Source organism: Drosophila sulfurigaster, chromosome 2R (assembly GCF_023558435.1).
Source record: "Drosophila sulfurigaster albostrigata strain 15112-1811.04 chromosome 2R, ASM2355843v2, whole genome shotgun sequence".
In the NCBI taxonomy this organism is placed as follows: domain Eukaryota; kingdom Metazoa; phylum Arthropoda; class Insecta; order Diptera; family Drosophilidae; genus Drosophila; species Drosophila sulfurigaster.
In genome coordinates, this window is record NC_084882.1 from 36,378,440 (window position 1) to 36,450,041 (window position 71,602).

The window sequence follows — 71,602 nt, forward strand, 5'->3', positions numbered from 1 at the left end:
CGGCGCAGACTGTAACAATTCATTGAAGAAAAACACAGACACAGAGACAGAGGCAAGTCGCAAGCGAGTGAGTCTCTCAGTGTGACTGACAGACGGACGGACAGTCGGACGGGGCAGACAAACAGAGAGATAGAGAAGTCAAGAAACTCTGGCTGAGTACGTAAAAACATACCGCCTTATAATTAGAGCAGAAATTCTGACGTTTCTATTTCAATTTTCCAACAAACGCCACGCAAAACTGCCACGCCAAGTGACGTTTTGATTGAGTGATTGGCAACAAGTCAGAGAGTTGCTGGAGGTAGAAGAGAGAGGGGGGCCAGTGGTCGGTAGCCAACCAGGCAGCAAGTGTTGCCCACTGTGGTTGCCAGCTCTCTGCTTCGCCTCTGCTCCGATGTGGTTACAAATATCTGCATACCAAGCGAGCACTTGTGGAATGGCAATAACTGAATGAAAAATCATTTTTTTGTTGCTGCTCCTCTTGTGAAAGAAGGTATCCAGTTACCTTTGTCTTGCACTTTAAATCCGGGCAGGTAATTTAAGCACTAGAGAGAAATTTCAGTGCACACAAATGTGGTTGTAGGTCCACTTGTAGCAACATTTATAATTATCAGCAGCGGCAATAGCAATTCGCAAAAAAAGAAAAAAACTGTTGCTAGTAGTAGGTTTTGATTACGTGCATTTATTGTTATTGTTGCTGCTGTTGTTGTTGTAATTGTTGGGGGCACACCCACTTTTATGCCATACAAGTTTCAAGTGGTAATTGCTCCAATTTGAATACGTAATAAAAATCGAATGAGCAGCAAATCGATTAGCAATCTAACGCGCGCCCATTGTGTGGTCGATCGAATACTCGTTCCACAAACTCAGCTCCAACATCTATGTTATGTATCTAAGCACGAACCAGACGACCAGACGTTTGTCTACCGGATCGATCGCTTTGCGGATACTGTCCAGAGTGCTGCCTCGGCTGCTGCCGCTGCTGCTGCTGCTCAATGTGAAGGTCAGTAGGTGGCGGCCAGCAACTACAACAATCAATTAGACCCCCCTCTGAAAAAAATGAGAAAAAACGGTAATATGCACTAGCATAACATACTATTTTCTGAGATTTCACATGACTCAGGATCGAAGAGAAAGGTGCACTCGTGCCTCGCTTGAGCTTGAGCTTGATCTTGCATTGATTTTGGTTTGGAATACAGCTGAGAAAGCTGTGTTCAATGTCCTTCAACACACATTTTGCTAATAACAACAGTTTTAACAAGTAAGAAAGCTACACTGGAATGTGCTCGACTGTGAAATACCCACTATACATTGTGAATAATATTCCAAAGTAATATACCGCAAAATACTAAAATACTCCATTTGGTATAGAGTGAAACCAGATTGTATTTTTCTTAAAATGTACCAAATTAATATACCACAAAATACTAAAAATGTAACAAATACTATATTCGGTATATTGATGTTGTACTTCATTAAAAATATACCATTTTACATTCAAAATATACCAAATTAATATACCATGATATAATCATACATATACCATACATATTAAAAATACAATGAATTGTCAGAAAATACTCTATTTGGTATAGAGTGAAACCAGATTGTATTTTTCTTAAAATATACCAGATTAATATACCGCAAAATACTAAAAATATACCAAAGACTATATTCGGTATATTGATGTTGTGCCACATTAAAAATATACCATTTTAAATTCAAAATATACCAAATTAATATACCATGAACATATTAAAAATATACTAGATTGTCAGACAAATCAAAGAAAATAGTTATTTTAATTTGTCTCCTTCTGTCTGATATTAAGTTATAATACCCTTCTACTCTATGAGTAGCGGGTATAAAAAGCAGCGGATAAACGTCGTCTTAGCTAATGGTGCTTCGGTTCGATCGAGTTGTAATTGTAATTGTTAATTGCTTTCTTTTGCTGTATAAAACGCTCTCTCGCCCACGACTCCATTGCTCCAATTTGATTTGTGGCAAGCATTTCAATCAGCCTCGGCTTCAGCTTCAAGCTTCAAGCTGACCAAAAATGTTTTGACAGTTTGCAGTTATTGTTTGATGCGCTGTCATGTGATGAGTTCATTAAGTGTACACAATAATTGAGCGTTAAACGAAAAAACGTATAAAAATCTCCAACTTATGAATGGGCGTGCGTTTTGACAGTCCAAGAGATCGACTGATAGATTGACTGACTGACTGGCTGACTGACAGACTGACACTGATGGGACTACGACTACGCAGCAAGCAGTTGCTTCAGCTTGAGCATTAGGCAAGTGAAATTGATACAACAACGAAAGTTGGCAAACCCAAAACCGAACTTCCTGCTTTACAGTTGAGTTGTGTATTGTATTTTATGTGCCGCTATCTAATTAAAACAAAGGCTTGTCTTGGCCTTGATAAGAACGATAGGCTCAAAAAAGCTTTTATGCAGCTTGCAGCTGCGACTGCGTCTGAGGTCGCTCCTTATTCGAAGGTGGCCCGTGGGGCAAGCAAAGCCGAAGTGGAAGTGGAGCGCATTTGTTGTATTGAATTGCCAAGTGAAATTACTGATATTTGATGCTATTAACACAAATCTCAAGTTGCCACAGAGTGTCGCTTATTGTTGTAACAGTGGCCATTTGCCGTCTAGTCTTAGCAAGCGGCATCTCTAGACTCTAGAGTCTAGAGTCTGGCGAACCCTCTTTGAGGTGGGCACAGCTCGAGACACAGCGCGTGGCAGATCGAATCGAATCGTATCGTATCGTATCGAATTGTCTCGGTCGCCGTGTGGTAAACTAAGCAACCACGCAGACCAAACCAAACCAAAGCAAAGCAAAGCGAAGTAAACAAGCAGCTAGACAAGCAGCCAGATGAAATAGATCCGCTTTAATATCGGTAATTAGGACCACACCTATTCGTCGATACTCAAAGTGATTTTTATTACAATCTGCGCTCTGTGGTTGTTGGTTTGTTCTGTTGTTTTATTAGCTGCCTTTGGCCAAAACTCGATTAGTTTCAATTTGTTGCTATTATTGATAGACTTGTGTATATTCTTATTGTCTGTGTTTTTAGTTTTTCTTTTGCATTTTATTGTCTTGGCTTTTTGCATATTTATGCCTCGCTATCTATATGTGTATATTTTATTTGCTCATAGATAGTTATTTCCATCGAAGTCTCGAATCTCAACCTCAACCTCAGCAATGCCATGCAATTACATGTCGTTTTTTTTTCAGCTGACCTTAAACTTGCCGCGCGGCTTTTGTTATGGGCAAATAGCGAGTTCAGAATGAAAATCAAAATAAATAAATAAATGCAGCGGTCAGCTTCAGCTTCAGTGTGCAATTAGTTTTTACTATATAAGTCTTTGCTTTGTTGCTATCTCATTCGCTCATTCGCTCATTCTATGCAGCTGTTTATATGTATTTTACAATTAAATAAGGTATTTCAGTTATTAGGGATACTTTATATCAATGCGTTGCAAATCGAAAATGCGGAACTATTTAAAGTTGTAATGATGAAATTCAATTTACACACAATTCATTACGCTGTTGTTGCATCCTTAAATTTTATGGCGATCATTAAGCAAACATAAAAGTTAATCAATAAAAGAAGGAAAGTCTCCGTCCTTTCATTCTCTTAAGTTAGCTAATTAGTTAGGGTATTCGCCAGTTGAGCACACTCCTCTGAACTCAACTTGTGTTGAAAGTTTTTGTTTTATTTTTATTTTGTTTTTCAGTTCATTTTTTTTCTCTCTTTTTGATTTGGTAGCCAGGTGAGTGGAGCAGCAGGTGGTCTCACTGTTGCACCGCCGCCAAAAGCTAATTGTGTTTTTCTCACATTTGCAGTTAGGCAGCGCGTTTCCACGAGTTTCAGAGTTGCAGTCGAGCACATGTGAGCCAGATGCGAGTGCGCTTAAAACAAACACACAATAAATTGCCTCTGCACAGCATGAGTCCTTACCCACAAACTCAAGAGAGAGAGAGAGAGACTCACTGCAACGCGGCGATTCTATTTCATTTTGCATGTTGTAAATTAAAGCAAGTTAGCTTTCACTTAACTCGAGGAAATCGTTAGGATTCAGCTATTAAATACTTGCACATAATTGGCTTTTGTGATGTTTACATCTTTTCGATAAGTTTTCATTCTTATTGAACAGCCAAAGTTCTCATTAGTGCCAAGCTAAATGGCTCGTTGACAGGCCAAGCAACTACCAGTGTTATGTTATAATCGGAGTTTATCTGCCATATCACAACTACAGACAGTTGAGAAATTCTTGTGAGAAATTCAAATAAGATCCGAAACCAGTTTTTAGAGCTGCAACTGGGAAAATGAATGAATGAATGAAAATGTCATATATACAGATTTTCACTTTGCATGAAAAAGCAATGAAAGCAAAATTAAATCGCAATACAAAGTAGAGACAGAGAGATGGAGATGACAGTCAGACAGTTGAGCCTACACAGAATGGGAAAACTGAACTCATCACGGCGCACTCATGCAGATAAACAGTTAGGAAAAGCCATAGGAGTGCTCGCCAGGCAAAACTGGCAAGTGGATCACATGTGGACAGCGTTGACCGACTTGACCGAGTTAGTAGTCATCGCATCCGCCAGCTTCATATCAGTTTGCTAGGCAGCCAAAGAAAAAAGAAGTATCAGCTACCCACAAATATGAGCATACTCCCCATAGATGTGCAGACTCCTCCGCCTCTCGACCACGCCCCCTCCACACACACAGTAGTTGACACGTGGAGGAATTTTTCGGATTGTTTTCTTTTTGCTTCCGAGTCAATTGTGTTTGCCCCATGCAAACAGACAAACAAACAACCAATCGACTGGCCAAATCGCAATGACACTGAGTCTCTCCGTCTCCATAGAGTCTAGCTTCGAGCTCTCTGTGCTCTGTGCTCGATGCCGCCAAGCAGTCTGCAGCCTGTTGACTATTATTGACTATTGGCTGTTCGCTGTTCACAGTTGACTGTTGACTGCTGACTGTTGACTGTTTTCAATACCATATTGGTGGCAACTAGCTGTAACATACATGAGCGGGCAGAGCAAACTCTAGCATCGCTCTCGTCGTCGCTCCTATTAGTTTTAAATGCCACTGAGCAAACACTTTGAACTGCGGCCAAAGCTACAGCTTAGGCCCAAAACTGAAATCAAATAAGGAGAATCTGTTAAGCCCTCATCACCGACAAGCTAAATACGCTGCCAAAAAAAAATTCAACTGAAGCAAAAGTTAAGAAAATTGTGGAGTAGAAAATTAATGAATAGTAATAATAACTTTGGTAATATTTAAAATACGTGAAGTGACTGCTCGCTAGTTGAGACAAATATTACAATGGAATATTTAATACTTTTCTATGGGCAAGAACATCTACTTACTAAGGGTCTTAGGTTTGGTTTGCTTTGGCTGATAATCTGGTATATTTTGAATATAGCATATATCAATATACAAAAAAAAAAATTAATAATCACCCTCGACTCTAGCTTTCTTACTTGCTGTTTTTTTATACATTCTTGAGTATTAGATAAAGTATTTACAATTACTAGAATTAATTATACATCATATTATAATTAAGTAAATAATAGCAACAATTTAGGTAGTTGTTGTGTATTTTAAATGGGTTACTTTCAGCTAAATATTACATAACAATTGACCTCTAATATATTTGACATTCTCTTGAGTATTAGTACAATGTTTTATCCCAAATATATTATATATTTGATACCTTGATAAATCTGTTCATATAGCTAGCAGACCCATCTTTTTCCTTTACTTTACTGAGCTCGGTTTGTTGATTCGAACGGTTTAATGCGTAGTGCAAATATGGCCACCGTTTCGACCACACACACACAACACACACACACACACACACAAACACACGCGCAGTTACACAAACACTCTCACATCAATTCAGACATGCAAACTCACACGTAGTCACAGAGTCAAGTGGGAGATTTAGTACTTGGTCACCGTTAGCAACTCGTGGCCATTGCTTTGCTAATTGCGCAGAAAGCAAACAGTTAATAACAGCAGCAGCTGCCAAGCAGCACCTGCTTATTGAGTGCTAATGTAAATTGTTGTCTAAAATGATTTTTTGTTACCAGAATTTCAGTAGTCAACGAAGAGGTTTTCACTTTTTTTTTTACTGCCATGGCGCACGTCATTCCAATAAGGAAATTATGCAAAACGCTGACAACAAAGAAAAATAATGAAATAAAAAAAGGTAGATAAAAAAAGAGACAAAAAAGCAAAAAGGTAAAAAGCCAAACTTTTGGCTACTTTCTGCCATTTTTGGGGTTGCTGTTGTTTTGGCCATTGCTTCAGAAAGTTGTAAATTAATAGGCGAAAATACTGAGTGCAGTCAACACGTGAGACTCGAGTGTTCGCAACTGCCTTTTGACAATCAGTTAACGCCCATTGCGGGAACTTTCAGTCAAATGGCCGAAAATGGCGGCCGTAAATTGCCAATGGCCGTGCATTAAATGTGACGTTTTTGTTTTTTTTTTTTCTTGGGCTGCTGCGGCACTTACAAAACAATAAACATTTATTTTACAATGCGACAGTGATTTGTGGCACTAACAGTAACAACTATAACAACAGCTGCTGTTGCTGTTTACAATTTATGCAATTGCATTGGAAGTGGAAGTTGCAACTCTCAAGCTGAAAGATCGAGAACCAACTGGGCGCGACAATGCGGCAGTCAATTTTAATTATGTGTCCAAAAAATAATGACGACGTCAGGAGGGTTGCCCAAAAAAGGCGCAGGCAATCGGGAGATTCCAGTTTTAGGATACCCTGTAGAGGAAGGAACGGATGGAGAGGGTATTCACATTTGAGTTATCCAATTATCTGTCTTCACTTTGCTGGGCAACTTGCTGTCGAGACGTGCTTGCTTGTTGCTGCTGTTGTGGCAGTTTGTCAGTTGCCTTTAACAGGCTGTAACCGAATCTGAATCGGAGTCGAAGTCGAAGTGGAAGTCGGAGACAACTGCAACTAGATTGATTTTGTGTCTCGGTTTGTTTGCTTTGTTTGGCTTTCGGCTTTCCGCTTTGCACTTGCTTTGCATTCGTGCCCCAAGTTGTGGCAATGTGGGCCAAGCAGGGGCACGGCTGCCATTTTGGGTGGGTGTTGGTGTCGGTGTCGGTGTCAGTGTTGGATTCAACACTTTCGCCAGCCAGCCAGCCACAGACAGATGAATCGACCGCAAATTGCATTGATTTGTGTGGGAACTTGGCGTCTATTTGATTTGATTAATCAAAGTGCAGGCACAGATTTCACCCGGTTTTGTCGGTATCAGTATCGAACTTAATGTTTCTTTGGCTATGACAGGAGCATGCGCTGCTTGGGTCGTGCCCAAGCACTGACTTTGTGTCGAACACGAATGCAAAAAAAAAAATATAAAGAGTGTGTGGTGCATGGGGCCAATAATTCACTCAGGCAGCGTAACGGTTTATTAGCATAAATAAAAATAAAATTGATATGTTTGAACTATTTCCTGCAGCAATGCGCGCTACAATTTTCGTACATGACAACCAACAAGCGACTGCAAGAAGGCTGCAACAAGAACAACCTGCAGCCAAAAACGAGCTACAACTAATGCCAGTCTGTGTTCATGCAACAGCAGCAGCAACAGCAACAGCGATTGCAACTGCAACTGCGGAATTGGTAGCCGGGCAACAAAATGTTGCGCTGTCAGCGGCGCATGCAAATGGCGTGGCCAGTCAGCTAGTCAGGCAGTCAGATAAGGAACCAGCAACTAAAAGAGTGCAAAAGAGTTGAGGGGAGATGGGGGAGACATTGGCAGAAACAAGCAGCGTATCTAATGGTTAGACACAAACCCAAGAGTTGCCACTTCATATGGTTAACAGCATTGAAAGTGCACAAAAAATCAAACTCAAACTAACAGCGAGAATCACTATTTGCAATAGATTGATTGAAATTGCCTTAAATTTGAATTTACGCCACGCCCCACGCACCAGTTTTTATAAAGCACAGCGAATGACATGTCAATCTAGCAGGCATCAAACTAAACTAAGAGAGTGAGATGGCAAACATGTTTGTGGCACGCACGTTCGCTAGTCACGCCACGCCCTCCGCCTAGACGATTGGGCTGCTGCGATAAAGAAATCATTTATGCAAATTTTGAGTCGCCAGCTACCAGTTGTGTCAGTTTTTTATACCCGGTAACCCGACAGGGTAGAAGGGTTACCGAAATTCTGGTATATTTTGCTGTCAATGGTATATGTTGAATGTATATACCAGCAAAAGTTTTTGGTATATTTTTAGTAGTAGTAGTGTATGTTGAATATATATATACTAAAAATAACATTTGGTATAGTTAAGTATTTTTAATTTGGTATATTTTAAAATTAATACCGCCCGGTTTTGCTTTTATTAACAATGTGTAGAAGGTATGTTTGTCACACTATGGTATATTTTGAATATACCAAATATACAAAATATAGCCTTTTTGTTTTAGTATTTTTATGGTATATTAATTTGGTATATTTTAAAATTACTACCGCACAATGGTAGACTTTAGTATGTCAATTTAGCCTTTGGTGTATTTTGGTATTTCTTCAATATATTAATTTGGTATATTTTAAAATTTATACCACACGGTTTTGCTCTTATTTCAAATGGGTAGCGGGTATATCACAGTCAAACAACTGTTGCTTTCTTACATGTTTTTGAGTTCCCATCAGTCTTTGATTAGAGCACTTCAAATTTCTGAAAAAAGAAATATGTGAAGCATGTCATTTGCATAATCAGTTGAAGCGATCGAGAACTGAGCCAAGTGGGTTAAAATGCAGGCGTTAACTGGACTAAACGCTGCGGTTGGCCAAAAACTGTTAATGACTCACTAAGCCCAAACTGTGAGCTCACAGGCTAATAGCAGGTCTGCCACAGCAGCGAGTCCAAACTCATTACAACTTCAATGTGTGTGGCCCGTGCGGCGAGCAAAGCTAAGCAAAGCAAAGCAAACAGTAACTAATATGCAGTTAACCCACAAATGCCAGTGCAAAAAAGCAACGTGTGCTATTATTAACATTTTACGAAACACAACACAACAGCGCAGAAGAAAAGGCTATCAAAGCTAACGGTCCGCGGTCTCTCAATACTCTGAACTCGGGAACGAACGAAATCGCACAATGCTGGCCATAAGCCATTCAAAGTGTAATTGATGATGGCAAAAGAGATCGATCATATTATGCGAGAGCGCTAGCGCGAGCGCATATCAATCATGGCCACGACAAACTATCCTACTACTCGTATGTATATCGTCTCTCCTTACAGCCAATGCGGCGTATGCGTAACGTGTCGCAACGGAGGCATCGCTACCTGCTGCTGACTGCTGCCCCAAAGCCACAAAAGTCAACATAAATATTAGCTAGAGTCGCCGAGGCAGTGGCAGCGGACATGACAGCGCCGCGTTAAATCTTTAACCCGTGCAAACACACACACACACTTACGAACACTTACGAACACACTGTGCGTATGAGTAATGTTTTGGTTTAGAGCCAGCGAAGCTGCAAAACTGTAATAAGCCCCGACATTCCATTAAAACGAGTTATTCATATTAATTGGCCTTTTCATAGCTCAATATATTTCTTGTGGTCTCTTTTGGTCAATTGTTGCTGTAGGCGGCAGGCAACGATAGAGAGGGAGAGGTGCAAGAAAGGAGGGGGGGAAGGCAATCTGTTCTACTTTCCAGCCACTTTTTGATTCGCCTGTGAAGCGTGTCGAAGTCATCGTCGCTAGCTGAAATTGCCATAAGATTACGCAGCAAAACAGTTGACGCCCTTGCGTGCCGCAACCCAAAAGGGCGAAGGCCAGAGAGAGATGGCTAGAACAGGAGTGCGACAGAGAGAGCAACACTCTTTCGGTCACTCTTGAAATTTGCAAATTAGCCCGGGGGGCAAAAGCCGCGCGCGTTTGCTTCGATCTGCAGCAGCATCTAGACCCAATTTCATGCTGTCTCCCGGCGTGGCAAACTTTTTATTTGCTTTAAGATTTCTTTATTGCTGCTTTTGATTAATTTTTTTTCTGTTTTTTTTTGCGCTGTATCTGTGTGAGTGTGTGTGTGTGAAGCTGATGCCAAAGCTTCCGTTGTTAAGCGATTTGATTTAAGACCGCTTTCTTAGCGTTTATTGTGAGCGAAGCGCAGAAACCCGAAGCATAACAAATTGGAGCAGAGGAGCTAAAAAACAAAACGGCAATGGCATGTGTTGTCCAATCTCAGCGCTCAGAGCTCAGAGAGCAGGCGGAAATAAATAAAGCAAGAAGACATTTGAGCTCAGCTCAGCTGGTTTCAGCTTTCTTTTGGTTGAGATTATTTACGGCGCCAGCTGAGGCAGCTTGGCATCTCATGATGATGATGATAAGTATGCCAATCAATAGCAACAAAAAAAAAAATAAAGGTATATCCATTTCCATTTCCATAGATATAGATATAGATGTATATTTAGATACACAAAGTTCGATGGCTTTCAATCTGCATAAATAAATCTTTTAAATGCATAATTAATCGCAACCGCAGCGGACTTAAATATCATTTATTGACGATAGCTGCGCAGATTACGAACTGGAGCAACTGCTCATCCAAAAACAGTTGGACAATAAATCTTTCGCGTCATCCCCAAATCAGAGCACTTGCAGGAAAAAACACACTTGAAATGTTTTCGGTTGCTGTTTTGCTGTTTTTGTCGCTGCTTGTCTTACGACCTTTATTTCAAATGCAGAGCTCGCTTCGCCGCTGTCTGCAATTGAAATTGCAATTGCAAGCGACGAAGAGAGAACCAGTTGTCGGCCTTGTTGCTGTTGTTGCTGCAAAAAAAAGAGCCGTTAAAGTTATTTTGCATCATTAGTATGATGTGTGCGCTTGTGTTGGTGTTGATTTCAGTGTGAGAGAATTACGAATGCGCATTCTGCTTGTGAGCTCACATATTTTTCAACGTTTAATATCCACCTTGACTTTGATAGGCCATAATGCCATAATGCCGCCACATGCATCGGACTCTCCAAGTCTCTCAGCTCTCAGCCGGCTAGACTCGAACTCGGGACCGAGACCGGCAAACAGCATCATTGCTGTAAATTATCCGCTGTTAGTGACCCGGCGTGGCTGCATTGGCATATTTCAAGCGCTAAATGCATCATTAGGCCATTTGATTTACAGTCAAAGCCCAGCGAAAAGACACGTGTTCCGATTCGCTTACTATCGATAGTTTGACTTGGAAATCGCTATCGCTAGAAATTTGTTTTATGGGCAAATGTAAATGCAAATGGCAATCGATTGAGCCGCAAAGTATTCGCAGTATTCCGAGCTGCGAGCCAAACAATTTAATTAAACAATTTCGCCATTGCCATTAAATACATAAAATCAAATCAACGTTGGTTTTGGCCAGCAGCATTTGATCTTTTTTTTTTTTGGTCAAAACAAGATCGCAGCAAGTGGCACGCAATGCAGCAGCTGCAACATTTGGCTGTTGGCTGCTGACTGCTGACTGCTGAGATGGTGGCTACCTGATGCGTATCGAGCGGCATTTTAAATGAAGCGATTAAAATCGAACGCCTGCACAGTTACACATTTCGCCAAAGCTGCCTGCCAAGCTACGCGTATCTTTTAATTCAATCATTTTTTTCTCACAGTTGGCGCATGAATCATGTGAATTGAGTTACATGAGATCATGCTCACATCGCGCATTCCGCAATGCGCAAAAGGGTGGTGAAAGGGGAGGGCGGGTGAGGCACGTTGCGCATGCGCCGTGTGGGCCGTGGCGATGGTTCATTAGAATAAGCAAACAAATACAAATACGAATACGAATACCAACAAAATACCATCGAAATACCGAAATTCGAAATTCGAAAATCCAATATTCCAATAGCGGTCAACAAGGCAATATGCGTGTGGAACACCCACAGCTTGGTAAACATTGACGCGCAGCAATTAGAGCCAAGCAGACGACAAGTGAGCTGTACTGGACCTCAGCTCAAGCTGAAGCCGAAGCTTAGACGAAATTCATGGACAGATAGATAGATGGATGGATGGATGGATGGAGCACATTGTAGCCATTGGCTGTGTGCGTTTCTTATTTATGCGCTTGTTTGCCTTTTGAGACACTCGTCGATGCTCGATGCTGTCGATTGTCGATCGACGATTGCCGAATGTCATTGTCATTGATTTATGCCACTAATTGTTATTCATCACGCTGTAGGTGGCCCAGCAATCGAATCGAATGTGCCCATGTGTCATGTGGAATGGCTCTAGTCCTCCTCCTGGAGATGGAGATGGAGACTGACTGACGAAACGATCGAAAAATACACAAAACTTGTTCTAGATCGCGTGTAGACATCGCATTAATCAGTAGCTGTTGCCCCAAAAATCGTATCGCTTCCAATCAAATCAAATACTATATAATAAAATAATAAAAAATGGAAGAAAACAAGCATCTAATGATTTGTTTATGCCTCGGTAATGGGCTACCAACTTGGAGGCGATCGAGCGATCCAACGATGGATGAGCTTGCGTAGTTCGTTTCATTTTCAAGTCAAGTCCAAGTCAAGTCGAGCTCATTTTTATGACCGCCTACGCAAAATGTCGAACGATGTTGCCTCAGATTTGTCTCATGTCAGCATAAATTTGGCTTAATTGATTTTAAATTTGAGCATTTTTAATAGCCTGCAGCCCAATTTCCGACATGGTCAACTCACAACACACACACACAATGTTTTTGCTTAATGGAGGTGCATACCAAATAAGTCGAGCGAGAGAATCTCAATCTGAGGCTCCATCATTTTTGATTGAGCATGAATATGTATGCTAAAAATGCTAATGTTAATTAAATTAACGACCCTTAAAGATTTTATATAATTTATTTTCTCTCTGTCTCTGTCTCTGTATCTGTCTCACTTCATTTATGCTAATTGCTTCATTTAAATACTGCTTCATTCTCATGCATGTAAAATTTGATAAATGTTTTGCACTCAGCAAAATTCCAAATCGATCGACTAATTGGTTGTAACTTTGAGATAACATTCTACTGTTTTTGTGTTTGTTGAGTGTAGCTCATCCCATTCATACAATAAAATATAATTCATTGAGGCAACCTTCGAAATTGGTTTACCACTTAAAGCGAATCTGCTCTTTTTCAGCTGATAAGATAATCGAAAGTTAAAAAAGATGAGTTCCCAGGCAAATTAACAATTAAGTAGGTGATACCCTCTAAAAGTGGGAAGTTGCTGTTAATTTATGTGTCAAAATAACAATAGTACTAACAAGTATATAAAATATACCGAATAAATATACTGAAAATATACTAATAACAAGTTTAATAATACCAAATGAATATACTGATAATATACTAAATAACATGGAAAAAATATTCCGAAATTATATACTGAAAATATACTAATAACATGCAAGAAATATTCCGAAACTATATACTGAAAATATACTAATAGCAAGTTAATAATATAACGAAATTATATATTGAAGAAATATTGAAATATACCGAATTGTCAATGGAAGAAAATAATACCAGATACCAAAAATATACTGAAATATATTAATAGCACGTTCCAAATATACCGAAATATTTTTATGCAAAATACGAAAATATACTGAATACTAAATTTGGTGTATCGATATACTGTAACATTCACATAATACCACAGTGTACAAAATATACCATATTGTCAATGAAAGAAAATAAGACCTTACTGCAGTAGGCAAATTACGTTTGCTATTTGATTTCATGGACGTGGGACATCATCATTTTATGAATGTAAATTTATGTAGATACAAAATTGTAATACTCTATGAGTATCAGGTATAATAAGACATCAATAATACAAAGGATATCTCCAACTATCAAGATTAAGTTAATAATGTAACTCCATTGTAAAGCTCACTCAATTGCAGGGTATGCAGGGAATTAAATAGTTTGTTGCCAAGCACGAGTTTGTAAACATGCTAATAAATTTTCAGTAGTTTATTTATTTACATATATAGTGTGTGTGTGTTTTTGTGGGTTTTATTTAATTTATATTTATTTATGTTGTATTTAAATGTCGTCGGCACTTCGTCGACATTTGGAACAGCAAATTATCAGGCAAATTGCGCCATAAATAAGCGAGGCAAAAATATTTTAAATTATTAACAACAACAGCAGCATCAGCAGCTCTCGGACAACAGCACTAAATAAATAATCAAACAACTTGAGATCGCATTTTGGGCAAGTCGAGAGGGGCTAATGGAGCAAGTGAGGGGGGCAGGAGGAGGAGGGTTTGAGACCTGGGTCGAACAGATCGTCGCACGGTTAATGGCGCGAATTATTTACAGATTTTAATGTCAAGCCAATATTCGAGAGATTGCTGCGCCTTTGTGATTAAGTGTGTGTGTGTGTGCTGAGCTGAGCTGCAATACTGTTAATACTGTTTTTTTTGGTTTTTTTGGCGGCAAAGGCGATTGCTTTTATTTAAAACAATTCGTAAATGTTTAAATGCCGCATAGTTTCAACTGGCTCCAAAAGAAGCCGACGCGTCGGTGTCGATGTCGATGTCAGATTCGGGTTCGGATTCGAATTCAGATTTCAGTTTCGATGTTTGGTGTCGAATTGAGATTTGAGCAACTCGGGAGTCGGAACGGTGGCTATCAGTGGCAGTCGTCGAAGTTGTTGTTGCTTTTTTTTGAGGTGTGTCCCAGGCACAGACTCGACTCAGAGGCAGACATTATGAAAATAAACAAGAGAGCAAACCCATGTGTTGTAGCATTGAATGCGTTCAATATTGAATGTGGAGCAGTTTGATTTGAAAAGCCCAGTAAAGAAAACAACAATGAAATAACAAGCGCGGCCCAAAAAACCAACAATAAATTTATTTTTTCAAACTTGCTGCCGCTGCTGTCCGTTTGCCTGCTGTTGGCTACTTAAACAAACAGCGAGCTGGCATAATGAAAAATATAGCGGCATCGGGTTAAATAAACTTCTCCTTCTTTTTCTTTTTTTCTTGAGATATTTTAATCATAATAATAGATAGACAACAGGCAGCAAAGCTGACAAAAGCCTTTGTTCAAATGTCAGAGTTAATAAAAGCGCAAAAATTTATTTTAAACGTTTTTTAATGACATCGCGCGAGGTGTGCGAGTGTGTTAGAGTATGTGTGTGTGTCTGTGTGTGACTTGAGCAATTTGAATGAGCCACGCATTTCATGTACCCCCGTCAATGACGACCAACAACAACGATCAACGACTGGCTTAGTTACATGCCCCCTTTGCATTTCGAGAGTTGCCTTTGTTTCGACAGTTCTTTGAGTCGTTTTTTTTTTTTCTTCTTTAAATTGGACGGCGTGAAGTCGCAACAGTAACAGCAACAGCAACAGCAGAAGAAACTGAAACTGAATCTGAATCTGAATCCGAATCTGAAACCCAAAACCGACACCTACAACATGGCATCACGTACAAATTTCGTATGCACGATTTTGCACTATTTTGATATTTATCCAACACCTGCGCTCAAAATGAAGATGAAGTCGGGCTGGAGTTGGAGATGGAGTTGGAGTTGGAATCGGAGTTGCATAGAAACAAACAAGAGATTTGCGTCTAGGTGAGATGAGTCTATGTTGCCATTGAATGATCACGCTGAACATGAAAAGCATGAAAGACACAACAACGTCGACGTTTATTTGTAACTCTTCTAGAGCTCATGCCATATTCAAATCTCCTGCCAGAATTGACAACGCCAAGTCAGAGTCAGAGTCAGAGCCAGGCCAGCTGTGGCCTGTGGGCCTGAGAAACAGCATCTGCATCGGCATCTTCATCGGCGTCTTCAGCTGCTTTAGAGTTGCACATTGATATTTACGACTTGCAGCCAAGTTTGGCAGTCAACATAAAATACAGTTCAAAGTATTGCCAAAATAAATATGATGTAATTAATGGGCAAACGCTTACATTCCGACTTTGACTTAAGACTCAAGTTGCCATTGCCTAATGACACTTTTGCTGTGACAAGTCTGAGAGCGAGCTTCAAATACTCGAGAGTATTTGCTAATGCCAGGCAAATAGTTTTGACACTCGAAACTAGGCAAACATTCAACTCGGAATCTTGTGGTGAACAACATTTCCGTTATGATCAACCACCCGCTACCCACAAAGACACAAAGTCAATTTACAAAAATGGAAATGAAAATGGAAAGAGAAGCTTGCGAAGTGTTGAAAGACGAAAACTTAATGCTCTTATTTTTAGCTGAGAAACATTTCTGTTTGCTATTTAAGTGAGAAGCTATAACTTTAGTAAACTCATTTTCTAGGTCAATGCTAATTTATCAAATTTCTAAGGAATTCCTAGGTATGATTGCATGTGGCAGTATTTTTTATGTGTGTGCATAAATCGTATTATTGTGTATCGCATCCAATGCACATTCTTGCGCGCCAAAAAGAGTGTCTATAACAAGTGAGAAAGCTTGAGGCGAGTGTACTCGACTGTGAGATACCCGCTACCCATTTTAAATTTGAAAATAAACGAAATTATTATACCGCGAAAATACCCATTTTAAATTTGAAAATATACTAAATTAAAAATATCATTTGAAATTTTAAAATACCTGATTATTAAAAAAAATACTAAAAATATACTCAAGGAATATTTTGGTATATCTTCTATCAAAAATATATATTTTAAATTTTAAAATATATTAAATTAATATACCGGAAATATACTAAAATATACCAAAGCATATACTCGGTATATTTTATATAGTACTTCATTAAAAATATTATTTGAAATTTTAAAACCTACCAAATTAATATTCCACAAAATTACTAAAAATATACCAGAGTGTACATTCGGTATATTTATATACTACATTGAAAATATACCAAAATTGATACAAAATATACCAGATTGTCAGCCAAAGCAACTAAAACCCTATTGTCGTCTCTTTGTTGATGCTGATCAAGAATATATATACTTTATGGGGTCGGAGATGCCTTTTTCTGCCTGTTGAATACATTTCCTGCATACACAAATTTATAATACCCTTCTACCCTATGGTTAGCGGGTATAAAAATGAAGTTTAGAAAACGGCATTTCATGGCTCAATGGCAAGCAGCTGAAGAACTAATAAACATCGACGCCATGTCCATGGACAGGTTGTAAACCACCAGCGGTCGGAGCAACCCACACACACACGCACACACACACAACACACACACACCAACTGCGGCTCATAAGCATTATGATTGCCTTCAATAAATTGCAAATAATTTCGACCTCATTTCGCTAGGCGTCGTCGTCGTCGTCATTGTTGGTCTGGCACACGGTCATGGACGGTGTTCATATGGCCAATAGCCAAATGGCCAAATGGCCGAATGTGGCCAAATGTGGCCGCCTCTTGCCACCCCCTGCTGGCGCATAATAACGCTGCGTGAATTAATTTTTGAGATATGGACAAGTCAGATCGCGGGCCAATTTTTAGCATTGAACTGGAACTAGACTCAAGCTGGAGTTGGAGTGCAGACCACGCACCGGTTGAACGCATTGCAATAAATTTACTTGGCTTTTATTTGAATGTTCGAGCACTTTTTAATTAAAATACAATCAAATGTCAAGTTTAGCCGGCTGTAGCGCCAGCTGCAAGCTACAAGCTACAAGCTGCATGCAAGTTGCAACAAGCTGCGTCCAAAGCAAACACTTGTCATCTTGACAGCCCAAACAAAGCGTGACTGACGTGCGGCTAAAGCGAGACAGAGGCAAAGGCAAAGGCAGAGAGTTAAACGGGCAAACTCACGCAGTAGGCCTAACGAGGGTCATTCAATGAGTTGGAGTTGGAGTTGCATTTGCATAGACCCCCACACAGTGAGCGAGACTTTAAGACTGTGTTGCAGATGGAGTTGCAGTTGCTGTTGCTGTGGTTGTGGCTGTTGCTGTGGCCACTCCAGTGGATAATGTGGGCACATGTTTGGACTTGGCTGAAACTCGAGCTTTGGATATGTTGTTTGGGTAAATGCGCGCGCGTGCGTGGTGGCTAACAATTGAGAAACACTGTGCACTGTGAGTACACTGAGTACTGTAAGTCTTTGTCAGTGAGTTTTGGCTTTGTTTTGTCTGCTGCGTTGTTTTGTTTTGTTTTGCTTTTGCTTTGTTTGCTATGTGTCTCTTGTGTCTCTTGTCTGTCTGTCTGTCCGTCTGTTTGTCTGTTGATAGTTTTGCGGCGATAAGCGCGACATGTCAGCGTCACTAAGGCAGGCAACGAGGCAGTGGCAACGGCCAGCTTTTTAGATTCGAGCACAATATATTTTGTCAGCTCAAATGGTGTACATAATAGCCCAGAGATAAGATAGTAATGGGCCGGTTAAGCGGCTCATAAATCATTGGCATGGAAATTGCTTTTCTATGATAGACAACTTGACTTGTTAGCGTTCGTTCGTTGTTAGCGGCAACTTCCGCAAGGCGAAACCTGCAAACTAAGCTATTTTAAGCAGTACTTTTCACTTTCCGCTAAACACTCGACATCCGCCCAGCACCACACAACGGTAACAGCCAAAGCAGCAGCAACATCAACAACAGCAACAGCAACTCTGACAACGACAACGACAACCACAACAAGAGCTTCGAGATCGGAGAGCATGGGGAAAAAGTTCATTTTCAAAGTAAATAAACGAAAATAAACTCATTTTCATACTCAACACGCCACAGCCACACAGTGTAATGAATGTGCAGCTTTTTGTGGTATGCGCTTCCTGCGCTGATTTCTATGTACTCGCAGCCCAAGTACCTAGAAATATGCTGAGAAAATAACAAACTAATGCCTTGAAATGCCACGAAATATTTCCAGAACGGAAAAGGCCTTAAGCAGTTTTTTTTAACAATGAGCAATTTAAATTGGGATTCTGCTGCCCGCGAAAAAAAAAAACTAGACCAATCAAACAATATTATGAAGGAATTTCAGAGCAATAAATATTTAATATCATTGTAAGCAGCTGATCAAAGTGTAATGTAAAAATGTAGTTCAAGATTCAGCCTGAAAACTGTAATTGAATAATGAAGAGTTAGGATTGTTTTGCATATTCAAAAAAAGTCTCAAATATTTTGTATATATTATATGAAAAATTGCGTTGGAATTGAAGACATATTAATGGTCCATAAACAAAGATTATATTATTCTCTATAGTATTATATTAATCATAATTCTCATATTAAATAGAATGGAAAAATCGTTTAATCCCTAATGAATATAAGTGCAATTGAAGATAGACATCGTAAAGATCAAGGGATGTTTCTAATCCCAAATTTTACTTGTATTGAAAGGAAAAGTAGAATCAGATGAACCTTAGTTTCCTGTTGAATTTGACAGTCACTTTTGTTGCTCTTTAAGCATTACAGAGTAATCTCTAGTCGAGCAGTGTGAGTGCGCAGAATTCTTAGTTGTTTATTGATACATTTTTGTGTGTGTTTCGGCATTTTATGTGCGGCGGCGGCATGTCGTGCGGCAGCAACTGAGGTATACAAATTTCTTACACTGTAATATGATTGATTGCCCCGTTGACCTGGAAACGTAGCGTATACAGCGGCCGAACTAATAGTTACACTTAACAATGAGCCACAGTCAAAGTCAGACTCAGAAGATTGGAGAGCAGAGCAGAGTCGAACAAAATGGGTCAAGCGGGGCGGCAGACCAACCCAAAATATAACAGAAAGAAAGAAAAAGAGAAGCAAGTTGAGTGGGCGCTGCATGCCACAGCAAATGGACTTGCAAGGGGCAAGTGGCAAGTGTTTTCCAGGTAGCTCAACTCAGCTCCAGTTTTGGTTGAAGTTGCAGGGCTGAGTCCATGACGTGGCGCTATTTGGCACAGTTGACGAAAGCGGCAAGTTAATGAGCTGCCTCCATTGTTATTCTTATTATTATTATTGCTAGACTCATTTCTATTTTCAATTTCAATTTCACTTTTCTACACATACATATGTGTTGTACAATCTGAAGAGTTTCGTCTGACCGACTGACTGACTGACTGACTGTCCAGGCAAAACAAAAGACAACACGAGTTGTTGGCCAGCAAAAGTTGGGAAGCAGAATCGATGGTAATTAAAAAACCGTTAATATTGGAAACGCTCGTCGCAAGGTGTCAAATCAAACATAAAAGATATTATTAAGAATTCATAAAAAATACTCAAAATTGAAAAACATATCTCTCTCTCTCTCTGTTGCGGTGAGAAAAAGAGCTGCGATTGCCGTTTAAATGCGCTGCTGTAAAATATCTGTAAGATGCAAATGAGTCGGAGTAAATGGATAGAGAGTAGACAACACACACACAGATGATCAGCGGAGATAGCCGCAGATATGACAAACTAATAAGCAGGGTAATGGCAATGCAACAACAATAACAATAACACAATGGAGCCCCCCGTAAATGTAGCGTTAAGTGTTCAAAAGCCCAGCAAACGGCATTAAGCCATAAAAAAACGATATGGCCAAAAACGAAATGAAACGAAACTCGACAACCGAAAATCGAAAATCGAAACGGAAGATTGAGCTCAAAATGCATATTGATTGACGTTGAAATGTTTTAAATGGAGCAAAACTCTAACAGCCAAAAGCCAGGTGCAAGTGGTTATCGTTGTCGTTGTTGCTGTTGCTGTTCGATGTTGTTCGCTTCGATGTTGTAGCTAATAAGTGGAAGTGAAATGAATTAGTGAACGCTTATGGGGGTCGCGACGTTTGCGGCACTCAAAGAACTGTTCAACGCAGTCAAAGCCAGAGTCAAAGCCAGAGTCAAAGCCAAAGGCTTTTAACAAATCCCCCCAGTGCCCAATCGCTGCCTGGTGCCAGTTCCAGATCAATGGGCCATTGAAGCGACTCGTCACAACTTCGTTTTGGTTAGAGACGAAATCGTAAATTCGAAATCATTGACTAAAAGCTTTTGATAAATTATACGAAAGAGCGAAAGAGATGCACAAGACTGCGACTACATCAATGAACGTTAAATTGTATAAGAAATAGGAAGGAAAAAAACACATCAAAAACTATCAATGGGGCAGCATAATTGTGTGAGAAAATATCGTGCATATTGGAAAGTTTAGAGAGCAGGGCGTGTCCATAATGGAGGCCTTTCGAAATTCTAGAGGTCAAAAGGTATTTTTCTTTTTCTGTCTCGAAGTATTTATATTTTTAGCAAACTCTGAAATTTGCACCGAATCCATTCACAAAAATCAAAAGCCCAATCATAAATTGTCCAATTTATGGGGCGCAACGCAACAAATGTTGACAGTTTTATAAATCTATATGCGAGAGCCCTATCTATGCAAATCCCCCCACAAAATGTTGTTACAAAGCTGTGTCTAAAAATAAACCATACTTTAAATTTAACAATAATAACAAAAACCCACTACAAATCAACGGAACAGAGAAGAAAAAAAGAATCGAATCGAAATCGGAGGCGCACAATGAGAAATGCTACAGCCGAAAATGATTTCGGGGGGGCAAACAAAAGACTTAGGCAACGAACAAACATAAAAATAATTGACAAATATATTATACATATATAAATCAGAATAGCTAATAGAGCGCGAAGAGCGCACAGCTAACTCTTAACAAAAACAACAACAGATCGAAACGTTTTCATTGATTTTTCGCTGGCTGCGACGTCGACGGAGACTGCGACGGCGACTGCGACGTTGGCGTCAACGTTAGCGTCCACCAAAAAAATAAAACCTAGGCAGCTTTTATTATCATTTACCGCTTGTCCACACAACAGCAACAACAACAATGAAACACACCAACAGCAGAGACTTTTATGTCTCGCTCTTCCAGTGTTGCCGTCATGCTCTCAGCTAAGCTCGCTGCTTGCTGCGATCGTTGCTGCTGCTGCTGCTGCGAGCCAGCAACTTCTTGGACTTGCTGGCCCGGGTCCGAGCCCGGCGAGATTTAGTTCAGTTTCAAGTGTTTGTGCGTTGCGTGCGCCACGAAGCGGAGAGCGGAGACTTTAATAGCGTTCGTTCGTTGTCATCGTTTGTTCGTTCGTTCGTTCGTTATTCGTTTTGGAATCAACTTCCGTAAACTTCCACTCGCTGTTCATTTTGCCGTCGGCCGACAAAACAAAGTCTCGATCACGATTACTGCTCGTCGTGGGCGTCTCTCTCGGCAGCTCCTGTCGCCAATTTGCCGCGCAAAACCAAAAACGGAACCCAAACGCCACGCAACGCGACGCAACGGAAGCCGTAACCGCAAACGGAAGTCGAGGCAGCGATAACGATAATTAACGCGGGCAAAATTCAATTAATTTTCCAGAATTTTTAATGAGCTGAAAAAGCATACGAAATGAAAAGTGCAAGAATTATGTATGGCATTGTATGATAAGTTGATAATACTTCTACTTCTATGATTTGTGTGTGAGTGAGTCCAACAATTGAGAGCCATAAATAATGCCCATAATGGGTTGAGAGCCATGTGAGAAACTAATGCAAAAGTGTGAAGCAGCACCAGACAACAGAATTATTGTCTACGTTATCAATTTCTACATCTATATTTATATACATTAAGAGAGAGAAAGAGAGCGAAAAAAAAACAAAACAAATAGAAATAAAAATAACCTGGCCGCGATCACCTTTATATGGATTTATTAAGCTATTCAAATTGGATACAATTTCCTACAACTTTAAACTGGTGAGTGCAAGTTCGTTGCCCAAGTCTTTTGTTTGACGTCAGCGAACAAACAAAAACAACCACATACTCGAACCTGTGACGTTGTTGTTGTTGCCATAATCATGCCAAAAAAACACTACTATAAATTTTCTATAGTTCGATATAATAAAATATTTTTTATATAAATAAAATGAGAAAGAAAAAAAGCAAATAATCAAATTTCAACGGCGTCTTATCGCCTGGGCATAAATTTGGATTTTATCTCCATCGTTTTGTAGCGATATAACACTACATCGAACGGATTGAAAATCTCTTTTGATGTGTGTTTAGCATGTTTCATTAATTTTAAATGCTCTTCCTTTGTTTCAGTTATGAGTTTACTCTTCAATGCTTATGTTTCGCCTATTGTCAAAAAGCGAATCTCGTTAGAAAGAGATTTATAGAAATCAAACGAGAAGAGAAATCGCCAAACTGCAAGTGTCGAGTATAGATCTGAATACGAGTATATATGTATATTTTTGGCAAATATTAGTCATTCGGGCCTAGCTCACAATAATTATACACTAATTTAGCGTATAATTAGCTAATTAGAACTGCGCAGCAAAAGGCAAAGCCAAAGCCGAAAAATCTTCCGGCTACACCTTCTGTGCAAAAATGTTTGCGAAAATAGAAAAGACTAAAGCAAGCAGCTCCACAAAAAAGCAATTAATCAAATTTGTTCGCTTTGAGAGTTTCTGTAAATATTAATGGCTTCATAATTGAAAATTTTCGATGTCAAATTCGCAGGAGTTGTCTAATTTATCATTAGCCACAACTGTACGATGAGATAAGACACTTACTCGAATAATTACTTGCGCAAGAATTTATTTATTTATTTATGTTTCCAAGTATATTGATAGGGGCAAATGCCGAGCTGGTTATAAACTTTATTTATATGACAAGTAAATCAACTTGTAAAGATTTAATACACAGACAGCAGCTGCTTAATGCACTCAATGAATGCTAAGCAGATGCAATTATTTAAATTCAATTAAACCGAGAGTAGCTAAATCAATAATAATAATGCGGAATGCTATTTGAATCAATTTCAATTAAGATGCGCAATAAACATGCCAAAAAGTTTTCCATCTTATTAATTTTTGGGCACAGCTTTCACGATTTCTATTCGGTGTTGGTGCTTGGTGCTTGGCTAATCTCATCAATTTAAGATTGTCATCTTAATTATCTGTTGGGCCCATAAAATAACATAGAATGAGTTTTTCTCAAATTATAGCCTACATTTGGCAAATCAAAAGTTGTTAAGCTTATGAAATCGAAACTGATTAATTTGCCCATTATGGATTTTTCTAATATTTAATATTAATAATTAATGCACGATACCCGTCGATGAGCGATGGTTTATGCTTGTGCTTTTTAGCTGTACGAGTATAACAACAAATACGCTATTAATGAGTGGACCGAGAGTATGTGTTAAAGCGCTAAAGGCGGCAAATATGCAAATTGCATCTTGGATGTTTGTTCGGTTTCGTTCATAATTTTCTATGAAAAATGTTGCTGTTGATGTTTTAGTTGTTGTTTTCTCACATAAATTTGCCGCAGGCGCAAAATTTCACTCAAATGAAACCGGAAGCGAGCTCGTCAAGTGGAATGGACTAAATGTGTGTGTCGGCTCGACCGTCCAAGCTTCCAAGATTGCTCTAACGGTGGCAGAAGCGAACTGTCTAGAGTTTATCAGCTGGTGTGAGTACAACAATAGCTAAAGAAATTTTAATATTTATATACTTACAACGCACGAAACACGAAACACACATTTTGCACTCAGATTTTCTCATGTTAATCGCCCTCCCCAGACTCTGTTTGTGTTTCTTGCCTGTCTTTTTTATTTTTTCCACGCTCCTCATGTCAGACACTTTGTCAAAATAGCATTTGTTACGCTGCCAAAGCCAGTGCCAGACACCAACGCACTGGACAACAACAGCAACTTGAGGCAAAGTAATAACGAGCGTTATCCAAGCATCATCATTATCAACTTTTAACCATCGGTTTATGTTGTGTGCCACCGAAATGATTTAATTTTGACAGACCTTTTTTTCCCCCCCTGTTTTTTTCAAGTCTCTTTCTCGACTTTTATGTGTGGGAGTTTTTGGATTTTAATTTAAATTTTTTATTTGTCTATTTTGGTCATAATTTTTGTCGTCTTGTTGGCACGCATTGTTGCTGCTCCATTGCTCTCGTTGTAGTTGATGTTGTTGTGGTTGCTGTTGTTGTTACTTTAATTTTATTTGATATGCATTACCAGCTTGGCTTTCGTCTTTGTTTATTTCTTCTACAACTTCTCCTTTTTGGCATTAAGTGCTTGTAAATTGGGTCAGTGGGAAGTTACACTTCAGTCGTCGTCGTCGTCGTAGTTGTCGACATTGTGGAGTAGCTTCGCTTGTTGCTGGCACACAGCAACACCAACAACAACAACAACAAGAGCATGTGTCATAAATTGTTACTCTGACGCTGAGAACTTTTGCCCGCTTTTGATTTTCGTTTCATTTATTTATTTACTTCATTTTCTATTGTTGATGCTTGAAGTGCAATTGTTGTTGCTGTACTGTAAACTTCATGCAATGTGCCCTTTGGGCTTCCTGCATTCCATTAAGTACACATGTCGTTGATTGACAAGTTCGTTGCCTAAGTCTTTTGTTTTTTATAGGGCAAAAGGGTCAGCTTTGGCTGATAATCTGGTATATTTTGGTATCTTTTCAATGTAGTATTATATCAAAATACCAAATAAAACCTTTTGGTATTTTTGTGGTATATTAATTTGGTATATTTCAAAATTTTAAATTATATATTTTGAATGTAATATAACACTATACTAATATCTCAAATATAGAACATGGTATATTTTCAGTATTTTTCGTTATGTATTATTCCAAATGTGTAGCAGGTATCTCAGAGTCGAGCCCACTCGCTAATACCCTTCTCACTTGTTTTCTCATGAATATGAAACCTTCGGTTTATGCTTAATATCCTGAAGACAATGGGCGAGCTTTAAACGATTTGTATTCGATATATTAAAGAATTTATTGCATTTCTGCATTTAGTTGCAACTCATTCGCTATCCTTGGCTTTTGGCTTAGCTCGGTTTGGCCTGGCAATAATATTTACGAGTATGTGCCGCAACTAATACGTTTTGCGCAAGTCTTTGCAATACTTGTTGCACCGACAAAACAAAACAACAAAAAAGCTACAACAGAGCTACAGTCAGCAAAATCCATATCCACATCTTCACAATCATTGCTCGTCCGTTAGAGGCTGGCAGTCAGGCAGGCAGGCAGTCAGGAAGCAAAGCTGCAATGTGAAGTGACTTTGGCTGTCTGCTGTCTAGACATTCTTCGATTTTTCCTGCCAGCTGCAACAACATCAACACCAACCAAACAACGATGAGTAGAACAAGTGCAACAACGGAGGCAGCGTTCAACCTGCTGCAGAATATGCACTCGTATTCGTATTCGTATTCGTAGTGAGTACATCCATGAATGCATTTGCAGTGCTTTGCTTGATTTTTATTGACACAAGTCGTTAACGGACTGCCGACTGCTCACTGTCGGTTGTCGACTATTCGCTGTTCGCTGTTCGCTTTTCGCTGTTGGTTGTCGGTTGTCGATTGTCGGTTGTCTACTGCACGGCCTGGCACACATTTTGCATATTTTACGAGCTCGTGTTGTTGTCGTTGCATTCGTTGTAGTTGATGGGCCTAAACTGTAGTGAGTTGTGAGTAGCAGCGAGGCTTCAGCTTTAGCTTGCTTGTGCAATGAGCTTTACTCGAAAATCTTTTGCATAATTACTGTGGAACGTTTTGATTTCGAATTCTATGTACTCTTCACCAGCTACTGCTGAAGCCTCACAGATTGCGCGTTAAGTTGCTAGTTTTTCATCAATACTCACAGTCTGACCCAGGGGACAGTTGACCCACTTGCTCAGTGCTTGAGTGCTTCAGTGCTGAGTGCGGTTTATGTAACAAATCAAGCCATGCTCACATAAATCAAGAACAGACATTAATGTACAGCATATGTTCGAGTATGTATCGTCTGTCCAAATATATATAGATGGATAAATAAATCATGAAGACCCCCCTGCCAAATGAGTTTTCACATAAGTACACGGCGATTTCGCTTGTTAACATTAATAATAACTTGTAATTTGCAGTTGTTGTTGAAAATCACTCTGAGCGAGGGCAGAGAAGAAGAAAAACTAATTACAACATTTTTCACATATGTAAACATTCATTCATAATATTAAACCACACACAAGCCAAGCCAAGACTCGACTCAACTCGACTCGAAACCAGCATAATGTAAAACGGCGAGAAACTAAGAAACCCCGAAAAATATAAGGAAAAAAAAACTAACCAAAAACGAAAAAAAAAACTGAAATGATTCAAAGACTTACTTTGAAGATCTTCCGCTTGGTTTCTCTCCGCTCTCAGTGTGTTGTTAATTTTTGTTCATTAAGTCTGAAAATGGCCAAGTTTAATGTTTGACTGAGGCACAAAATTAATTAAACATTTATCAAAATCAAAGCCGCATCGCAAGGCAATAAACGAGCATCTCCCAAAAAAAAACGAAATATAAAAAAAAAAAAAAAATCAAGTCGAAAAGCAAAACTAAAATTCAACAAAAAAATGAGATGCCTGGGGATGCTGCGACCCCGGACTGTTGACATTTTGAACACGAGAGCAGCATTGAATTGTACTCATACTCATACTGTGTATTCATACTCCTACTCGCACTCGAACTTTGTTATTATGATCGTCATTGTGTTTTGGTCTTTGTATTAACTGCGTTTTATTTCGTTCGCAATTGCCTTGTTTTTTATTACCTTATTAACTTGGCTAGTTAAAATTGAAATTGTAATTGAAATTGAAACTGAAACTGATGTTGCTGCTGTTGTCGAAATTGAAATTGAAATTAAGACGAGTCCCACACGAAGTTCGAAGAAGAAGAGAAAAGTAACTAACCTCTATTCACATGCCAACATACAGATCTCGGTCAGCCAAGAGTTGGCAATGGAAGTGGACATCGACATCGACATCGACATCCACATCCACATCGACATCAGTTGGCTGTCGCTTTTAAATGAAAAATGCTCGAAAATGAAATAAAAGTAACACAAAAACGCAGAAGAAGCACTCTGTATCGTTCTTCTTTATGTGGGGGCCTTCGTTTTTGCCTGTGGAGTCGCAGTCGAAGTTGGACTCGAAGTTGGACATCGCCGGGCATATCGATGACTTGGCCCAGCACTTGAACTGCACTTGAGTGTTGTAAATATTTTTTTAAAGCTGCCTTATTGTGTCAGGCGCTAAAGTTGAAACGAATATCAAATGCCCTCCACATACCATTTGAACGATAAGCAAGGCTTATTACTCGATGACGACGGCAGCTTTGAAGATTTCACTCGATTCACTTCAAGAGGACGTCACTCCGTCCGTCCGTCCGTCCGTTCGGGGTGGTCTCTCAGCTCATTTAATAATAACTTGAGTAGCATTCCATTTAAGCATAAGCACAAGTGCGTTGTATTGAAATCGATTTCAATAATGATAATTATTACAGATTTCCTTTGCCATTGTGTTTTGTTACAAGTCCTGACAAAGAAAGGAGTTTTTATACCCGCTACCCATAGGGTAGAAGAGTATTATAGTTTTGTGACTACAGGAAATGTAGTTAATTGGCAGATGGAGGCATCTCCGACCCTATAAAGTATATGTATTCTTGATCCGTCCTGTACGTCTGTCTGTCCGTCCGTCCATGGGTATGAATACGCAGATCTCAAAGACTATAAGAGATAAAGATATAATTTTTCGACAACAGATGTTATGTTAGTAGCTTTGACTAACAATCTGTTATATTTTGCACTCTATGGTATATTTTTAGTATTTTTGTGGTATATTTTAAAATGAATATCGCACTGTTTTGCTATAATTAAAAATAAGTAGCGTGTATCTCACAGTCGAGCACACTCGACTGTAGCTTTCTTATTTGCTCTTTCTTTTTGCAGAGCATAAAACTGTTGTGTATGTTTTTGTTTCCTCACTTCGATATGCAGTTGGGACTGTAACTCTTATTTTTGTGACTCCAGGAAATGTAGTTATTGACAGATGGAGGCATCTCCGACCCTATAAAGTATATGTATTCTTGATCCGTCCTGTACGTCTGTCTGTCCGTCCGTCCATGGGTATGAATACGCAGATCTCAAAGACTATAAGAGATAAAGATATAATTTTTAGACAGCAAATGTTATGTTAGTAGCTTTGGCTAACAATCTGTTATATTTTGCACTCTATGGTATATTTTTAGTATTTTTGTGGTATATTTTAAAATGAATATCGCACTGTTTTGCTATAATTAAAAATAAGTAGCGTGTATCTCACAGTCGAGCACACTCGACTGTAGCTTTCTTATTTGCTCTTTCTTTTTGCAGAGCATAAAACTGTTGTGTATGTTTTTTTGTTTCCTCACTTCGATATGCAGTTGGGACTGTAACTCTTATTTTTTTCGGGGTTTGTTTTGGCTTTTTGGCAATTTGGGTTACATTGGCTGCTGTCTGAAAAATTATCTGGCACTTATATTCACGCTTAATTGGCATTTTTTATGAAACTCGAGCGTGCTGAAAACAACAAACAACAACAGCATCGAGAGACATTCGTGTGCTTCTGTGTTCCTTGTTTGTCCAACTGTCGGACTGTCCGACTGACAGTCCCGACCCGGCAATGACACTCGCACTCAAAATCAGAGGGAAGAAAAATCAATTTAATGAGCAAAACATGCAATAAATTACAATGGCACAAGACGAAAACCATTTTGCAGCGCAGAGCGAAATTCCCTTTTGTCCCAATAATTTGTAATGGGAAATTGGGTCAAACAACAAGTTTTTTTGTGTGCTGAGCAGTTCGGCAGTTGCATAGGAAATGTGTGATACTGAAATAAGAATGATTTTATTAAAATATTTATTCGTCGTTTAATGACGTCGACAACGCTTAAGAGAAGAGAGCAAACACAGATAATATGTGTATGTGGGTAGAAGAAGAAGAGTTAATTTCTGAATTTTGCTAAATTGTCAAACCGGTTTTTTATTTGTGATTTGACCTTTTGTTTATTATTATTGTTTCTACCCTTTGGTTTGTTGTTCTTAATCTTTTTTAATTATTTATTTTATATTTATGTTATATGTGTGCTGTCTTTTGCCTGCCTGCCTAATGTTTCTCTCTGTCTTGTTTCAGTGCGAATCCTATGCAATATGTCAGAGTCAGCACCTTAAGCTCTTTCACTTCGAATCAAAAACAACCTAAGCTAAGCAATAAAATGTAAGTTCATCTTTTGCGACATCAATTAGACATATACAGATTGTCCAAATTCCACATCCAAATCCGATATCCAAATTCCAAATTTAGTTCGAATTCCGGCTTAGAGTTCACGCTATCAGAATGATAGATGAGGCTGCTCTATAAACTGGTTGACCTGCTGCGTGTGGGGGTGTCTTGGGTATTTTTAGTTAGCCACAGAGAGCCACAGAGATAAGCATGTTTGAATCGATTTTAAATGCAAATCTCGCTATATGCTCACGCCACAAACTCGTATATTTTAATTAGTCTAATGCGTGTGGCTGTGGCTGCCTGCCTCTTGAAATCCTCTTGGATTTTTTTTATTGATTTCTATTTCGATGACGCGGTGCACCGCTGTGGCGAAAAAATACCAAACAAAAATTAACTTAAAAAGAAACTAGTTTCTTTGCTTAGCTCTTAACAAAAATTTTGACTTATATTAATGGATGAGTCGTTGGTTGGTTCTTGTGTCTCGGACGAACGGAACCGTGCATCATTGACAAATTGTTAGACAAAAGGCATTTGGAATGATATGGCTTAAGCCTCTTAAATGATAAATGGCTTTTGAATATGACTCGGATTACGCTGTGCGTACATCAGTTAAGAGTCAACACTTCGAGCTGCGAGCTGCTTCCGTCATGACAAAAACTCAATGAACCGAAATTGACAATCGAATGCTCGTTCAGTCGATGAATGAATACGAAACTATTATGGACTTAACGGAGCTACATAACTAATCACTGAGCTTACACACACACACACACTGGACGGACAAACAAGAGGAACAAGAAGCTAAGAAAACACCTGTTAGCGTTGAACTCATGCCCCAATGGGGTTCGTCTTTGGAGTCTTTGGCATCTTTGTCGCGTCGCAACGCGTCGCAAGTGTTCAATAAATTTCCTCATGTGGTACATAAAAATTTGTCACATAAATTACAATTTGCATGGCTGTTTGCCTGTCCAACAACGAGCAGACTTGTCGCGAATGTTTCGCAATGGTTTTGGCCACACGACACGACAACGTCGACGACGACGACCCTAATTGCCTTTGAGTGTGTGTCCCGAACTAACTGCTGTCAGGCATTAATTGTGCGTACAACTGGCAACAGCAGCAGCAACATCTCAATTTGCATGGCCGAGAGAGAAGAAGATGGGAGACCGTTAGAGCGCTTTTCGCATTCCCAAGCAATTAGTCGGGGGGCAAGCAATTCAATTGCCTATTGCCAATTGGCAAACATCTTCTGTAAGTCCGAACAAATCTTACACATCTGCAAAATGGAGCGCGCATAAATGTCTGCAATTAAAAGAGCATTGAAGTGAAGTGAGGGTGAGGATGAGGACGAAGATGAGGCCTGGATTTCCTGACAGATTGACAGAGCAGCAGCTTTATTTACAGCTTAATCTGCTTTACTGCCTCGACTGCAAGATGAATGACTCTCTGGAGTTGCCCGCAGCGATAGGCTGATAAAAAGTGCACAGAAACTGAACTGAACTGAGGTAGAAAGTAATGCGAGTGACTTTCTTTTCTTTCGGCGCCTGTCAACGGCATCCCCCAGATAATAGCATTCCTTAACGGGCTTATAAATCAATCCCATTGGCCAGCTGATAGATGACGACGAGTATTTCGTGGCTTGGAGTCTGCAGTCTCATCATTTTTTATTTGCGCGTGCGAATGGTTTATGCAAATAACACATATCGATTTCCCAGTTTCATAATTAAAACGCACGCAAAGCGGAAAATGTTTGCGGTACCTCGCGCAAACATTATGCAAACATCATGGCTAAAGATGCAGAAAACAACGACGCAAATACCCCGAAAAAAAAGAAACTCAAAACTGAGACGTGGGCATTGTTGTTGCTGTTGGCTGTGAGGTTGATGTTGTTTTGAATATTAGTCAAGCTGCGCAGCGATTGGTCCACCGAATGTTGGCTCATTAGCATGTTAGGCACACGCCCCTCCGCAGCTCCATACAGCACACGCCTCTCTAGTAGGCTGAGCTTGGGTTGCGGCTCCGTCTGATAATGACCAAGTATGAAACGGAGACGGAGTCGAAGTTGAATTGAGTTATCTGGCACAGATTGCAACTAAGTATTGCGACTCTCGCAGTTGCTGTTGTGCCAATAAATCAAAATTATTATCCGTACATTTGACTTTTTAAGGCACGTACTCGCCTGCCATCCATTTATGGCACACACTCATGTGATCTCATATGCATAGCTTGTGGTTCCTGGTCCAAAGCGAACGAATCCGTTAGGCCGGCCGCGCTGAAACGGCCTTTGAAAGAATGCGACTCCCGACTCCCGGCCACTGCCAAAAAGAAAACAGTGGCGCTGTCTTATCTGCCGAACGCAATCTACAGACTCTTGCCCAGACTCTCTGCATTTGAATATGACGCACGAGTCAGCGGCAGAGTGTGTGTGTGTGTAGTATGGTCATATCATGCCATTGCATGGCCAACTAGGGTGTGTGTCCAAGACATCGACTACGTCTGCGACTGCGACTACGACTGCCGCTGGCCACGTTCGGTTTTGACTTGTAGGGGCAAGCGCGATTTTCGATGTGCGATAAGAAATTTATAGTTTCGGTTTAAAAGACATTAGAGTGTAATATATTTAGAGCTGCGGCTTCACCCGAGTATCGTGCTCGTATCTAAAAGAGGCCTTTGTGTTGCTAAGGCAATGGCAGTGGGTGTGTAAGTAAACTGAACTGTAAACTGCAAGCTGAAAACTGCAAACTGCAAGCGTATACTAAATGTATGCAAATATTTGCATGCGCATTCCCCCCGCACACGTATCATACAAAAGACTTAGGCAACGAACTCGCTCAGTCATCGGCCTGTCATAAAGCCAAGCCGCAGGCTAAAACCATGCAGTAACAAAGTAGTTGCAATTGTAGTTGTAGTTGTAATAGGGCTCACCTAGCACATGAAATCGAAGGTGGAATTCTTTAATCGACCAGTCGCATGCAATTACCACTAACGTGAACACACGTAATAAGAACCACCTGAAGTTCCATAATTATCGGTTTTGCGGTTGCACAACAGCGTGAACCAAACCCAACTATACATAGTTTTAGTTGTATTTGTATACCCGGTAGAAGGGTATATAGCCATGTCTTTCACTTCTTCTGTTGATTGACAAGTTCGTTGCCTAAGTCTTTTGTTTTTAATACTTACTACGGGGCTTAGTTGCTATGACTGACCATCTAGTATATTTTGCACTCTGTGGTGTATATTTGGAATGTACTACTATATCAATATACCAAATATACACGTTGGTATATATTTAGTATTTTAGTAAGAAAATTAATTTAGTATATTTTAAAATTTAAAATGGTATGTTTTTATGTACTACTATATCAATACCAAATTTAGTATATTTTCAGTATATTAATTTGGTATGTTTTGAAAATAATACCGTACTATCTTGAGGATATCTCACAGTCGAGCACACTCGATTTCTTATTTGTTTTCTATTACGAGTATTTTATAGATTTCAGATTAGTTTTAGACTATGTTTCAGAGAGAATATAGTTAGAGAGTAGCGACATTCCTTTGTTGCTTTCGTGAGTGATAAATAAATTGTTCCCATGCTTCGCACTCGATGCAGCATCTGCAGTCGGCAGTAGATTTACTACTTATAGACATGCTATAGTAGTTGGATATACTACTTATATGTTGTAGTAGCTCTTGCAAATTCATTTCTATGCAAATTTCTAGTTTCCCATTTCGGTTCTCTCGAAGTTTCACTTTCGGTTTGCGTTTTTGGGCTTTTGTCACATTTACTCTTCTGTTGTCTGTTTGGGTTTTCTTTTGTCTTTAGTTGAAATTGTGTTTTATATGGCAAAATGCAATTTGTGCAACTTGCAAACGCGACAAACAGCTTGGGTGGAGAAAGAGAAGAAGGGGAGGGAAAGGAAGGGAACAACAAATAGCATCCTTTGCTTATACTATATTGAAAGTGAAGTCTCTTAGCATATTTGTTGTGTTTGTTTTTGTCGTCGTTGTCGCTGTTGCTGTTGCTGTCTCTGCTGTTGTTTTACTCTGTTAAAATTTGCATTTTTGTGCACAGCTGCTTTTTTGTGCTTTTCTTCACTTGCTGTAACAATTGTTGTTGTTGTCTTCTTTTGCATTAATTTTGGCTTCTTGTCGTCGTGGCTTATATGGCTGCCTGGATGCCGTTCGTTGGCCCGTTGCCTACTGGCTGCTGGCTGTTTGCTGTTTGGTTGTTAGGTTTTTGGGCTTGAAGTCTGTAGGCTCATGTACACAGCATTTGTCGTTAGCAGGCACTGTTTGTGTTGCCACATTCTGCCATTCAGGCGCTTTGTAATTAATGGTTAATTAATTGAAACGAAGTAGCTGACAATCTTAATGATCCGTAATTTGTTATTATGGTAATTTATACAAGCAGCAACGGCAGCAGCAGCAACAACAGCTAAGCCAACCAATGCCCACAACAACACCAACACAATGAAGACTTTGTTTTTGCTGTAGCTGCCGCTGTTGCTGTAGCTGCTGCTGTTGCTGTTGCTCTGCTGTTGTCTTGTAAGACATATGCGAGCACAAATAAAAATTCATTAGCTTCTGAGCCATGGCTTTGGCTTTGGCTATATGGGTTTGACGACAGCGACAATTGTCTAATTGCAGTCACGAGCAATTTATGTAGTTTGTCTAAGCATGAGTTATACTTCAAAGCGTTATAGATGCCCATATATGTATGTCTACTCGGTAGTCGACTACGTGCCGCAAGACGCCCACTACAAGTTGAGAAAATGCCTCAACCTGGCGACTGGAATCAATCTGTCCCCCTTCCAGGAAGATGCGCACGACTGTCAAGCAACCACAACAGCAACAGCCACAGTAACAGCAGCTGCAACTGCAACATCAGCAGCAACGACAACAAAGAAGACGCCAAGAAATTTGCATCTTGACGAATTTAATGATGATGATGAAAACGACGCCACAAAAATTTTGATCGACCCACAAGACGAGGAAGACGATGAAGATGAAGCCAGGCCTCAAGGAGCCCACAGACAACACACGATATTTGCCAAAGAGAGACTCCGTTTCGGGTATGTGGGAGTGTTGCTGCTGTTGCTGTTGCTGCCGTCGTTGTTGCCGTTGGGTGAAACGGCAACAGCATCAAATTTATGAAGATGCTGTTTGGGTGGCATTGCGGAATGTTTGACGTTTGTCTGCCGCATGTCAAGTGTTGTGTGTTGTGTGTTTGCTGTGTGCCATTTGATGGGCAAGTGAAAATATTTTCATTGCACTTTGACATGACAGCAAACAAATTGCTAGACAAAATCGCATACACACGACACACACACACACCTACCTACAAAGTACAAAGCTTAACAGTTAAATGGCTTTAATGAATGGCAGCCTTCAAAACTGAATACATGGGATCGTCTAACTTCAACTCTTAGCGCCCACCCTTTTGTCTTAGCTTCGAGTTGGAGTTGGAGTTGGATGTGGAGTCGGAGACGGAGACGGAGTTGTAGCTTGTGCTGATTAGCCAGAATTCCTGGCGTGCTGTGCTCTGACCTGCTCTTTTGTTTGGCTGCCAAGTGGCGCCTGCAGCGATCACGTCACAGACACACCACACCAAAGCACAGCAACCAAAGGCATAAAAGAGCTCTCTGGCTTTATTGTTACTATTTGCTTTTGATTGTTTGGCCAGACTCACGATTCCCTCGGTTTCAATGTCTTTTCAGCTCGTTTGCCAAAAATCAATATAGTTATCATGGCTCAACGTTCATTGTCTGTCTGTCTGTCTGGCAGAGGCGTCTCTCTCTCTCTCTCTCTCTCTCTCTCTCTCTGTCTCTCTCTGTCTCGCTCGCGTCTGAAACGTTTAACTTATTATAAATATATGTTATTTGTTGTGATCTAACTGTGCATGCATTTTGAAAGCAGCAAATTAAGTTACTGCCCGACTAGATAGATAGACGTTAGACATAGACAGCTGTCAAAATTGTGGCTCGGCTCTTTGGGGTTAACGCCCACCCAGCCTAACAGACTAAGAAAAATCGAAAGAGCTGAAGAAAAAAAAACCAACAAACTCAATTAACATGTCACGTTTGGGCAATGAATGCAGTTTTTCGTTTGGTTTCTCATTATTATGTCGCCAGTCAAAAGCAATTGAAAGTAAAAAACAGCATTAACAACATTAGCAGCAACCACAGCAACAACAACAGCAACCAAATTCGTGCGCTACCGTTTTGCAATGGGCTAAGAACAGCAAGAAGGACAACAGCAACGATAACAGCAACAGCAACAACAACAACAACAACAAGAACAACAAGAGCACACAAAAAAATTAACTTGTTAAAATGCAAATTTTTGACTTGGGGGTTTGCTCGGCTTTTCGCCTTTTGCGAACTTATTGCCGGGTTGGCATTGAGTCTGAATCTGAATCAGAGTCTTGAGTCTTGAGACAGCCTTATTGATTTTGATTAATGTCTGCCGATTTCTAAAGCCACGAATTTGGGGCTGGGTATTGAAAAGTTCCAGCTAACTGGCTTTAATTAACACATTAATCACAAAGCTGTTGTTGCTGTTGTTGTTGTGGCTTGCTTGTCGGTTGCTGCGGGTGTTGCTGCTGTGAAAGCAACAGCAGCAGCAGCCACAATTTTCACCTGGATGCGAGAGAGATTTTTTCGAGTGTGTGGGGGTAGCATGAGATGGACATGTTCTGATACAAGTTTCCTAGCAAATTCGAAATTTATTATGCTCTCTTGCTGTGGCTGCATGCAGCACGCCAGCAACATCACTCCCAGAGGTAGCAGCAGCAGCAGCAGCACCCACTAGCAATGCGAGTCTGGTTGGCCTTATTTGGCCGGCAAGTCTTTATGCAGATTTCTGTGGCACAACACACACACACACACATGTGTGTGGGTGGCCACAAAGCGACACTTTCTACTCGCCAAGAGGCGAAGAGCAATTGGCGATTTGCATTTAATCAAGTCAAGAAAAGGAAACTGTTAAATAGTATTTTATGTTTTTGCATGCATTTTGATTGCTTTATGAGCGTTTGCGTTTCGTTGCGTTGCGTTCTCTTCGCGCACTGAACAAATTATTTTTACAGTCTGTCATAAAAAAGCAACGGCAAACTAACTAAGACGTTGCACCTACAACAGCAGCAGCAGTAACAGCAGCAACCATTGCAATTGGCGGGTTGACAGCGGCAAACGGACAACGAGCCAATCAGCAACATCTTCGTTGTTGGAGTTGGAGTTGCTTTTAAGGCTTTGTCATTAATCAAATCGAATTGAAATGCGCCGCGTGTACATCACACGACAATGTTGTTGCCATTGCTGTTGTGATGTTGTTGCTGTTCTTGCTGTTGTTGCTGGTTCAGCAGCTGAGTTTGGCGCTACCAACATGTAGCGCCCATTTGGGAGTTTGCCATTTTTGCGCATTTTAATCATGCTTGTCTCGCCTGAAGTTATTTGGCTTTTTACGTTTCTTGCGTTTGCGTTTGCTTATGCCAAAAGATCTTAGAGCACTGATAAAGCCATGTCTTCGTCGCCAACGCCAAAGCCAAAGCCAATACCAAGAGCTGAACAGTGGTCGAAATGATTAATACATCTTGATGCGATTTCGTTTGTAACGCAGGCCAATAAAAACGTTGCTTTTGATTGACAATGCCGGGCAGACGAAGTCCGGGAGTTTCTTTTAGATGATGTCCGTTGATTACTTCATTAGGCCTGCTTCGAAAGTTGTGTATCACGGGCTAGAAGAGGGGGGAGAATCAATTATGCATTTGCATGCGATTGAAACATAAGTTCAACAGCTGCAAACCCAGAGTGAAGTGGCATCCGCTTATCAAGCAATCCTCTCCAGCTATTGGTCAATTGGTCAATTGGCCAACAGCAGCGACAGGCAAACACAACTGTTGCCGTTACGCGCTTTTAGCCGGTTAGGCCAGTAGCCTTTTGGCCAGCTTTCTGTTAACTGCTTTGCTGCTGGCTGGTGGGCGATAATTATCTGCTTGAAAAATGATCGACTGGCTTATGGCTGCTTGCAGAGTGGCCTCACTTCGCTAACGATGGACATTTGCATCGCACACATGTGGCTGAAGAAAATAAATCAATAAATAGTTTTTCTGCAGCTGCACACATTATGCATCCATTTATGATGCGTTTTATGACGCCAAAAAGGTGGTAAAACCGAAGGTGTAAAACATCGATATTCTCAAAAGTAATTTCTCTTTTTATACCCGCTACACATAGGATAAAAGGGTATTATAACTTTGTGCTTGGGGTCTTAGTATCTTTTTCTGACAATGTAGAATATTTTAGAACTCCATCTATATACCAAATATAGCTCTTGGTATATTTTAGTATTTTTGTGGTATGTTAATTTGGTATATTTAAGGATTAATAAGATCGAGTATATAGTATCAATATATATATACAGTATATATTTATTATATATAAATATTGATATAGTATTTCAATATACCAAATATAACTTTCGGTATATTTTGTGGTATAATTTGGGAATAATACCGCATTGTATTGTTTTCATTCAAAATGTATACAGGGTATCCTACAGTTGAGCACACTCCTGCAGCTTTCTTACTTGTTAGTGCCAAAGATCACAGTCAGATAAGAGCTGGAAATATTATTATTATTGTTCTACTTTAAATTGATTTAACTAGAAGTAAATGTCAGGCCATAAACTTAAAATCGCTGCTGCTTTTTATCTAAATCGAATGTATCAATAAATACTGAGTATTATCGACAAATAGATGGCTCCATTTGAGCCAATCGAAGTGCAATTTGATTGGGCTACGTGAGTCAACTTGTTGCCGCTGTTGTTACCAATTCGCGTCTCTCTTTCGTCTGGATCAACAGGTTTCTTCCTCGCTTCGCCTCTCATTGTCTTTCTTTCTTGCTTTCTTGATGTCTTTGGCAATTTCGCTACAATTGTTGAATTATTTTAATTGATTGCACGATAGAGATAGAGAGAGAGATGAGTATTGGGTATTGAGTATTGAGTATCGAGGACTGGTTTTCATTCGATTATGTCTGCAAATGGCATCGAAAAATGCACGCATTTTGCCATGACTCTTGCCTATTGGTAATTGAAACTTGTTAGTGAAGACATTAAAAAATCGTTTAGCACGGAATTTAGGTTAAAAATGCGTGGAAATATCGTGAAAAAATCAAACAACATTTGACAAGAAAATGCGGCCAAAAGCAAACACGAAACAAAAGCAGGAGAAACAGAAGCAGACGAGCTTAATCGTGTGATTTTCTTCAGGGAGGAGAAGCAGGAGGAGGAGGAGGAGGTGGGACAATGCTGGAGAAAATTGTGTAACCACAATATAAAAATTCCTGCACATAAACTAATCTCGACAACGTCAATGGCTGTGACGATGACGATGACTGCGGCGGTGGCTTTTGACTACCGCATTTGATTTGTTTCTTCTTTGTATTTTTGACGCCCCGCTCTGTGTTTGCGGGTCACAAGATGAAGTTGGAGGTGGAGGTTGAGGCATGCTAATCATGTTCCTCGACCCGCGATGCACACCAAAGAAAATGTGCCGAAAATTTCATAATTTTCTTTTGATGACGTACGCTTTGCATACTTCCATAAATCTTGCTGCCAATTTTCCCAATGCAATTTGCATGACAAAAAAAAAACAAAATAAAACTTAAAACCAGCTTACGATCTTAACTTGTGTGTGTAGAAAAAAATATGCCAAAAAATCGTTTAATTAAAAAAATTATTGGCGCATTTTTATTTATGGCCCATAATCGAAAAGCAGCAACTCCTCCCCCTCGCTGTAAATCTAACAAAATTGAAAGCATCGCAAAACAAGTTGTTTGCTTAAACTGACATTCAATGTGTCGAATAATTAATACCCTTTCAACTTAACTGAATGTGATACTTTAATCTCTGAAGAGAATCTTTAAACAAATTTCAAAAATATGCTAATGTATTTTGGGAAAATATGATACTGCTTGATTAGGGTGTGTTAATTTGTTTATTGGGTTTAATACTTAATAAGCAAAACAATATTTATCTTGTTTGAAGTTATGATAATAGCCAATTGTATAAAAGAAATATGAGAACCATGAAAAGACTTTTAAAAGCAGATAATCGTCTTATGAAATGTAATCAATAATCATACTTAAAATTCAGACTTCTTTATGACTGAGCGCATATTCCCTTTCTCGTTTAGTGTATTCATCTAGCATGCTATCATGTTTTTTTAAATGATGCCGCTGCAGGCTGTTTGTATTGGCCAAAATGCGCTAACAATTTCAGCGATTAGGATTGCAATTGCAATGCAGCATAAAGAAAAATAAACTGCAATCGCAATAACAGTTGCAGCTTCACTTGGAGTCGCGGTCGAAGTCGCTGTCGCTGTCTTAGTTGCTGTCTCAGTTGCTGGCACATGCATCTTCATCTTGCCACATGATGCATGTGCTGGGCACATGCACGTACATGATTGGCCGCCAGGCAGCAGCAGCATCGATCTGAGCAATGTTGCACGTTCCAGCCACGCGGCTGTGTGGCACAAAACTTTCTTTCGCCAGCCAAACACAAAACACAAATCACAATAATCGTAGTCAAATTAGACAATATTTGCGCCCCAAAACGTAGCTGATTATTATTTTATTTAATACGTTTTTTATGGATTTCATTTCCATACCCCGCGCTCTCTCTAAAATACAAGTACAAGTATGTATAAAGTAATTTCTGAATTTAAACATCATGATTAACTAAACTACCGAGCAGCAGTCGCAGCAGACTGAAGTCCAACCAAATGTCTACAAATGATTACGCATTTGAGGCAAAAGCCGCAAAAGTTTTTTTTATTTTTTTTGGTGAAATTTCAGAGGCCTCTTTTTGCCTTCTTTGGCCTGGCCAGATGGATGAGCGATAAGCCATGGCAAAAGCACTGAAAACGAGCTCAAGAGTTAAGAGCCAGCTAAAGTGCAGACTGGTCAGATCGTCTTGGCCAAATGGCCTGCACTTGTTGTAGTTTCAGTTGCAGCAGCAGCAGCAGCTTCGGCTCTAATGGGTCGTGTCTTTTGCAGTTTCAGTTGTTGCTGTTGCTGTTGCCGCATTTTAATGCATTTGGAGATCAGGTGTTGATGCTGCAGTGGCTGCTGCTGCGGCTGCTTCGGTTGCAATGTTGACTCTCGCGGACTGCTGCCACATTGCTGTTGATTTCTGCGTAGATTGCGCTTAAATGCTCCTCGCAAACAGCATCTGAAATATTTATACCATGGCATTTTCTCTTCGCCCTTATCTAAACTATGCTAGAGAATACTTCCTCCTCTCTCTCCCTCTCTCTCTCTCTCTCTTGCCCTTCTTCTTTCGTTCGAAGTGTGTTGTATGCAAATTTGTTAAGTCATTTGTATTTGTGGTTCTCACGCTGCCACAACAGACCAAGCCATTTTTATTCCTGCTTGCTAAATGAAATGGAACCTGCAAATCAATTGACAATTTGAACAGTTACTCGTAGTTCTACTTGCCACACGATTGCGATACGTGAATGGTGAACAAGCGAGTCAAGCAAAGACAACAACAATCACAATCTGCAACTGCAACTGCTGTCAATACGATTTCGTTTTCGATGTCGATGTTAATGTCGATTCCGATTGCTGGCTGCATCGATATCAAACTCAAACTCAGACTGACCACTCAACTCCCCCGCCAACCACTTCGGCTCTGGCTCTGACTCGATGGCAATTGAACTGTTCTAAATGCCCGAGTTGTTCTGTTCGATTCGCGAAATCTATGCAAATGAAACAAAAATAAAACCACAAAAATCGAAGCAGAAACCAAAAACTGAAACTGAAACAGCGTGTCAGGTTTATATATGTTAAAGCTATAGCCAAAGTCCAAGTGCGGCTTCAAGAGATTTACGAGCCGAGCACGCCAAATGTGTTTACACTTTGTCACCCTTCTGTCAGTTTGATTTATTTATTTGCAGATAGCCAGCAAAAAGCTGAGAAGGCTAAAAGTAGCTGGCCAAATTAAAATGCAAGTATTGCTGGAATGCACACAGCCAAACTGAGGCAATATCTGAGAGTGTGGTGAGAGGGGAAAGATGAGGGAGCCAATGTGAGGCAAGGCGAGGCAACAGCAACACCAAGTGCAAGAAATGGGCGAATGAATGAGTGATTGACTTATGCAGCCAGCTGACAAGTGGCTTAAATAAATTAATGTGAATGTGAATGTATTCGAGTATTCGCTATTCACATATTCGCCGAGTGTTTGAGTGTCCGTTCCGAGGCGTGGATGGTGCTTGAAATCAATGCACTCTGTTCGATTTCAGTTGAACATTCATACAACTAATGTGCTTCATATCACATTTCCCACTTCTGTTTTTTGTACTTTTGATATTGTTTCCGTCACTTGGAATGTTCTTCACAGATATTAGCTGTTATAATTTCTGTCTTTTCATTATTAAATGAGCCTCTTTCTGTCTTTACTTTTATTTAACAACGTTTTAGTGAATGACTTGTAATCTATCTTCTCACAGGCTTAATTTAATTTGTCTCATTTTCTTCTTCTAAAATACTCTTCGTTAACTCCATAACTTCTCCTTCTTGTATCTTTTCAATTCGCATTCTTGATCATTTCCTTATACTTACGGATAATTAAACAACATTCCTATTTTAATATCGAATTACTTGAACAATTTCTTCTAGTCTTGCTAATTTGATTTCTCTCATTTTTTTACCACTCAAATATTCCTCGATATTCTTAGCTTTAATGAAATGTTTATCCAAAGTTTCCTTTCTAACTTATCTTTTTTCTTCCTTTCAATTCACATTCTAAAAGTTCTTGATCATTTCTTTATACTTACAGCTAACTAAAGAAAAATTCATATTCCAATATCAAATCAAGAAGTCAAAGCATTTTGTTCGCACTGGAAATTCACGGACATCAAATGATTGGCACCGAGGAGATGTCCACATCGACTGGCATGGATATAAGTGAATCCTTTCGTGCCGAGGATCTCTCGAAGACGGACTTCTTCGACTTTGTCACAGCGCCTGACATGGGCATTGGCATCGGAGTCGGCGTTGGCGTCGGAGTCGATGTGGCAGCCTGCGTAGACCTGCAACAGCAGCAACATCATCAGCAACAGCATACACAACAGCCACAACACAGTCACAATCACAGCCAAGGACATCAGCCAAACACGTCACAAACGCCACAGCAGCAAAGAAATAACAACAACAACATGACGCACGATGTCACAGATGGAAGCGGAGGCGGGGCAGGGATTGTGGCAGTCAGCAATCGCAATGGCACCACCAGCAATGGAGGCGATCCCACGTTACAGGGCTACGAGGTGTGTATCAAGAGTTCTTTCAAAACATACTTAATAAAATTACCTTCCAAAAAAATATGATTAATGACTAATCAAATTGGGAATCCTAAAACAATGATTTCAAAAGCAGAATAGCGTACTTTAAATAACAATTTTGAAGAGTTCTGTTGTTCACCTAATTCAAATTCTTCTTCTAAAGAATGAGCAATCGATCATCTCTTTCGACTTTGAAATTTATGCGCTCATTCCGTCTAAATCAAATTTTATTCCTTAGTGAAGAATGTTGCTCTTTCATTGTTGTTAAAGACAACTTCCTATAATTTCTGTATGTTCTTTCCCTACTCCCTTGCAGTAATAAAATTGGGAATCCTAAAACAATCATTTCAAAAGCGGAATAGCGTACTTTAAATAAACATTTTGAATAGTTCTGTTGTTCACCTATTTCAAATCAATCATCTCTTTCGACATTGAAATTGATGCTTTCATTCCGTCTGAATCAAATTTTATTCCTTAGTGAAGAATGTTGCTCTTTTCTTGTTGTTCAAGACAACTTGCTATAATTTCTGTATGTTCTTTCTCTACTCCCTTGCAGTTCTGGCACCAAGACAAGGACAACAGCCGCCTGGACTCGAGCTCGATATTCGAGGACCTCGATCGCTACTGCTGGCAACAGCAGCTGGTGACAGCGAGCGGAACGGGGAGTGTGAACACGAGCAGCGTTCGATGTAGCACCCAACCCAGTCCCACATCTCCGCAAGCACATCCCCTACAACAACACCAGCAGCAGCAACAGCAACAACACCAGCAGCAACATCAACACCAGCAACACCAGCAGCAGCAACAACAGCCCAATGCGAGCAGCTCGTCGAGTGCGGCGGGCAGCAGCAGCGATACCATCAGCAGCCTGGAGACAGCCGATGGCCAGATCTACACACTGACAGTATTAAACGGAGCCGAGCCCTGGCTGAAGCGGGAACCGGAGCAGCTGCCCAGCTCGCTCGATCTGGACAGTCTGCTGGGCAGCTTTCCGGGCTACATCAAGTCGGAGTATCCCTACGACGACAGCGGCTTCAGCACGGACGGCAAGGATGTGATTGTCAGTGGGGCAGACGCCAATGGTCTCAGCAGTATTTCGCAATCCCAATCGCAGCAATCTCAGCACGGACAGACGCTACCCTCACTGGTCACGGCCATCTCTCTGGCGGGTGGCGGCGGCGGAGGGGTGAATGATCTAGGCCAGCAGCTGGCACAGTTCCAGAACAACAACAACGACTGGCACATGGCCGATCACAATGCGGAAGCGGAGCAGAACTCGGCGGAGTCGCTGCTGCGCAGTGCACTCCAGGGCAAAGGCTATGCCAAGGGACTGCAGCACATGCAGAATGGCTTGAGTTTGCCCGTGGTGAAAGACGACGAGATGCGGCGATTGCTTTTCACGCCCGACGATGCTGCCGACGCTTTGGGATTCGCGGATTCGACGCTGAGCACGGCGCAAATGTTCGAGGATGCGCAGTCGATGGGCCAGGTTGGCGGCGGGGGCGTCATGTCTGCGTCGAATCATGGCCAGCATGGCGGCAACGCCACCAACATTATTGTGGATGACATGTTCCTGTCGCTGGAGAACGCATTCAGCGATGACTTCGAGAAGCTCAAGCGGCTGGCCAACGAGGTGCAACAGTTCTGCAGCGGAGGCAACGGCACGCCCACGCCTGGAGATTACTCGAGCAGTGATGTACTCATGCAAATCTCGCCCAGCGGCACCGCAGCGAGCGCAGCAACAGCCCCGCAACTGCAGCCATTAGCCAATGCCCAGCAGCAACCACAACAGCAGCAGCAGCAACCGCCGCCGCAGCCATTGAAGCCAGAGGTGTCAACGTCGACTGTGAGTCCAGCTGGAGCAGGAGGTCGCCTTGGCGGCGTCAGCAAGCCGAAGAAGCAGTACAAGCGCAGCAACAGCAGCATCAACAACAACAATAACCCGAGTGTGGCCAACAACAACAGCAAGGCGGGCAACGGCAACAGCAGCGTCTTAGGCGTCGTCATCGGAAATGGAGGCAGTTCCTCATCGAGTGGCAGCGCCAGCAGCAGCAGCAACAGTCCGCCCGCCAACTGCAATGCCAGCGGTGGCTCAGGCAGCTCGGGAGGAGGTAGCTCCGGAGGAGGCGGAGGACAGCGTAAGGAGCGTTCGCTGCATTACTGTTCGATCTGCTCGAAGGGATTCAAGGACAAGTACTCGGTGAATGTTCACATACGCACGCATACCGGAGAGAAGCCGTTTGCTTGCTCGCTGTGCGGCAAGAGTTTCCGGCAGAAGGCGCATCTGGCCAAGCACTATCAGACGCACATGACCCAGAAGAACAACGGCAGCCTCATCAAAGGCAGCTCCTCGAAGCATCAGCGAGCCGGCGCCAATGCAGCCAATGCGGCAGCGAGCTTAGCTCAACAGCGACAGCTGAGTGCGGTGTCAAGTGCTGTGGCCACGCCCAGTCTGATGAGTGCGGGCGTTGTGCTCAGCGGTCCCAATACCCCGCCCGGAGTGTTACCCCCGGCCAATGGGCTGCTGGCGAATCGGTAACGAACCCAACAAAGCGAAACCACACACAACCAACTATTTCTTGTTCCTTACTTACAAAAATACAAAAAAAAAAATGAAAGAATAGACAAAAAACAAACTAAGATTACAACTCGAATACTCTTTTGGGAGCCAACTAAATCCCGCATCGATCATTGATGAATTCCTATCTCAGCTTTCTGTGCAATTCCTATAAAAAAACACACACACACACTAGAAGCACTTCCAAATAAAATACTCAACTTTCAACACACACATACATACACAAATTAATTTTAAATGTGCCAAATTATAAAGAGAACATAAAGTAAAATGCAATCTTAAATATATATGAACTAATGAATTAATCAATTAATTAACTAAACCTACTTATAAAGTAACAAGTTGAAACGAAGCTAAAAAGCAATTTTACGAGTGGTGATATCAAAATGAGGCCAAACGCTTCCTTGCAAACAAAACAAACACAAAACACAAAAGAATCAAACAAAACTCTATTAACTCACCCACATTTTATTATTGTTAAACCAATTAATTATAAAAATATCATATTTATGAATTAATGAATGTCTTCTTAGCCGCGTTTCCTGTATATTAAAAGTATTTCATTCATTTATAGTTGCTTTGTCCAAATTAGCATAAAGAAGATCGTCTGTGTAAATACAACTACTACTATTAAATATTTCAAACGAATTTGAACACTTCCTAAATTAAATTTAATCTCAACTTCGGCAAGTCGAAGATTAAATACTCTTGCAGTCGCTTCTTAATTGTTTTTGAATGCAAATTAATTCTGAATTTTGCATTCTTTTGTGAGTCGCTGCAAGTGTATTCTTAGCACAAGTTGATAGATTTTAGAATTTATGGTTTATCTGCAAAGATTTCTTAAGTCGCTTAAGTATTGGCTACATAAATAAATAATACTCAAGTTACCCGCTGCTCTGCCAAGTGTTCAGGTACTTAAAAAGAGATCCATGAGATGCGTTTTTTTGTTTATTTTACGCATTGCACTTGCCATTAATTTTGTATTTGTTAAAGAAATCATTCAAAATGAATATAATGAAAATATATACAATGTTTCTTCTCACACTCTCAACACAAACAAAACGAATGTACTATAAAGAAAAGAATATATTAAGTATACGCATAAGTAAAACAAATTAAACCTAGAGTTAGATGTTAATGTAAATGTTAATTAAACTGCCAATTATTATGTGATAGTTTTAATACAAATACTATGCAAATATATCTTTTGGTGTTTGGGTTATGTTACAGATATTACGATTAAACAAAATTGTTATACTTTTATGTACTTACTGTGAACTCTGCAATATTCTCTAATTTATTGAATTTAGTTTATGTACATAATAAACAAACTTGAACTTGGCGAACACGAAGACGAAGACGAAGATACTCTAATTCATAATTAAGCTCTTGTTTATACATAAATACTTTATATATATATATATACTCGTACTTGCATTCATACTCCTAATGGTTAAGCAATGAAATTACACTTTTAGTTAAATGTTTGTTAGTTATTATTTATGCAAACCAACCACACACAATGCTCTAGCAGCTACATAGATCTTACTCGCTAATTATCTAAGTATTTGCAAGCGATTCGATATACAGAAGAATAAAAGCGTTTTATTGACAATTCAATTACCTCTCTTCACACACTTTATAGCTGGCATATCTATTTCAAGCCAAGTCTGTGCTAATTAAACAGAGAGTCTACAGATGGAGATGGGTCTGGCCAAGATCATCAGGGGCATATAAATAATTTTCTCCAATAAAGGAAGCGCATGAAAGCGCATGCAGCTGTGCATGTCAACAACAACCACGACAACAGCAACAGCTATGGCAACAACCAAAGCAACAGCAACAGCAACAGGCGGCACTTGTCAGTCAAAATCAAAGTGTGCAGCTACTGCTGCATTAACAGCATCATCAGCGTTTTGTGCTGCCGCATACTTGCAGCTTACAGCTTGCAGCTTGCAGCTGGTGGCGGTGGCTGGGGTTGCAACCAAATGCGGCACGCATGCGCCAGCAGCCATCAGTGCAGATTAGAGAAAATGTTTTACTCGCAGCCGCACGGCTGCAACAACAACTTGACTGCGCAGTGAGCGGCAAAGTCATTTGAGATCGAAACATGTCGATTAGGGAATTTCAAGAGGCGCCAGTTACCAGCGCAGGTGTCTCACATCATCCGCATCGACGTTGTCGTCGTCGTCATCGCCATCGTCTTGGTTGTCGTGGCACCTTGGGGGAGCTGCAGCCAAAGTCGCCAGCCGAACAAGCATCTTAATTGCATTTCATGAACTTTGAGCCACAGACTTGCTCGCTAGCTGCCTGGCCAAATGAATATTGTTTGCACAAAGGAAAACACACAACAACAGCATCTCAATGGGCTTTTCTTGACAAATTAATATCTACGGTGATAACAGTCGAAGACTGAATACACTCAGTTACTCTTTAGTATCCCTCCTTCTTTTTGGCCTACGCCACAATAGTTACCTTAGCGTCACAGAGGAAGAAAGCACCGCCAGGAAGGCAAAGGAAGACACACAGCAACAGCATCTCAATGGGCTTTGCTTGACAAATTAATATCTACGGTGATAACAGTCGAAGACTGAATACACTCAGCTACTCTTTAGTCTTTCACAGCCAATGGCACAACCGGGCGAACACATGCACCGGGGATCTCTAGGCTCTTCTTGACAAATGAATACCTACGCTGATAACAAAGACTAGACAAAGAGTGTATGCACTACTATTTATTCTTCCGCCTCCTTCGCAGCCAATTCCACAAGAGTTCACTCAGCCACACCGAGGAAGAAAGCGCCGCCATGAAGGCGAATCCATACCAAATGTATTGCAAATCCTGCAGCTGCATGGCGCGGAACTCTCTGGCCGGACTGAGATCGGTAAAGTGAAGTTCTCCCGACTCGACCAGCTCCATGAACGCACTCTGCGTATAATGCGAGGTTAGACCAGTGGCTGCCATGTCGAGTATCAAAGCTTTGAGTGGCTCCAGATAGATGGAGTTCTCTTGCACTGGGAATCCAAAGGGTATATTCTGAAAGAAGCAGAAATCGGTGCGCATGCGAAATAACGGCTTGGTGAACGTCTTCTGCTGGGCATCGATCACCACCCACTTGGTAGTGGGCATCATGTAGCCATACTCCGTGTTAAACGAATCTCGCATGCTGATGTACGTGCTAAAGTCGGGCTCCACATAGAACATGGGTGCGTACTTCCTTAGCGATGCCAAGCGAGCAACAAGCTCATTGTATTCCTCCGCCCAGGCTACGATCTTGAGGTGGGAAGCCAGCACATCGTCGAAGTTGAGGTAGGGCGCCTCCTTGGGCGAGCTGGTCACGTAGGCCGAGAAGTAGGAATTGTACCAGGCGGTGAGCAGGAAGCCCAGCACACAGATCTGCACGTAGATGACGCGCACCACAATTGGTGCCCTCAGCACCTCGTAGAAGGATTGACCCAACGCTCCCCTCAAACTGTTCTCGTGCATCACGTAGTCCATGAGCTGCACTCGATAGCCATGCTGTCGCAGCGCTGTGGAGAGCGTCAACGAGGTGAGCACCATGGTGGCCAGGGTCAGAAGAAAGGCAGCCAGCTCAAAGACGCGCACGTAGTACTCCGAGGGAGGAACATCCGCCTCGACGGGCAGCATGAGGCACCAGTGCATCTGCTCGATGGGATAGGCGAAGCCGCGCAGAGTCAGACGAAAGGGAAAGGTGATCGCGAAAGAGAGTTCCACGCTGCCGTTGTTCACAGCGTTCATCACATCCGTGGAGGGCGCAAAGGCGGTGGCATTGGCGGGAAAGGGCTCGACGAAGATGCAGTTGTACTTCTGCTGGAAGTTCGCCATGTAGTGACCGACCACGCCCTTGTAAACCGCTTTGCCCTGCCTATCATAGTAGCCAATTATGCGGGGCGAAGAGCCACCGATGATGATGGAGAGTTCGAAGCCATGAAGATTTTGTAAACGTTGTGGAAAGATGATTGCTGATGGTTCAAAGATGCGCTCTTCGAGTTGAAAGCGAGGAAAGTGATTATAGCTGTAGAAGTTTTGAGTCAACTGAAATGAAATACCAACCTAATATTTGAAACATTTTAATTTTAATCGAATTCACCTCAAAGTCCTCGAACATCACCAGAACATTGAGCAACTTCAGTCTCCAGCATTGCGTAAATAGTTTGTAGAGAAATGTCTCGTCCACTTCACCTTGCTGCACCACAAAAACCACTCCAGATGTGGTCATCGTACGTAAATTGGCCACCAGAGCCTTGAGCAAACCCCGATGGATATCCAAATCAGTGTTAATCATGTAGACCACAGACAACACTCTATTCGATTGCTTGCTATAAAGAAAGTAACCGACTCGCTCATCAAGCTGCAACACAGGCGTTTCTATTGCCTCCATTAGACTCCTGGCAAAGTCATTTCCTTGCTCATCCATCACATAGCTGGCGTTATGGTTTTTCATTAGCAGCAAACACTCGAAATTGTCCTCTTTTTTAATGCGGCTCAACAGTTCCAACACTCCTGTGCTATTTTGGCCCATTGTTGTGCACAGCCAAAGGCAAAAGCAAATCACCAAGGACCAAGGACAGCCCATGTTGGACGTCGAGGCACAACTGCAGGACTCTGATTAATGCATTGCCTTTTTTAAAGGGTTGCTAATGAAAGCACAGCGTTGTCCAATTAGCCCTGTGTTATTGCGATGTTCAACAAGCGGCGCACAAAAACACGTCCCAAGAGATTACAAGAAATGTCCTTTTGTAATTGTAGCAGCTAATCAAATCGTACTTAAAAGCGTGCCAACAGCATGTCCCCTAATGAAAATTATCAATTAACTGGCCCATATCCTTCACAGCACTCAATTCAAACGGAATTTTTGATTTGTATTCAAAAACTTTTCGATATTTAAAACCGAAATGCAGAGTGCTGAATTGCGTAAAAACATCAGGCCAAATGACAATGTCCTTAGGAACAATAAATTCTTATTTCAAGAGTTGTTATTTCAACTTCGGCAAAGGCTTGCTAAGGATATCGGGACTAACATTGCTAATTTCAGGAATTCAGGAACTCCTTAACTAGACGACTATAAGAGGAACAAGAGGCTAGAAGATTGACTGAATTAATGATTTTAGATCAAAAAAGCTTTATTCATTTAATGTAGAAGGATTTAACGAAGTGTGATCAGCTTTAATAATATAAGTATAATCATTGTGTTAAATCTACGTTTAACTTAAATTGCAGCTTTCATTAAATTCGATTATCTAGACAATTCGATGATCTAGACAGACAAAGTTTTGCAATTAATCAAAACGATTATTATCCATTTGAAATTAATTACAGAATAAGATTATCTGGACTGCTTATTAAAGCAATTAAGTTTTCAATTAGCCACGAGGCATAGACTCTTCAAGTTAAACAAGAGGCAGATGACGTCCAAGTTTGGTTTTACAGTAGAAGTGTAATTGCTCGAGCAGGAATACGATGAAAGCGAGGGTCATCATCAATGTGCCGGCGATTAAAATGTGGTGCAGATCCATCAGGTGCATGGCGCGGAACTCGTTTGACTCGCTAAGATCGGCCAGACTCAATTTGCCGGCAGTTATCATTTCACTAAACGCCATGTCACGCCAGTGGGCCATTAGGCCAGTGGCAGTCACCTCTCCGATGAGGCGTTCCAGAGGCTCGCGGAACACGGAGTTGGGCGCAATGGGAAAGGCGACCGGGATGCCGCGAAAGGCGCAGAGATCCTCGCGAAAGGTGAACAGTGGCGAGGTGAAGACCTGCTGCTGCTGCTCGATGATGTTCCACTTCTCGTGGGGCATCATGTAGCCAAACTGCGTGTCAAAGGAGTCGCGCCTCTTGAGAAACCGCTCAAAGTCCGGCTCGATATTGAAGATGGCCTCGTAGCGTTGCATTTTCTCCGAGTACCTGATGAGCTGCTGATACTCTGGATTCCAGATGACAATCTTGAAATGAGACTTTAAGATGTTGTCGAAACTTGAGAAGGGTTTCTCTCGAGGACCGCTTGTGATGTAGGCAGAGAAGTAAGAGTTGTACCAGGCGGTGAGCAGGAAGCCCAGCACACAGATTTGCAGATAAATGCCGCGCACAAAAATCGGTGCACGTAGCACTTCCTTAAAGGATTGTCCCAGTGCTCCTCTCAGGCAATTGTCATGCAAGAGAAACTCATCAGGCTGCACTCGATACCCATGTCGTCGCAAACTAACTGAGAGCAGGAAAGAAGTCAGTATTAAAGCGCTGAGAATGATGAGGAATGTGTGGAAACCCAACACTCGGCTGTAGAGCTCGCTGTGCGGAACCAGGCCAGGCACAGGCATCATCAGGCACCAATTAAGCAGCTCGAAGGGATACGTGTAGTTATTCGAAGGCTTCTCCGTATAAATGGCAGCCAAAGCAAACTGCACTTTGCCACTGAGAACTGCGCCTCTGAGCTGCTGCGCCGGCACCAAAGTTGATTCGTTCATGGGCAGCAGTTGCTTCAATCTGCAGTTGTACTTCACCTCGAAGCAGTGCATCAAGTGACCCACAAAGCCGCCGTAGAAAAGTTCGTTATCTGAACGTCGATAGACGATGAGCCGAGGCGGAGAACCGCCCACTAAAGTTGGCAATCGATAGCCCTGAAGATCCTTTAAGCGAGGCAGCAGAATGGGATTAGTTGAGTTGTCGATGCGTCGCTCGTCAAGCTGAAATATGGGAAAAGGCGAGTAGCTATAAAGCAGTCCAGTTGCCTAGAAATACATAAAGCAAAGCAAGTTCAATTGAAAATTAACTTACATCGAAATTAAAATTTAAAATCATGAAATTATTTCTCTGTCTGCTGTGCTGCTTTTTGGTCTTCTTGCTGGCCAACCCAGAGAAAACTGAAGGTAAGTCTTGAGCATGTAAAGTTTAGCAAGTTCTTTAGCTTTTTCCAGCTTAGAGCGATGCATGTTTAAGGCGGATGCCGGTCCGTGCAATGCCAAGATCACAATGTTTGCCCATGATCCCTTCGAAGGTGAGTGCATAGAGTTTCTATATGGCGGCTGTGGAGGCAACCCGAATCGCTTTGAAACAGAAGCCGAGTGTCGTAGTGCTTGCAATGTGTCAGAAGTGTTCAAATAGAACTCTGAAATAAATCTTTTGTTAAAACTTACCTCAAAATTTTCGTAAATAGCGAGAGCATTGAGCAGCTGTTTGTGTTGCCAGCACCATTGAAAAATTGCATCCACTTGCAGCTCCTTTTGCAGTATTAACAACAAAGGCGCTGTGCTCCACAATCCTAGATTTAAAGCCACAAATTCCAGCAAGCTCTCAGCTGGTGACTCAACAAAAACAATGCTCATCAAGTTGCTGGAGTGAAGTGTGTCCAATTCATAGTTCGATTTTGAGATGTTATTAAGCACAATGAAAGGCAACTGCAACTCGGACCAGAAAGGAGCTGGAGCTCTCTCAGAGTCACCAACAATCAGTAGATAGTCAAGCTTTTGCTGTCTGTGCATTTGCTGCACCAGCTCAGGAATAGATAAGCTCCAGCTGACCTTAACCAATGGCAATAGAAAACTAAACAAACTGAGCAACTGCCTCATGATTCACTCGATTGAAGTGCCACACGAATTGAGGTCCTTTTATAGCTCGCAACTCGCTCGAGCTGCACGCCAACTGCACATTAGATAGTTGAGAAAGTCCACAGGGAATAGTTTATTGCACTTTACATTAAGGCTGCGAAAAGCTGTAGGCGGGGGGAGTCGAGCATCCTCATTTCAACGTAAGGCTCGTGATTGTTGTACTGCTCGCCGAGGGCGCAAAGATTTTCGTAACTGTCGTCCTGCCTGGCACAGTGAGTGCCAGGTGGCGAGGATACGTTATAGATGGGCTTATCAATCATGAGATCGGTGGCAAAGGTGCAGACCAGGCGAAAGTTGTTCGAAATACCTCTCACAAAGAAGATGCCGCTGCAGCCCACGTGACTGTTGCGATCCGTCATCAGCAGCGCCACTTGCCGCATGGTTCTGTCAAAGATTGGAGGGTGATCAGATGGGAACTAATACTGTCTATCCATACGCACTTTTTACTCAGACTCGTTGGAAGCTGCAGCACCATACTCCTGGTGACAAATCGTGTATCCTCGAACCAAACTTTGATGGTTTCCTCTAGTAACATAGGGAGCAGGCTTGATCTGTATATTCCCGCGAAGCTTACGCCATCGTAGATGCTGCTAATGGTCGTGTATTGTGGCGAGGACATGCAGGGCTGTATTATGGTGGCACATTGAGCTACATAAATGGTGGCCAAGTTCTCCAACTCCTCAGACCAATCCATGCGCGCCATTCGCGCAGCGGGCAGCAGAGTTTTCGTGTATCCCGCGGCCACCTTGTTGCGGTAATTGTTGAGCAGATGCAGGATCTGCTGCTGATGGGGCGCCAGGTTAATCAGCTTCGTTCCTGGTAAGCACTCGCTGCTTAATTTCTGTAGAACGGAAGTATTCTAAAGTTCCAACAGGTGTTTAGTATAAGGCAGACTTACCTTCAAGTATTGGCATATTAAGTTGTTGGTGCCGCAGTGAGTTCCTCTGCAGAGTTCTTGATGCTTATCAGCTAAGGCATTAAAGGACATGCAGAGCACAAAGAGCAGCTGTTGAGTGAGCAATTTACTCTCCACCAAGGACATGCTAGCAACCTCTAGAGCAGCGTGTTCCTGACTAACAAGACTTGCTTCCATTTCTTCTACTTATAACCAAGCAAAACAGTTGTTGAAGAACAACTAAGTGGAAATGTTATTTCAGCTAAAAAATATTTACTCATTACTCATGCAAACTTATTAATCAACTTTTATGCTAAATAGAAAGTGAAAAGCAGAAGTAGTTAGAGGGGATTCTTCATTAGGTCGCAGCTGGAGCATTTTTACAGCCATGTGTCGTAAATATTGTTTTATTATTGTCACTTGAGGCAGTTAATCGCATTTAATTGTAAATTTCCCAAGTACAAGTTTATGGCGAGTGAGCACTTGTGGAGTCATAATGAGCTGTTCCAAAGCCACATCAAAGTCATAAGAAAAACTCAAATGAGGCAAAGATCTCGTTCATCTTCGAATGCTGCAAACAGTCAGACAGACAGACAGATGATCACTCTTAATGATGCTGCAAGCGAGCAACAGCAAACAACTCTCATTAAATTTCAAGTATTTTTTATTTTGGTTATTACAAGTTTGGGGTGCACTTCACTCGATTTGGCAGATGCGTCAGCACTTGACCCGTCGTCGATGTCGTCGCTGTCGTTGTCATCGTTCATCGTCATCATCGTTCGAGTTGGACTCTCAGTCTCAGTCGCAGTCTCGAACTCCATCTTCGACTCTGTGTCCCATGCTTGTTAACCGCCAAATTGAGTTGACGTTGACGTAATGCCCCGCCACTCGAGTAGGTCTCACTTTTTGCTGTTACTGTTGCTATTACTGATGCTATTGCTGTGGCTGTTACTTTGTTGATGAAGTGCAGTATCTGAGGCCTCTGTTGTCGGTCAATTAGCTGCGCATATCACAAAGCCGAACAACAACAACAGCAGCAACAGCAGCAAAAAGTAACAGTGCCGCTATGGAAAGCCCACTATAACATGACAGTCCAACTTGCCAACTGACTACGACGGGGTCATGCAGACTCTTTAATTGGCATTGCTTGCGTATGCCACAGCAACAGCAACAGTAACAACAACAACAACCGCAACAATGACATCCAATTTTTGTGGATGCTCCCGAGAGTTCATTCTGAATGCATCTGCAAAATTCCCCAGCGAGCGGACTGCATATAATTTGTAATTGCCTTTACTATCTTATTAAGGAAATTAACATTTTATACCCGCTACGCATTGGGTAGAAGGGTATTATAACTTTGTGCGTGCAGGAAATGTATGTAAAAGATAGATGGAGGCATCTCCGACCCTTTGCTTTGGCTGACAATTTGGTATGTTTTGCACTCTATAGTATATTTTTAATGTATAACTATATCAATATACCAAATACTACGGTTGGTGTATTTGTTAGTATTTTAAGAACATCAATTGGATATATTTTAAATTCAAAATGGTATATTCTTAATGTTGCACAATATCAATATACCAAATATAATCAATTGGATATATTTTTATTAATGTTGTACAATATCAATATACTAAATTTTGTGGTATATTAATTTTGTGGTATTATCATTCAAAATGGGTAGCAGGTATATCACAGTCGACCACACACAACTGTTGTTTTTTTAGTTGTTCAATTTAGCTACAAAGTTTCCAATTGAATACTAATTAAATGCAAGTTCATTATGCATTGAAACTTATAGGAAAGTTTAAAGTAAATTCTACTTTATTCTGAAGACATTTTAATACAATAATTCAAAGTTTCTCTTACCTCCCACTCGACCCCATAGTTCCTATAAATAAAACTCTATCTGTCTATCATCTATAATCTCTGCCACACTCAATCGTTTCTAATCTTTTGTGTTGCATAAACTCCGACAACGTTTCTCAATGATTTGAATCAATAATCAAATGCAGACAATAAATTAGCTTGAGCGGCGTTTCACGTGGTGGGCCAAGCCTTAATAAATAAATAGATTATTATTATTCTAATTATTATTTATTCGAATGCAGCAAAAAAGGCAAAGATCACTGAGAGATCACATAGAGATCATGGACCACACTCCAGTTCTTCTGAATTTTTTTCTGTGTCACATTTGTGTATTTGTTAGCAACTGAAGCCGTTTGTTTGTTTTGCTTTTGTTTGTCCAGTCATTGTCACAGTTTGCTCCCCTTCCACTTCCCCTCACTCTTTTCGGTGGCACGCAGTTCGCAGTTCGGTCAGTGGTTAAGTGGTGCAACAGACAAGAGACAACAGACAGACAACGGTGGCAACGGTAGCCTTTTTGGACAACAATGGAATTGTTGTCGGAAAAGCGAAAGAAATGGTGAAAATAGGAAAACTGCAAAAGGCCAAAAGTGGCCGCTGACAAAGTGTGTAGAGCAGCAGCGACAGCAGCTACTGCGAATGTATATCGGTCGTATACGTTATATACATACTTTTGTATGATAAATGGCATAGTTTAGAGCCAGTCAAGCACTCGAACTCAAACTCGGACTCGAATCAGGCGATTGTCCACCACAATGTAAATTTCAATGGTCCATTTTGGCGTGTGTTGCTTTGGCCTCTAAGTAGTCCTTCTGTTGTTGTTTTGGTTGCTGTTGCTGCTGCTGCAGCTGCCCCCAGTGGGGCAGTTAGTCGTATTTATGAAAGGGTCTCTCATAATTTACCACAAATATGGTCATAATTTTCGGCTTTTACTTTTCGGGCACAACACAGTTCGTCGTTGTCTGTTGTCTGCTAATGAAGCGGAGGCAATCATGAAACCGAAAACAAAAACCCTTCGAGCTGCCGCTTTTGCTGTTGCTGTTGCTAATTTCATTGGCCGCCCGATGGCCACTTGTTTGGCATCGTCTGCGTCTGTGGCAAGTGGCAACAATGGCAACTTGCCACAGCCAGCATCGTTTCCTAGCAATCAACTGCAAACGTGTCATTCGCCAGTGTCTGGCAGTCGCGGCAGTCTATAATCAACATCAACATTACGAAGCAGCAGCCACTTGGTCGCCTACAATGTGGAGCAGCAACACTGTGTCCACTCTCGCCGATGTCCGGCTGCATCCTGGCCAGCTCTGGTCTGCTCTTGTCTTGGAGTGGCCGGGGGGGCGCAGCGTTGAGCCACGCTTCAATAAATGTCACTCCTCGAGCTTTGCATCTAAAAATTGATGACAATAATTTGTTGCATTTGCCCCAAGGGGGTGTGGCCAGGCAGAGACTGCAATCCGGCAATCGGCGGTAACAACAAATTGTCTTGGCAGACAGTTGGCTCTTAGCTGTCCCTGGCAGCGTTGGCGTTCCACATTGGACACGATGCGATGCCCGATGCCCGCCGATGCCCGATGCCCGCCGATGCCCCGCTGCCGTTTTCGACACAATTTATACAAAGTGTCGCAGTTTTTGGCGCTTTGCATTTGTTGCTGACAGCTTTGTGCCCCACCAGCCGCTTGCCACTTTACAGCACAGCAGCAACAGCACCGTGTGGCACGCCCCAGTGTCAGCCCCTATGGCCGCACTTTGCTGCCGCAACAGTAACAGCGGAAAAATGAAGCATAAATTTCGTCATTTTGTCGCAAGTCGTTTGTACTCGCTGTATACCCTAACCTTACCTAACCCAACCGAACACAAGTAAGACTGGTAAAGTCGAGTGTGCTCGACTATGAGATACCCGCTACCCATTTTGAATAAAAGCAAAACAGTGCGGTATTATTCTGAAAATATACCAAATAGTAAACCATAAAAGGCTATATATGGTATATCGTTCATATACTAAATATACTAAATAATATACCTCAAAAATGCTAAAATATACCAAAAACCATATTTGGTATATCGTTGAAGTACGGAATGTACACAATAATATACCAAAAATATACTAAAATATACCGAAGGCTACATTTAGTAAATCTTTGAAGTACTAAATATACCCAATACCCAATTTTATATTGCCAAAATACTAAAATATACCCAAGATTGTATTTGTTATATCGTTTCGAAATATAACGTAGTTGTCGTAAAAGCCTATATACTATGAAAGTGTCAAAATATACCATATTGTCAGCATAATCAGCAATACGAGTATAGAAGATTTTAACCGCAATCATAAATATGTCACGTTTGTTACTAATATCTATACCATAATTCACGTCTCCGCTACCTCTATCTGGGATAAAGGTATTCATAAGGACAAACAGACAGATAGGCAAACTGATGGACATAGGATATGGGATCGGATATGCGTCCTTTTGCCTGTTACATACATTTCCTGCCGTCACAAGGCTATAATACCCTTCTATCCTATGAGTATCGGGTATAACAAGACAACACAACACAAGACAAGAGACAAGTATATAGCATAGTAGTAAGGTGGGGCAAGTTGCTGATTGCAAAGCGCTTTGCGAATTGTTTTCACAATTCTATGAAAATCAACAGCACCAACCGTAAACACATTTATTTATTTATCTGCTCGCCCAGTTGTTGTTGGTTGAAGTTTCAGTTATTGTTGTTGTTGTTGTTTCACTTTGATTTGATTTCGATTGCACATTTTTCAATTTGATAAATTTATCGAGTCTGCACTCTCTGGCTCAGCGAAAAACAAATCACCTGCGATGCGAGTGAATGCGATAAGAGTGAATCGAAATTCAATACAAATTATAATGGGCTCTGCTCTGTTTGCCACTTCGGCTACCGCCACTGCCACTGCTGTGGTAAATGGCTTCAATTGCGACCTTTTGGCATTCGAACAGAAACATTTCGCTAATGAAACCGATACCTCAAGTGTCAGCATCGAGTGGAGTCTGTGGTCAGCTTGCAGCTTCTGGACAGTTAGCAGACGTTGCAACCACATTTGCCGCATTCTAAGCCAACTTATGGCGGTCATAAAAATGTTAAGCGCACAACATTTGCCACATTGCCACCTTTTTTTTATTTTGCAAAGAGGAAGTGGAGCACGCACGTGGCAGTGGCAGTGGCAGTGGCAAGCAGAAATTGGATGCCACCATAAAGTGGTGTCCACAATCGCAGCTGCATATCATTAAAGGGGCAATCATAATTCTATGAGGTGAGAGGCTCTTGTCCGACCTTAAACTTGTTGCACTTCATCGAAAAATAGAATCGAACTTGAATTTCACAGCAATTAAATAAATGTATAAATGTTAATAATTCAATTATAGCTGATTGATTGTTTCGTTTAATTGTTTCATTATGTAGCAGACACATCGCACATTAATTACGAATAGTAAGTAATAACTGGATAAACTGCTGAAGTCAAGTCATACAGCTTGTGTGGAGTGTTTGCGTGGGCGTGCAGCGTCTGAATTACAACAATCAAAGCAACAATGTTAACAACAACAACTGGACAACAACAGACATGAGCAACATGCGACGCGCGCTGGCTTGATGCCAATTTCGTGTGGATCCCAAGTTGCCAAGAGACTCAACCCCAGACAAAAATACCAATATGAGTATACGAGTATGAATATGAGTGCTGAGTGCTCGTACTCGTAGTCGTACTCACATGCATGTGAACGTGTTTAAACAAATACAATTTGCAATTATATGGCAAGCAAATCAAGTAGAAATCAGCATGCGATTTCCACCTGTGACCGGCGTCATAATTCGTGGCTGTGTTTTTGGTCATAAATCTAACGATTTACAATTATTTTTGTTTTGTTTTCTTTTTTTTGGTTGCCAAGGGAGAAGAGAGATGGGGTAGAGAGAGAGAGAAGGAGTTGAATGCATTTCGTGGCACAGCGGGCAGCTGCAATAACATGCACATGCTGCACGTATGGGGCAACAACTGCAACAGCAACCACAGTAACATACAACAGCAACCACAACTATGGCAACTATACAGCGAGTGCTCCTAATGGCCATTATGGTCATTTCGTTATCACTGCCAAACAACAAGGAAACGCCGCTGTCTCTCGCTCTTTCTCCCGCTTCTCTCTTTGTGAATCGTCATAAATTTACATAGATTTCGCAATGTAAAACTGCTAAAATTATTTATGATGACGCTAACGAGCGACGACAGGTGACGCTGAAGCCAAAAGACAAAGTCTGACGTTGTCTAGCAACACATCGCTACGCACAACTCTTTCTCTACCTCTCTCCCTCTCTCTCGCTTTGTGGTGATAACACAGTGCGTGGCAGCAAATTGATTTTGTGGCGCCGCCTGCCCCAACTCTATAGCTCCAACTCCAGTCAGGCGTGCCTCGGGCAAGGCATCGCATCGCAGCTTGTCCATATTATGCAAAAGACAAGTGAAAATTTACGTTAAGCGGCGACGTCAGCGCTTTGTATTAATATAAATACTATATAGAGAGGGATTAGCTTCTACTCCAAACACACAGCAGACTGTTAGCTGTAATTAAAAGTGAAATTATTTGGCCGAGGGGTTCCAACGGGTTTCCGTCTGCAACTCCAACTCCGACTCGAACTCCAACTCTAACTGCAATACGCTCTGTGATTGATGGATGAGTTTGAGTTTGTCATGCAAATTTCAGCAGGCTGCACGGCATGTGTGTGTTGCATGTGGCACGTTGCCCGTTGCCTGTTTGTTCGTCGCTCTGATGATGTTGTCTTGATCTCTCAAACGGCCTAACGAGCGTGGCGCGTGGTCGTCAATGTCTCTAACTCCAACTGCAACTTCGTCACCGACTCTACCTCAGTCTCTACTTCAGTCTTGCTCTTTCTATTGCCATATTCTGATATCATAAATATAAAGCTGTTTTTTATTAAAAATTGCAACGCAACGCGAACGCAAACGCAATCGGGGGCTGCATTGGCATGTGTGTGGCATAAATATAAATTGCAGCCCGCTGGAATTTTAATGACAGCCTTTGGAAATTAATCTAACGCGGCTGGCAGCGAGTACTTGGCACCTCTTCTCTCCTCGTTTGCCTTCCCTTCGCTTAGCTTTGCTTCCATTCCTGTATCGATCAATGCATAACATCGTTGTCAAACTAGTTTCAAAAGTGTCGCAGCTGTAGTTGATATTGTTGTTGCTAGTGTGGTTGTTGCTGTTGCTGTTGTTGATTGTTAAGTGATTTGGGCCCAGCATTCGATCAGAGATGCGAAAGAAACACAAATTTAGCGGGAAAACTAAGCGAGCGAGAGAGAGATGCTTATCAAAGGAGCGCACCATAAAAATAAAGATGCCACCGGCAGCAGCAGCAACCACAACGACAACAGCAACAGCAACAGCTGTGGTGGCTTTCACTTGCAGCATGCGGCATGCGAGTTGCCACATTTGCATGAAAATGGCGCGCCAATTTTGCGCAATTAATCGCATAGCCCAGTCCGATCTGAGACCGCCCCCGTCCCAAGCGAGTCATTTGCATTTCGACTTAATTAAAACAGTGGGTGGTGCTGGCAAAGCAACATTGCTGCGGCACTAGGTTACCGATTGCAGGCGTAGGCCTCGTCTCGTCTCGACTGCGACTTCGACTTCGCTTTCTTTCTTTGCCAATTTCACTGGGGCAATTGAAATTGATGTGGAAATTCCATGGCACATCTGCCGTCTGGCTCATAACTTAAGCCTAGGCAAATATCGATGGAAGTGAAACACTCAGAGTGAGATCAACTGCAGGGTAAGCTGACAGTGAGTGATGAAGTACGCGCCCAGCTAATAGATTGACCATCCATAATGCGTCAATTGACTGAGTCGACAATTGAGAATTGACAATTGGCAATTGCTTTGCAGCCGCAGAACGAATCGCGAATCGAAGCTTCAACGGTTTCTTTTGTGTTTTCGAGCACACAAAAAGTTGTCAATTGATTTTATGCACTATTTCGATTGACCTCAAGTTGTTGTCTTGGCCATTCGAGTGCTTGGAGCAACGGTAGCAACAAAGCAACAAAGCAGCTGAGCAACAACAGTCGCAGCCGGTGCAAAATGAAACGAATTAACAATTTGATGTAACTGTGATTTTGTTGTTGTCCGCCTTCTTTTTTTCTCTCTGTTTCTGTTTTTGTTTTGGCCACAATCGCAGCAACAGCCGCAGCCGCAGCCACAGCAACAGCAACAGCCACAGCCGCACACGCCCTCAACAAAACGAATTCAAAAGAAATGCTTATCGTGCTTCACAGAAACCCAGCAACAACAATAGCAACAACAGCAACACAAACATGAAATTGAAAATGCCAAACGCTAAAAGACAACTAGACGATCAGAGAGAGACTCCCCCTCAATGCCCCTGCTGTCCATAGCAAAACTGTAACGAAACTCGATTGAACCCGCCATGGGTGGCTCCAATTGCCAAGTTGCCAAGTTGCCAGTTGCCCAGAGCAATGGGCAATGAGCGAGACGGCAACAGCAAGAGCAACAGCAACACTGGACCTGGGACATGGACAATAACATGTACGAAAAATTTCATTGCTGGTGTGCTTTTTGCTCTATGCTCTAGGCCACGATTCGGCAGGCAAGCCAAAAGCAACGCAAGCAGCAACCACAGCTGAAATCTCAGCCGAAATATCGCTGGCGGGCGTTTTGACCATGGCACATGCAGCAGCTGCAGGCTGCAGACTGCAGACCACAACCCAGCCCAGGCCCAAGTGCAAGAGACATCCTCCAAGAGCAACACAGCCGTACAACAACAGCAGCAACAACGACAACGACAGCAGCAACAACGACAAAAGCCCGAAAAAATAATTAATATGCCTCAAACAAAAAATAAAGAAACCGGGCTGCCTTTATGACAGGCGACAAGGGCAGGGTTCGAGGCAACAACAAAAGCAGCAACAGCAACAGCAACTGAGATCTTTGGGGATGCAGCTGCACTTGGACGTTGGCCGCCGGCAACAGCAGCAACAGCAACAACAGCAGCAGCAACAGCAGTTTAACTAACGGCTTCTGTGCTTGTTGTGCTGCCGTTTCCGCATCTCGGTGTCGCCTCAGAATGTGCACGATTTTACTTCAGATTCAATTTCAAGTGCAGCAGCAGCAGCAACTGTTGCAACAGCAGCAATAGCAGCAACAGCAGAGGCAAGCGCCGCTATTAAGTCGACGACAACAACAAGCAATAACCCTAACCGACAGAGCCGCCAGCGCCGTGTGCCTGTTTGCCACTGTCTGCCGCTTCTTGCCGAGATTTCTATCTTTGATCTCTTACTCCACATGCAGCAGCAGCAGCAGCCAAAGCAGCAACAGCAGCCAGAGCAGCAACTGCTGCTGTCTGCTTGTTAAATTGCTCATTTAAACCATAACGAAACGAGCGAGCGGTTGGCTTGACTTTGCTTTGGCTGCTTGGCTGGATAGTTGGGAATGGCATCGCATCGCATCGCCTTGCATCGCAGCATGTGCCGCCGGCTGCACTTCCTAGAACTTTGCTGCGATCAGCCACTTGCTGCTGCTGCTGCTGCTTCGCTCCCTATGCGGTGCCCAGGTTAGCTGCAATTTGCCCAATGGCATTCATGCCGTTAGCACTTTTAATTAGCATACGGCGGAAATTAGTTTGCCGACTTTATGTGACATCCAGCGGTGGCGCAACCAACACAGCCCCCCCAACTCCGTGCCACACTCCTTGCCACAGGCTGCATGGTGTACTTGCACCTCTCTCTAGAGACTTGTTCGACCGCGTGTTCGTGGCTCCATCAAATGCCCATGATCTGCGTCATCTGTGTCAAGACTTCTAAGCGGCGTCCACATAAATTATGATCTATGGAATTTATCGCAGACACCACACGATAACGAGCATTGTCTGATCGAGCTTCCCAGGCCAGGCCAGCCCAAGTCAGACCAGACCGCAGATCGAACAACGACAAGCGCAATTACATTTGATATTTTTATGGCATTTACTTGAATGTTGCTGTCGTTGCTGTCGCTGTCGCTGTTGCTGTTGTTATTGCTGTTGCTGTTGCCTGACGGGGATCAGCATAACAAACATTGAAGGAATTTGATTATTACATTGTACTTTTACATCGACACTCTAACTGTTATAAGGAAAGGTTCAATAGCAATAAATACATTCCTTAAAGCAAACAAATAAATATTCGACATATCAGTAAAATATAATATGAAAGTAGATTCTGAGTTTAGAAAACCTTTGTAGACTTTGGTATATTTAAGTGTTTTTGTAGCATACTTTACTCTATTCAGTACTGATATTGTACTATATAAGTATATCAAATCTAGGCTTTGGTATATTTTGGTATTTTGCAGTATATTGATTTGGTATATTTCGCTTCCATTTAATATGGGTAGCGGGTATCTCAAGGTCGAGCACACTCGATGTATGTAGCTTTCTTACTTGTTATATTATATATTTGCTTTTCATGCTTAAAGAAATAAACACAGATAAACATAAAGATAACTTCAAATGTACCAAACTAAGATAGTTTATAACGAATTGAATATTAGTTTGCTTAAACTCATTCACTCACTATTTCTATGTTTTATTCGTAAAGAAATAATTGTGCATATCCTTTGATAGATACAGCTATTAACATGGTTTACATTATGGCAGTCGATTGGCGCACAGAAGTCTGTGGCACAGCGCACAACAATGTATTTCATCGATAATCTGATATTCAAATGCAGATACAACTTGCACAGCTGAGAGACTCGGAATGGCTTTGGCTGTGGTTTGTTGCTGTGGTTGTTGCTGTGGTTGATGCTGTGGCTGGTCGCACGCCAAATTGATGTCACAAAACCAAATCATAAATCAGGCAAATTATAGTTATTATTGCATAGCACATGAATAAACATATAAGAGAAATATACTTTTATGTGCACGGCGACAGTTTAAGCGAGAGAGAGAAAGGGGGAGACAAAGAGAGAGAGAGAGAGAGAGAGAGATGTCGATAGACGTGAGCTGGTAGAACAAGCGCCGCCGCTAAATCTAGCTAGGAAAAAGGCCATAAATCATAATGCGATACTCGTCGTATTATTGCCAGCGGCTGCTGCATTCGAAGTGGCATCAGAGAGGGGGGAGGGGAAGAGGGGGCTTGGGCATCGTCCATGCTTGACTGGACAATCATAATAATCACAGTCACAACGGCAGGCCGGTTGCTGCTGCAACAGCAACAACAACAGCCACAACAGCAACCACAGCGGCAACAGCAACTGACAACGGGCAACAAAAGCTACTTACTATGTCTATGTCAAACCGATATGCGACTGATAAAAACCTGTGCAGAAAACAATCAGAGATTGCGAATACACTAACTGGAGGAGGGTTGATTGAAGAGAGCAACAAAGTTGAGCGAGTTTAAATGAATCCCAATTAAGTATGACATAAATCAAACTTCTTTATACTATGTTATCTACTCTTTGATTTATTAATTTCCATAAATTATATAGTCCAGCTTAAACTATTAAAGTTAGTGGCAATCACACTTTAGAGTGTATTAAATTGTCGTCACGTGTGTGCTTCAAATGTTGCCAGCTTGTTATTCATTGTTTTTGTTGCGTCTCTTTTTCTCTCTCTCGCTGCATTTCGCTGGCAAAGCAGCAGGAAAATTGACAATTGCGCACCTGCTTCATTTTCTTCTTCTCTTAGAAAGCGGCAACTGCAGCAGCCGAAGCAGCAGCAGCAGCGGCAACAATGCCACTGCCACAGTCGCCTGTTTAATGGCACTTAACGGTCAACATGCTCACTGTGTAGCAGTAAACTTTGCCTCATTGCAAAAGAAAACTTTCCAAAAAAAATCCGAAAACTGCCAACTGCAGTTTTGCAGACTGCAGTTCGCTAAATCGAATCCAATTCCGATTCAAATAGTTACGTATATTCGTTTCGGCCCTAAAATCAAAAGGAGCTATTCACAAATGTTGGAAATATTTATGAATATGTTACATATTTATGAGTGTTTCATATAATCTAATTGTATGCTAATCGAGTGGGCCGAAAATAAATCTGTGTGTGCCACAGACACAACGGGGCCCAAAATGAATTATGACTCCAAGCCTTGCCCCCTGTGGCAGCTGCGGCATGCAGCATGCGGCATCTTTTGTTCGCTTTATTTTTATCAGCTGGCGCTCATTTGAAATTACCAAGTCTATGTCTAAGCATGTCCTGCATGTCGGTTTGGGCCAATTAAGCGAGCCAAAAAATCAAGTTCTATTCTGGCCAGCAGCCAGATCAATGAGTTTAGCATGCCGATGATGATGAAGTTGTTTTGATAACGTAAATGAAATAAAGCCCTGCCTCACATAAAACGTGCTCAATTTATCGAAATCGGTGCAGTGCCGAGAGAGAGAGAGAGAGGGAGAGCTCTTTGCATGGCCCCAAGATAAACATCATAAATGCATTGAAATGTCATTGCCAACTGTTGCAATCTGCTTGCCAGCTACCTTTCGAGTCGTTTGCCTTCTTAAAACTGCCCAAAAACGAGGCAGTCAAGCGATGGCGATAATAATGATTGCTGGGATTGGTCTTGGGCCAACATTACCAGCAGCAGCAGCTACAGCAGCAACATCAGTTGCGACAGCAGCAACAAGTGCCGTTACTCTTGATGCAATTACGAGTCAACCTGCAATTGCCGAAGCTTAATTAGAAACTCATACGAGAACGCGAACAACTTCGACTTTGAGTTCGAGTTCGAGTGCTCGCTTTGAGGGCAAACAGAACTCTGGACCTGATCTACTCTCAACTTACTTAGTCAGTCATTCAATCAGTGAAGTCAGCTAGCCAGTTGGACTGATGATTATTTATCACCGTCGTGAGTCGTGCGACAATGACGAGACGGGCCAACAATGAGGGATCCCAGCAGGCCACTTGCACAGTGATTCACTCGAGTTCAACTTTAACTATTTTGCAATTAATGAAGCGAAAAGAAAGTACGAAATAATCATTACACAGATACTCTGCATCCCACCAAAACTCTATTCCTTTGATCAGATCAAATCAGTTATGAGCTGCAATCGAGTTGCAACCACTGTGCATCATTAGCAACATTTTGTCTGGCTGAGATGTAAGCAAGTGTCTGATGGCAACATGTCCAAGTCAATCATTCAATACATCAGAACCTATAGATTATGGAGCAACTGACATACCGTGAGTCTGGGAATTGATGCTCAGCTCGTAAAGGGGAAATGGGTAAATGCTTCCGATCGGTAAACTTTTATGGTTATTTTATTGGCTGTTTAGTCATAGCCTCAATCAACTTGTTAATTATATGAGCAGACTTTCCGAAGAATGCAAGCTGAAAAGCTAGTTAAAAATCTGATTTCAAGTTGGGAAGCTTGAACCCCAAATCAGTTGTGATTTAACCCCCCGGAGAAATGAGGTGCGTTTTGTTCTGTATTATTCTGACTCTCTACGTGGGAGTTAGAGGTGATTCTTTTAAGAGAAAGGCATTTGTGAGGCAGCGTGAGTCCCAAGGATAATTATCCCCTGAGTTGAGCTAAAGTGCACTCCTTTGTAGCGAAATGCATGTACTTGGTGGATCCGGGACCTTGTCACGGCAAATTTCAGGTCTATGGCTTCGATCCCTTCGCCAACATTTGCAGCTTATTCACATACGGCGGTTGCGGAGGAAATCCGAATCGATTCGGCGATTATTCGCACTGCTCGAGGGATTGTCTTGTGAGGGCGAAGGAAACTGAACCTGACGATTCGTATGGTGAGGAAATCGAGGAAGAGGAAGAGGAGGAGGAGGACGATTACGAAGAGGAAGACGAAGATGAAGATAAAGATAAAGGAGACGAGAAAGAAAAAGAAAAGGAAGACGAAGACAAAGACAAAGAGGATCATACCGACGAAAAGAAGGACGACTCGAAAGAAGTCATAGAGAAGGAAAAAGAAGGGAACAAAGAAGAAAAAGAAGACGAAGACGAGGATGATGACGATCTCCCAAAAGAAAACACAGACAATAAAAACGAAAAAGAAAAACAAAAGGAAGATGAAGACGAATACAAGGACAATGGTGATTATACCGACGAGAACAAGGACGACTCGAAAGAAGACCAAAGCAAAGTTAGAAATAAACAAAAGTCAATAAAAAAAGAAAGACCAAGCCGAAGATGATAATTTTAACAACAATGACGAATTTGATGATTTTGATTCTAGTAAAGAACAAAACACAAAATTAAGAAATGTTTATAGTAAACAACTGAAGACAAATGATAAAAATATGGAATATGGAAACGACAATCACGTTAACGATCCATCAAAGCGACGTAAAGGGATACAAAATATTGTAGAATTCATTCAACAACATCGAGGCAATGCCAAAAACAATGAAAAAAGCACAGAAAAACAATGAAAAACTTTCTGAAGTATAGTTGGAAGTAAAAAATATACTGTAGAAAAGGAATACAAACAAAGGGAACAGCAACGGATAATGTAAATCAAATAACAAAAATAGATAACAAATAATTGTCAACTTTCAATTACTGCATTTGCTTAATTCTTTGTTTTAAGCTTTGTTTGAGAACAAAATTAAAACGAACGAAGAAATAAAAAAGGAATAAACTTATAAAAAGTGCAGTTTAAAGAAAGTTGAGCTAAAGTAAAAGTTAGAAAAAATATGTATAAAGAATAAATATTAAAGTAGATTAAAGTAATAAATGAATATTTATTAAAATCGTGATAAACAAAGAACTCGTTTAGTGCGGAAGTTGGTTTTGTGAGCTCACACACCACACCCCCAGCACCAGCCCAGAAATGGCAACAACTACAACAGCAACAACAACAGCAACAGCAACATGTTGCATAGCTAATGCAGCGGAACTAAACAATTAACGCCCCGAAACTGTATGTGAATTAAGCCAACTTACGGGCATGATCCGCTAGAGAATATTTAGCTATTTCGTATCGCACATTCTAATGACTTTATTATGAGCAATGCACAGGGCAAGAGCAATAAGTTGTTGCTGTTGCTCTGGTTGCTGGTGCTCTGGTTGCTCTGGTTGTTGCTGCACCCAGCTGGAAATGACGTCAGGGGTGCGCCCATAGTCAGAGTCAGAGTCAGAGACGTCGTCGGCTTGGAGCCTTTTAAGTGTGCCGTAAACTGAAATGAGTACGAGTGAGTACCCGAAGAGAGGGCAGGCCACAAGTTGTATATCAGTTGACTTTGCTGCCTTTGACAATTATTTATGGTAATAAATAGAATCGCGGGCACAACTCGTAAGTTTGCAAGCTGCCACTAAATCTCTGGAGACCCAAACTCAATTCTCAGCACACATAATGCGCCTCTAATTGCCGCACTCTGCCAACGAAATTTCTATAAAAAAAAAGTTACGATCAGCTATGCAAATGTTGCGATTGGCAATTACCACTTCAAGTTGGGCATATTGAAACGTCATTGAGTGCAACTGGCAATTTAAAGCGTGCAATTTATAAAGCCAACAGTCGACTCGTCTTACTATCCATCTGTCTGTCCGTCTGTCTGTCTGTCTGTCCGTCCAGTTCATTGTCAGCCAAACAAATGGCCAATGTCTCATTAATGCCACACAATGGACGCAGCCAGCGGCGGCTGCGACGTCCCGCTGCGTCCAAAATATGCAACATTCATCAATCACACTGCAGCCAAGTCTCAGTTCGACTGAGCAACTGTCTGTCTTTCGGTCTTCGGTCTTCGGTTTGTCCAACTGCTGGCCAGGAATGAGAATGAGTTCACGCGCTGCACTTGAGGTCGAATTGAGCGCCAACTGCGGACTCTAGCTGTGTTTTGCTGTTCGCTGTTCGTTGTTTTGGGCCTCAGATTGATTTGCTTTGGCGCATTTTCAAGTCAATTACACATATTTGTGGCATTTGTGGCACTCGAATGTGAATGCGAACAAGCATGCGGTGGGTCGCCCAAAGCACTCGTAGGTGTTGGCCGTCTGTCTGTTTCGCTATGTTTTGCTATTTGCTATTTGCTATTCCTATTCCTATTCCGTCAGTCTCTCTGTCTGCTTTATTCTTTTGACTTGACTGTGGTGCATGCCACAACACAATAACAAACTGAGCTGCATGTGTCCGCCCACAACGGCGCTGGTCAAACAGCGCCACAAGTGAGTCACGTTGCCAGTCATGCGAACCATAATTCATGTCCAATGGCAACTGCGGTGCGATGACTGTGTGACATTTACTATAAAGGGGGGCCCATCGAAGGGTTAACGTGTCACGCTTATCATCATCACACAGCTGTTCACATAAAAAGCTGCACACGCCCCAGCAAAGTTGATAAGAAAGCTTTCTGCTACTCGCGATGCACACAAACAATACAACGCGGCGCATGTGTAATGAGAGAGCGCAGAGAGAGAGAGCATAGCGAAGAGCGAAGAGAGCGACCAAGTGAGAGTGAGAGTGAGAGTGCGGGTGAGAGAGAGCGCGCGCGCATTGATAAGCTTCAAGCTCAATGCTCCGCAGTCAACACTCAACAAACGTAAAGCACAGATTGAAAAGCAAATAACAACAGCTTAGGTATTAGCTGTATTATAAAGTGCTAGACTACGAGATACCCTCTAATGCAGTGTATAGTTAAGTTATTTACCATTTTATATAATACTACAAATAGTTCGTTTAAAGAAATTAATAATAATTAAGATAGATATCCAGGAATTCACTCTCTATTTAAGATATTTACTCTTTTTTGTAATATTAGAAATATTTCGTATTGTAGATGATGTAATTTTATTAAAATATTAAAACATAGGTAACACCACAAGATACCCTGTAATAAATTACCTAGTTGAAGTATTTATTATTTTATACAATACTAGAAAAGTTTAATGGTGCCAATGGTAAAAAAAATTGAAAATTATTAAAAGAGAAATAGAATAGTAAACTTCGACATACGCTGTAGTGCATTAGATCATTAACAAATTTAATAAAAACTTGTATTGATTCGTATTACATATAATATTAGAAGATATGAATTACTAAAAAAATAAACAAAATAGTATACCTCGAGATACCCTGTAATGGCAACCTAATGCAATGTTTTAGTACTCATTAAGTTATTTACTACTTTTTGCAATTGATTCGTTTTCCATTTGATATACATAAATATAAATGAAAAGCATACAAAATTATGAAGTTAATAATGAAATATTCTTTAAAGCAATACCTAGTAGATAATGCAATGTTTTAATATTTATTAAATTTGTTTGTTCTTTATACA

General features: G+C 41.3%; 6 protein-coding genes across 6 annotated transcripts; 3 read left to right on the forward strand and 3 right to left on the reverse strand.

Annotated features, from left to right (window-relative positions):
• Positions 1–10,276: 10,276 nt before the first annotated feature.
• LOC133836578 (trypsin inhibitor-like) lies at positions 10,277–53,090 on the forward strand. The gene is made up of 3 exons (XM_062267152.1): positions 10,277–10,291; positions 52,709–52,824; positions 52,878–53,090. Exons 2-3 carry the CDS (start codon positions 52,755–52,757, stop codon positions 53,057–53,059), a joined length of 252 nt encoding a protein of 83 aa, XP_062123136.1. The 5' UTR covers positions 10,277–10,291; positions 52,709–52,754; the 3' UTR covers positions 53,060–53,090.
• On the forward strand, positions 42,871–47,560 carry LOC133838051 (myb-like protein AA). Its single transcript, XM_062269001.1, has 2 exons — positions 42,871–43,343; positions 43,915–47,560. The coding sequence occupies exons 1-2, from the start codon at positions 42,936–42,938 to the stop codon at positions 45,895–45,897; spliced, it is 2,391 nt and encodes a 796-aa protein (XP_062124985.1). The 5' UTR covers positions 42,871–42,935; the 3' UTR covers positions 45,898–47,560.
• Positions 48,668–50,480, reverse strand: LOC133836853 (uncharacterized). Its single transcript, XM_062267441.1, has 2 exons — positions 50,049–50,480; positions 48,668–49,993 (listed from the first exon to the last, which is right to left on the reverse strand). The coding sequence occupies exons 1-2, from the start codon at positions 50,478–50,480 to the stop codon at positions 48,668–48,670; spliced, it is 1,758 nt and encodes a 585-aa protein (XP_062123425.1).
• Positions 51,232–53,523, reverse strand: LOC133836567 (uncharacterized). The gene is made up of 2 exons (XM_062267137.1): positions 53,092–53,523; positions 51,232–52,686 (listed from the first exon to the last, which is right to left on the reverse strand). Exons 1-2 carry the CDS (start codon positions 53,521–53,523, stop codon positions 51,349–51,351), a joined length of 1,770 nt encoding a protein of 589 aa, XP_062123121.1. The 3' UTR covers positions 51,232–51,348.
• A 39-nt stretch (positions 53,524–53,562) lies between these two features.
• LOC133836573 (tabinhibitin 2-like) lies at positions 53,563–54,670 on the reverse strand. Its single transcript, XM_062267144.1, has 3 exons — positions 54,461–54,670; positions 54,003–54,403; positions 53,563–53,946 (listed from the first exon to the last, which is right to left on the reverse strand). The coding sequence occupies exons 1-3, from the start codon at positions 54,653–54,655 to the stop codon at positions 53,646–53,648; spliced, it is 897 nt and encodes a 298-aa protein (XP_062123128.1). The 5' UTR covers positions 54,656–54,670; the 3' UTR covers positions 53,563–53,645.
• Positions 54,671–67,713: 13,043 nt separating this feature from the next.
• LOC133837919 (uncharacterized protein DDB_G0283697-like) lies at positions 67,714–68,635 on the forward strand. The gene is made up of 2 exons (XM_062268833.1): positions 67,714–67,863; positions 67,919–68,635. Exons 1-2 carry the CDS (start codon positions 67,776–67,778, stop codon positions 68,518–68,520), a joined length of 690 nt encoding a protein of 229 aa, XP_062124817.1. The 5' UTR covers positions 67,714–67,775; the 3' UTR covers positions 68,521–68,635.
• The last annotated feature ends 2,967 nt before the right edge of the window (positions 68,636–71,602 follow it).

Coding starts and splice junctions, on each gene's coding strand:
- LOC133838051 (XM_062269001.1), top strand. CDS start 42,936: ATGATTGGCACCGAGGAGATGTCCACATCGACTGGCATGGATATAAGT. Junction 43,344..43,914: donor CCACGTTACAGGGCTACGAG/GTGTGTATCAAG, acceptor ACTCCCTTGCAG/TTCTGGCACCAAGACAAGGA.
- LOC133836853 (XM_062267441.1), bottom strand. CDS start 50,480: ATGGGCCAAAATAGCACAGGAGTGTTGGAACTGTTGAGCCGCATTAAA. Junction 49,994..50,048: donor TGATGTTCGAGGACTTTGAG/GTGAATTCGATT, acceptor ATTTCATTTCAG/TTGACTCAAAACTTCTACAG.
- LOC133836578 (XM_062267152.1), top strand. CDS start 52,755: ATGAAATTATTTCTCTGTCTGCTGTGCTGCTTTTTGGTCTTCTTGCTG. Junction 52,825..52,877: donor CAACCCAGAGAAAACTGAAG/GTAAGTCTTGAG, acceptor TTTCCAGCTTAG/AGCGATGCATGTTTAAGGCG.
- LOC133836567 (XM_062267137.1), bottom strand. CDS start 53,523: ATGAGGCAGTTGCTCAGTTTGTTTAGTTTTCTATTGCCATTGGTTAAG. Junction 52,687..53,091: donor CTATTTACGAAAATTTTGAG/GTAAGTTTTAAC, acceptor ATGTATTTCTAG/GCAACTGGACTGCTTTATAG.
- LOC133836573 (XM_062267144.1), bottom strand. CDS start 54,655: ATGGAAGCAAGTCTTGTTAGTCAGGAACACGCTGCTCTAGAGGTTGCT. Junction 54,404..54,460: donor TAATATGCCAATACTTGAAG/GTAAGTCTGCCT, acceptor TCCGTTCTACAG/AAATTAAGCAGCGAGTGCTT. Junction 53,947..54,002: donor CCAACGAGTCTGAGTAAAAA/GTGCGTATGGAT, acceptor AATCTTTGACAG/AACCATGCGGCAAGTGGCGC.
- LOC133837919 (XM_062268833.1), top strand. CDS start 67,776: ATGAGGTGCGTTTTGTTCTGTATTATTCTGACTCTCTACGTGGGAGTT. Junction 67,864..67,918: donor AAAGGCATTTGTGAGGCAGC/GTGAGTCCCAAG, acceptor ACTCCTTTGTAG/CGAAATGCATGTACTTGGTG.